This window comes from Sceloporus occidentalis, unplaced genomic scaffold, assembly GCF_023333645.1.
Source record: "Sceloporus occidentalis isolate IW3139 unplaced genomic scaffold, rSceOcc1.0.p SCAF_8, whole genome shotgun sequence".
Taxonomy (NCBI): domain Eukaryota; kingdom Metazoa; phylum Chordata; class Lepidosauria; order Squamata; family Phrynosomatidae; genus Sceloporus; species Sceloporus occidentalis.
Window position 1 is genome coordinate 49,585,267 of NW_028316988.1, and position 59,782 is coordinate 49,645,048.

General features: G+C 43.8%; 3 protein-coding genes across 6 annotated transcripts; 1 reads left to right on the forward strand and 2 right to left on the reverse strand.

The window, feature by feature from the left end:
* Positions 1-6,109: 6,109 nt before the first annotated feature.
* Positions 6,110-21,960, reverse strand: UTP14A (UTP14A small subunit processome component). Its single transcript, XM_089536680.1, has 14 exons — positions 21,819-21,960; positions 20,086-20,159; positions 19,927-19,988; positions 19,101-19,243; positions 18,147-18,302; positions 17,122-17,241; positions 16,932-17,026; positions 15,907-16,030; positions 15,734-15,811; positions 14,177-14,486; positions 10,671-11,041; positions 8,413-8,597; positions 8,226-8,325; positions 6,110-7,360 (listed from the first exon to the last, which is right to left on the reverse strand). Exons 1-14 carry the CDS (start codon positions 21,867-21,869, stop codon positions 7,067-7,069), a joined length of 2,163 nt encoding a protein of 720 aa, XP_089392806.1. The 5' UTR covers positions 21,870-21,960; the 3' UTR covers positions 6,110-7,066.
* Positions 21,961-23,335: 1,375 nt separating this feature from the next.
* On the forward strand, positions 23,336-46,722 carry ZDHHC9 (zDHHC palmitoyltransferase 9). 3 transcript variants are annotated; one of them, XM_089536681.1, is made up of 10 exons: positions 23,336-23,401; positions 26,722-26,987; positions 35,286-35,446; positions 35,616-35,774; positions 36,564-36,701; positions 36,846-36,892; positions 37,042-37,146; positions 38,720-38,823; positions 39,101-39,260; positions 39,510-46,722. In XM_089536681.1, the coding sequence occupies exons 2-10, from the start codon at positions 26,821-26,823 to the stop codon at positions 39,609-39,611; spliced, it is 1,143 nt and encodes a 380-aa protein (XP_089392807.1). In that variant the 5' UTR covers positions 23,336-23,401; positions 26,722-26,820; the 3' UTR covers positions 39,612-46,722. The 3 variants fall into 3 exon arrangements, with proteins under 3 accessions (XP_089392807.1, XP_089392810.1, XP_089392809.1); XM_089536684.1 differs by lacking the exon at positions 23,336-23,401 and adding an exon at positions 23,422-23,739; XM_089536683.1 differs by lacking the exon at positions 23,336-23,401 and adding an exon at positions 23,775-23,935 and having other exon boundaries at positions 24,482-26,987.
* Positions 43,055-57,771, reverse strand: SASH3 (SAM and SH3 domain containing 3). Of its 2 annotated transcripts, none has more exons than XM_089536686.1 (8): positions 57,512-57,771; positions 51,608-51,703; positions 50,275-50,427; positions 48,870-48,978; positions 47,503-47,660; positions 46,436-46,642; positions 44,397-44,547; positions 43,055-43,253 (listed from the first exon to the last, which is right to left on the reverse strand). In XM_089536686.1, exons 1-8 carry the CDS (start codon positions 57,566-57,568, stop codon positions 43,072-43,074), a joined length of 1,113 nt encoding a protein of 370 aa, XP_089392812.1. In that variant the 5' UTR covers positions 57,569-57,771; the 3' UTR covers positions 43,055-43,071. The 2 variants fall into 2 exon arrangements, with proteins under 2 accessions (XP_089392812.1, XP_089392811.1); XM_089536685.1 differs by having other exon boundaries at positions 47,503-47,663.
* Positions 57,772-59,782: the final 2,011 nt, after the last annotated feature.

Here is a 59,782-nt window from a genome sequence, read left to right on the forward strand (position 1 = left end):
TATGTCTAAGGCTGCATCTGCATTGGAGAGATAATCTGGTATGACACCACTTTAACTGCCATGGCTCAAGGCGATGGAAGTCTGGGAACTGTAGTTTGTTGTGGCACCTCAAACTACACTTCCCAGACTTCCATCGCCTTGAGCCATGGCAGTTAAAGTGGTGTCAAACTGGATTATCTCTACAATGTGGATGCAGTCCCAGCATTTTTCCTTATACTAAGCCAGAACTGCATGTGAAGGTCCTTGGAATCAGCAGTTGCCAGAAAGAAGAATTTCATAGGGTTTTCTTAAGTAAAGAATACTCAGAGTAGGGGAGGAAAATAAAGCTTAAAAGAGAACAATCCCCATTTTACCAAGCAAGGTACAGTGACTTTTGAACACGAGACAAGCTTTGAATTCCCTGCTCCAGAGCCTTATAGCAACAAGGATTCCTCGGAGCTAAATCTGGACTACCCTCCAAAAATGTTGTGAACAGCATTTTTTCCTTTGGTCACAATCAGCCGGAACAAAGCAGGACCATTTTAAGGAAAAACAAAAACAGCAGCAATGGATATAAAAATGAATACAGAAAATATACATCTCTCTGAGGCTGCCTTTTAGCAATCTGAGGCGGAGGGTCCCGGCAGCAATCTCCCTTGTCTTACACAGCAATGAAGTCAAATAAAAGGCAGAGGCAGTGTGACACAGTAATTTGAGTGTTGGATGACAACTCTAAAATCCAGAGTTCGAATCCTGACTTGGACATGGAAACCCACTGGGGGACCTTGGGCAAGTCACACACTCTCAGCCTCAGGGGATGGCAATGGGAAACCCCCTCTGAAGAAGTATGTAGAGAGATTTTGTGGCACCTTTGAGACTAACTAAAGAACGATGTTGGCAGCATGAGCTTGTGTAGACTTAAATCTACTTCCGCAGATGGATGCATTTGGTGGAAGCAGACGTAAGTCTACGAAAGCTCATGCTGCCAAGTTCTTTCTCTAGTTAGTCCCAAAGGTGCTACAAGATCTCTCCATATACTAGTCTATGGACTAACATGGCTATATATTTGAATTCTAGCCCTCTGAAGAAACTTGCCAAGAAAACCCATCAGTAGATTCTCCTTAAGATTACCGTAAATCTTGGATGGCGCTTGGGGTCTCTCCCAATTCTGTAATTCTGTGAACTACTGGGCCTGAGAGTGCCACTGCTCAAGCCGAGTTCTGAGTTCTAGTCTATGTTGGCGAGGCAAAATCATCACAGCAACAACAAACCATGCAAGTTTCGCCCATACTTTGAAGTACATGCGTGTCAGGCTACAGAACCTGGGAGTCACTCCTGTGGAACTATCCTTCCATAAAATGTTTGGTATCCCCTCATGCTTTTCGCTATCCCACATGGGCGTGTGCCCTAACCCAGGCATTCATAGACTCTGAATGGCACCAATGGGGGCTCAAGCCTTTGTTAAGCCAAGGCTGGAAGGTTTCGTTGTCGTCGTGGGCCTTCAAGTTGTTTCTGGTTTGTGGTGAACCTCTTCATGGGGTTTTCTTGGCAAGGTTTGTTCAGAGGTGGTTTTCCATTGCCATCCTCAAGACAGAGAATATGTGACTCACTCAGTGGGTTTCATGGCCGAGCCAGGATTTGAACCCTGGTCTTTAGAGTCCCAGTCCAACACTCAAACCACTAGGCCACACTTCAGTCCCCTCAAAACCACGTGGCAAAATTGGGACCACCAAAACACCAACGTAGTGAGTGGTTGTGGTGTAATTTCAAGTTGCTTCCAACTTACGGTGACTCTATGGGCAGGCTATCATTGGGTCTTCTTGGCTAGGTTTCTTCAGAGGAGGGGTTCACCACTGCCTTCCTCTGAGGCTGAGAGAGTGTGACCTGCCCAAGGTCACCCAATGGGTTGGACAAGAGTCTCCTAGCTGGCTGATGGAAGTACCGAGCCTTCATCCCACGCAGGGTGGCCAGGCGGGACAGGCCCTCTGCGCTGGTGCCAGAAGCCTGGAACCATGGCAATTCAAGCAATGGATTATTTCTGCAGTGCGGATGCAAACGACGGCCAGGGTTTTCCATAGGCCTTGTCCTCCTGCCTCCTTTCATATATTTAGAAAGAAAATGAAGGCGGGAAAAGGACATATTGGGCCTTCCAGAAACCTTCACGGTCCTGTTCACATTTTAAAAGGACGACACACAATGCTGCAATCCAGAACTGCAGAGTAAATAAAAGCTTTTTCTTGCTCTGCGGCTTCAAGTTGTGTCCGACTTAAAGCAACCCTAAAGCAAAACTATCATGGGGTTTTCTTGCCACGTTTTTTCAGAGTGGTTTTGCCATTGCCATCCTCTGAGGCTGAGACAGTGTGACTTAATTAAATTTATTTATTTTATTTGTATGACACCTTTCTCCCAGAAGAGACCCAAGGAGCCTCAGACCCCCCCCCCCAATGTTAGAAACAGTACAATAAAATTTAAAACCGTTAAAATAATTTAAAAAACACTATATACCAAAGCTAAAAGACCTAAACACTCAAACCACCCTGGTATGGTTATATGTTGAATACCTGATTAAATAAGAACATCTTTGCTTGCCATCAAAAGGCAACCAAGGCTGCATCCACACTGTGTAAATAATCTGGTTTGACACACCGCTTTTTAACTGCCATGGCTCAATGCTGTGGAATGTAGTTTGTGGGCTTCCATAGCCAAGCCAGAATTTGAACCCTGGTCTGCCAGTGTCCTAGTCCAATGCTAAAACATTAAACCTCATCTCTGTGCAATGGAAGCAAATACTGTACATATGGGAATTACCTCCAACTTTCCAAGCACATGCAAAGTACATATTCCCTTTTCAACTCACTAAGCACCACCTACTTGCCCACAGGCATTTAGGATTAAGAATTAGGATTGACTATATATCCCTGGGTCAAGGCAGCTGGGGTCTACCCTTCTTTTGTAGCCCATATTTTTTGACAATATTACTAAGTGTATGAAGAAGGGTGCCTGTGCTGGCCTAAAGAGGTGCTCTGGAGAATGTGTGCTTCTATGGCATCCCAACTGGTCCTGGCACAGCTATTGCTCAGCTGCGGCTTTTATTTGGACACCAGCGTAGGGGGCAGTGGTTTAGTGACTGAACTACACTTCCCAGAATTCCATAGCCTAGAGCTATGACAGGTCAAGTGGTGCCAAATCGGATTATTTCTGCAGTGCGGATGCAGCCTAGACGTAATCTCCCTCAGTGCCTCCAGGGGTCTCTGGCGGGAAACCCACCGGGCCTTCCTTCCTTCTAATGGGACCATGACTCTGGAGACCAAGGTCCAAATCCTGGCTCAGCCATGTAAACTCACTGGGTGACCTTGGGCAAGTCATACACTCTCAGCCTCAGAGAATGGCAATGGCAACTCCCTTCTGAAGAAACGTGCCAAGAAAACTTGTGATAGGGTTGCCATATACACTCGCAAATGAGAGTTCATTTTACATCAGTTCCAAGACGCGAGACTGGCCATTGGACATGTAGGACAATCCTTTGTTACCATGTGCCTTCAGGTCATTTCTGACTTAAGGCAAACCTATCATGGTGTTTTCTTGGGACAGTTTGTTTGGAGTGGGGTTGCCATTGCCCTCCTGAAGCTAAGAGTGGGACTTGCCCAGGGTGGGTATTAATGGCCGAGTGTGGGTTTGAACCCTGGCCTACCAGAGGCCTCATCCGGCCCTCAAACCACTAATCCACATTCCCTCTCTAGGGCAATCATAGATTCATGTCAGGCCCAGGTAACCCAGGTCCAACACACAGTTCAGAAATAATCCAGACTGCTTTAACTGCCCTGGCTCAGTGCTGGGGAATCCTGGGAATTGTAGTTGATTGTGGCACCAGAGGTCTCCGACAGAGAATGCTAGATGTCTCATAAAACCACAGTTTGCAGAATACCCTAGCATTGACCCAGGGCAGTTAAAGCAGTCTCAAAGTGGATTTTATCTGCAGTGTGTTTTGGACTTCAGTAAAGGACGGCAGTGCCGTAAGCATGCAAGATATTTGCAAGGATGCTGACAACAGGGTGCTTCTGGTTTCACATCCATAAGGTGACCCTAAATTGAAGCTGATGTCAATTAAGAAGAATTAACAACTGGGTTTAAGGCTGCACCATTAGGCATAAGACACATTCATGTTGGAGAAGGAACTGACAATGAGGCTACATTAAAGTGAACCTGCACACTGAGACAGTCTACATTTGGCCCTGCCCTCCACATTTGCAGCTTTGACTTTTACGCATTTGATTATTTGCAGTTTTGATTAGCAAGTTCTGTCTAGGAATCGCTAGATCCTCCAGCACAACTGTGCCAGAAGTTGACCATAGAGTTGTGCTGGAGGACCTGTAAGTTCCTAGAGAAAAATGTCTCTAGGCATTTGTAGATCCTCCAGCATAATTCCATGATCAACTTCTGGCAGATGTTGACCATAGAGTTGCACTGGAGGACCTGGAGATTCCCAGAGAAGTGTTCTCTTAGGTAAAGAGAATAGTTTTTTTTAACATTCACGGGGGTCCTTCACCCCTAATCCCAGTAAATGTGGAGGAATCAGTGTTCCTAAATTTCAGCTGCTAAGAGGTAACAGGGGAGGAAAACTCAGATTCCTCCTTATTTCTCTGTGACAGTCTTTCAGCTCCAATCCTGCAGGACTTTGCTGCCTAAATTTTATAGCCGAGTGATAAGCAAGTTATTCTGATCGACTGCTCATGCAACATTATTTCATTTCATTTACATCCCACCTTTTTGCTGGCACAGTTGGGAGTAGGTAAATGTCTCCTTGAACTCCTCCGCCTTGTATTTTACAAATGAGTGCAGTTAGAATCAAAAACCAGGCTGCACAAGGTGCAAGTCTATCAATCTCTGCTGTAAAGCTTTTACAATATTTTTGCCTGCCATTACACGGCACAGGAGAAAGGCAAAAGGAAAGTCAGTGCCCTTACAAAGAAACAGGACCATGTATTCACCAATGTCTGTCACTCAGGCTAGAAAAAAAGAAGTTACAGTAAGGGAAGCAGAATTGTGTAACTGGTGTAACATGATGCAATTAAGTTTACATGCAGCTGCTCTTTCTGCAAATTTATCCTCTTCCTATTGGCCATTGAGAAGCAGAAAGTAGCACTACAGAAGTTTTACCTGCAGACCATTGCAGACCCTATTTAGTCATACCCGCCTTGCCCCAGTTTCCTGAACTGTCAGCAGTACCTACCTTCAAACCCCACCATTTTTGTCTTGAGGGCTAGGTATTTAAACAAGCCAGATAGTCACAGGACATTGAACTGTACCCCGTACCCAGTTTATACACCGTAAGGCAAATGATCTTTAATTATCACAACAATTCAAGTTTGGGAAATGAACAAATTGCTTCCTGACACCTTGGAGCTATAAGATCACGAGCAGTAGCAAAGCCCATTCTCTGAGTGTATCCACACAGCAGAAATACAGCAGCTTGACACCACTTTAACTGTCATGTGCTTATGCTACAGAATCTTGGGATTTGTAGTTTGGTGAGCTAGCATAGTGTAGTAGTTTCAGTGTTGGACTGTGAATCTGGAGACCAGGGTTTGATTCCCCATTTGGCCATGAAACCCACTGGGTGACCTTGGACAAGCCACATACTCTCAGCCTCAGAGTAAGGCAATGGCAAACTTTGTCTGAACAATTCTTGCCAAGAAAAAATCCTGGGTAGGTTTGCCTTAGGTTCGCCATAAGTTGGAAATGACTCGAAGGCACACAACAACAAATAACAAATGCTCTCTGACAGACCTGGCTGAATACCTCACCAAACTGATTTCTTTTTACAGTGTGGAATAGCTATAAGCCAATAGTTCTGGCTTAGAGGCAGTAGTCTCCCAAATGTTTTGAACTTCCACTCCCAGAATCCCTGACCATTGGCCAGGAAGGCTGGACTTTCTGGGAGTAGACAATCACTGTGCTAAGCTAGCCAGCCCCAGTCCTCCAGATCTGCTGGATATACCTCCCATAATCCCTAAGTAATCATGGAGGGAATAAAACACTCTTTTTCAATTGCTATGCTGGCTATTGGTTGTAATAAATGAATTGTATTTTTAATTGCAAAGGGCAACAAACTGGGACAAAAATAACAAAATACCTTTCAGAAATCTGTATTTTTTAATTACTGATTTTTTTTCCGAATTCGTTACTGATGTCACTTGGTGAGTGTTAACAAAAAGGCCTGGAGGAGAAAGACATCATTCTAACAAAGATTTTTCAGTATTATTAGCAGACTATAAGAATAGCACTGCACAATGGATACTATTGGATTCCCTCCTTGCTTCCAGAGGACTTGCTGCAAAGAGGCCCATGACTCCACAAGAGATGTTCTTTCCTTCTTTCCTTGTTCTTCTTCCACTGAGGACCACTGACTAAAGTGGAACTGAAGTGGAGTTGGCTGGAGGCGTCAATGAAGAGTGATCTGTTGTTCAGTTTGTTTGTTTTTTTTAAAAGCAAAACTCAAACTAAACCACCTTCAATTGGTACAGCAAGTGGAAAGCACACACTTCCTCCTTCCGAGCAGCATTCACCTTAGAGTAGAAGACTCTCAGAAAAGAAAAGAAAGATCAGAGACTCTAGAACAGCTTTTCCTCTCTGCCATTCTTGTGAAGTGCTGGACTACTTCCTCGTATCATACCCAGGGAATTGTAAGACAACACAGCCAGCAGGAAAAGGGGAATCAGGTAGGAGGGCTGATCTGGGCAGTAGCAACAATAGCCTAGTCCAGTTGAAGCAGCTTTTCCCAAGATGGTGCTCCTCTATAAATATTTTGTGCTACAGTTCACAGCATTCCAGGCCATTAGCTAGGCTGATGGAAGTTGAAACCATCAATAACCATGAATATGTGGAAGGCTTCTCCAGCATGGAAGAAACCAGACTAAGGAATCAGGCTTGCAATAGCACAGTGAGTGCAGACAGAGGCCTCCATTCAATTGCTACTCCCAAGTAGAGTAAACCTAATGAAGCAGTGGAATTTACCTAAACATTTGTCATCAACTGATTCAAAGGGTCTACTCTAGTTCAGACCAGCAACTGAGTTTAGGCTCATGGTCTACCGTGTCTTCTTCTTCTTCTTCTTCACAACATGGTGGGGACGGCCCTTGTGAGGAGATACGATCAGCTCTAAATCTGGCTTCTGTCTGATGCCATTTGTCTTAACCATCTGGTTAGGCAGGTTGGCATCCTCTGCACTGATGGGGCGGATGATGTGGCCAGGCTGGGTGATGATGCGGGGTGCTGTCAACCGCTGAAAGGCACGCTGGGTGTTCCAGGTAGGCCCCACTGGTGCTTGAATGCTGCGTTCAAACTGCTGTCTGTTCTCAAAGGGGAATGGCAGCTGGTTCACCTGGAGAGAAGAGAGGTTCACTGTCAACTTGAACACTGAACTGACAGCACGATTCTCCAACACCTTTTGTCCCCACCACTGCTATCAGGCACTGTTTGTAAGGAAATAAATCCCTCTCCTGTGCCCTATACATTTTCAAAAGCTCAGGACAGAATAATCTTTATGAAAATGTACAATATGAGAATGAATAAAAGTGCAACTTAATCAGTGAAGTCAATAGTAGAGGACGAGGGAGCCTTTCATAGAATCACAGAGTTGGAAGAGACCACAAGGGCCATCCAGTTCAAGCTCTTGCCATTCAAGAATACACAAATCAAAGCACCCCCGACAAATGGCCATCCAGCCTGTTTAAAAACATCCAAAGGAGGAGACTCCATCATTCTCCAAGACAGAGTATTCCACTGTCGAACAGTTCTTACTGTCTGGAAAGTTCTTCTTAATGTTTCAATGTAATCTCTTTTCCTGTAGTTGGGAGCCGTTGTTCTGGGTCCTATTCTCTGGAGCAGCAGAAAAGAAGCTTGCTCCATCTTCAATATGACACCCCTTCAAATATTTAAACAAGGCTATCATTCACCTCTTTGACTCAACTGTGACTCTTCCAATGTCTTGCTGGCTGGCTTCTTGACAATGAAGACCAAAACATCTGGAGGAATACTGAGTCTATCTATTTCAATATTATTGGCTTTGTACCTCTTTCATCTCTCTCACTAACGGGTCTTTTTGGCTGAAGCTGCTAACATTGGAACCAGAGAACTGGTGCACACCATGGAGCTATAGCTCCACATCATTAAATAAATCTCCCAGAGATTAACTTTAAAAGCACTTTGTTTCAAGAGAAACCTCTGAGTGAAAAAAATATACTCACCTGATGAGCTGCAGCTGAAATATTGCGCTGTTCACTCAGAATAACATGAGGCAGATGTCTGTCTCTCCTTTGGGTCTGAGATACTGGTTTGATAAGGAACCTAACAAAGAAAAGGGGGAAAAAAAGAAGTCTGGCAGACTGGCAACAGAATAGACAATGATAGACACTAGACTGTCCATAAACATACCGTCTCCTCTTCTTGGCGCTTGGCCGTAGCCCTGTGCCTCCCCACTCGCCCCATCCTGGGAGTACCAGATCGATTGCTTTTGGTTTGTCAGCCTCCTCTGCTCGTCGTTTCTCTTTCATGAAATCAGCCATGACGTTGTCATTGGCAAAGGCTTCCTGAATGACTTGCCGCTGGTCTGTGTCTAACTGTAGAGGAGAACCAGGTTAGCTCACTCACACTCACTCCTGTGAGTGGGTTTCCAGACAAAGAAAAGAATAAATATATGAAAGCTATATTTACAATGACTTTGATGATTTGAAGGTGGATTTTCAAAAAGAAGCTACCAATGCAGCAGCTGTTTTATGGGAAGTTGGGAAGCCACCTCACAGGCTCCGCTGGATGCAAAAGGGAAGGGAGCAAAGAGTAATCTTTTGGCTTCTCTCTTCTTTCATCATCCTTCACAAACATCACATTATGAATAACTAACATGAAACTGTGTTCCATAAAATTCATTTCAGGGTAACTAATTAATTAATTTTCTTTACAACACTTGACTTCTTTTCAGGAACTTGACTAAAATGGATCCCCCTCTTTAGTTTGTGCCACTGTAGTATGTGCCTAAGAACCATGACTGGAGATCTCTAGTACTTTTTGCTTCACTATAATGCAAAGATTCTGTGATTGATCCATGCTGGCATGATTCAGACGTAACACCAAAGAAGGAGTTGCTGCACTGAAAACAAGCCCATGGACACATGTGTGTATTCTCATCCACAACCTGGAAGTTTTTTTTGGATAATGACTCCTAGAATCCTCCAAAGGCTATCAAGTTGGCGGATTCTGGGAGTTTTAGAACAAGATTATGTTTTCAACGTTTGCACCTACCAGTACTCAGACTACTCTTTGCCTACACAAAGGGAGCGCCTAGAAAGTTACTTTTAAATAGTTGCAATTTCTTTTCTTTTTAAAAAAGTAATTGCTTAATTTCTTATTATTCACAAGTCATCAGCAGTTCCTTTCAAGTTGTTCTTTTAATAACATCAGCACTTCAAATTGCTGGCCTGTGGTAAAAAACCTATTCAATTAATGATGTCACAGACCTCTGTAACTGTAATTCTGACATGACTACATGTCAAAATGTGACATTAACCTTTATTACATTACAACTGTGCTGTGACTTAGTAATATCTTAAGTTATTGCAAAAAATCACAAGTAACTTCTAAATATTAATTCATTTCCAAGCTCTGCATTCAGGTATGTACGCATTCTACTTCCCCACAACCCCTCTGTGTGGATATGAAAGGAATTTCTAGGACCCCAGTAAACTGCTCCATCCAGCCACTCAAAATTATCTGATAGGTTTCCATGGTTAGTGATGGGCCTTTTCTAGTGCTAATTAAGGTGCCAAGGATTGCACATGTCCTTTTGTTATAAAAACACACACGATTCAAGTTCTGTACTAAGGACATGTTCCCGTTACATCCAAACACAGGGAACTGTGTATTATTCTAACCATGGCTAGTAAGAATAAACAGTTGCCTGTTTATCGAACCATTTCCTGTATTGCTATGTATTGTATAGGTATTATCCTACTTGAGAGTATGTATTTTCCCTGGATGAAGATTAACCTTCCATTTTGAAGCCAAGCCCTCCCTCCAGTCCATCTGCCTTGGTCCAGGCCTTAGAGGTAGAGAGGAACTGCTGGACCTCTTACCCTTTCCCTCCACCACTCCCTTCTCCTTCTGTGTCATGTCTTTTTAGATTGTAAGCCCGAGGGCAGGGAACCGGCTAACTAAAAAGATTGCATGTACAGCGCTGTGTAAATTTACAGCGCTTCATAAATAAAGGTTAATAATAATAATAATAAATCAAACTATGGTGTGTTTTCACAATTAAAACAACCAACAGTTCCTGGACCTTGAATGTAATGGAGTGTTGAGCATTCCTTATGTTGATAGAGATCCATTTTTGACTGAAGATCAAAGAAAGAGGGACTTTTCTGTGTGGAAACATGTGCTATACCAATGCATGGCTGAACTGGGAGAAAACTCACTACAGCTGAAAAAATTATTCTTTCAGCACCATCTCGAGATACATTTGTGTATCTCTCTCAAACCTCTTGCCCTTGCCCATATCAAGCTGGATTTGAGAACGTTCCATCCTACTGATAACTCTAAGGGGTACAGTCCAAGGAAAATCTTACAACTTCAGACCCTTCACAGCAGTCGCTGCTTCTGTTCATGGACCACTCCTCTTGTTTTTTCCCATTGATGCTCACCTCATCCTGCACAACATTAGGCACAACTGGGCACAGCACAATCTGAGGTTCCTCAGCAAGAACTGCCTTAAGGTCAATCAGGGCCTTGTGTTTGGTTGGTTTCGTGGCTGCCTTGGATTTGGTCTGCAGAAGGTCTGGGGTGTCCTTGGCCTGAAGTGATGACTTGGCGTCAACAGGCTGTAAAAGCTCTGCCTTGGAAGGTGGTGCTTGGTCTTCCTGGGACACTTCCTCTGGTTCCAAGGCTGCAACATCTTCCAAGGTGCAAAGCCGATCTAATGTCTCATTCAAGAGGGGCCCCTCTGGTACAGGACTTGGGGGTGCTGCTGGAAGCACATCAGGCAGCAGTTGTATCGTTTCCTCTCCACTGGGACCTGTAGCAATAGAACCAGTCAAGATTGCAATATAAGAGCCATACTGGAGCATGTCAAAGCCCATGTAGACAGCAGCCAAGCAACGGCATCTGCAAAGGTTACAAGAAGGAAACCAACATTTCTCATTGGGGGTCCCTAAGAGCTGGTAACCTGAGGCATGCATCCTCTTCCTGCTCTTCATATACATAGCAATAGCAATAACATTTCTATACTGCTTATCAGTGCAATTAAGCACTGCCTAAGCAGTTTACAATATGTAAGCTAATTGCCCCCAACAAGTTGGGTACTCATTTTAGCGAGTACCTAAAATGTCACCCAGTGGGTTTCAAGGCTGACTCAGGATTCAAATGCTGGTCTTCAGAGTCACAGTACAATGCTTAAACCACTACACCATGCTGGTGCTCAATAAAAAGGGAATTAGCTGTGTATGTGTGTGTACGTACACAAGCACATATGGCTAATTCCCTTTTGATTGAGAAAGCATTGTACTATGACTCTGGAGACCAGCATTTGAATCCTCAGTCAGCCATGGAAACCCATTGGGTGACCTTGGCCTGTCACACTCTCTCAGCCTCAGAGGAAAGCAAACTCCCTCAGAACAAATCTTGCCAAGAAAATTGTTAGATTTGCCCTAGGTTGGAAACAAGGCCCACAACAACAAAATTCCCTTTTTAAGTCACCAAAGCCTGCAGCCATTACAATGTCACGAAACAGCAAATTCCTTAAAATAATGGCATGCCCCACATGAAGCACTTTCTTTTGTGTGTGTTGAAACAACTGCCCTTCAATTTTATTGAGAAGCCCCAAAGCTTAATATGAAACTGACATGAGATGATTGGAGAGGTAGCCCAACACACTTCAGGAGCCTCAGGTGGAGGAAGAGTGGTATAGATAGGTGTTTGTTTTGACAGAATCTGAATGTATTTTAAAATGAAAGGAATATCAATACTGGTTTTTAAAAATTATTCTTACTTCTTTGCTACTGATTAGTTAGTAGGCTTGTAAGAGAAAGGAAAACTTTAAAAAAAATTATTTAAGAAACAGCTTTCATATTTTAGTGAAATGTTAATTGTAATATTTCTGGCCTGCTAAAATCAGTATAGGTATTACATTATTGAAATTATGAATATGGATATTAAATTGTGAAATAACTGATATTATATTATGAAGTTGTTTTGTCAAAATTGTTAACTTGTTATTCCTCAGCTGCTTTAAGCAGTTTAGAAAAATGGAATATATACAACATGATAATGATGACAAATGTCAACCCTACTAAACCATATTTATCCTAAACTGAGAAAAATCTTATTATGTTGTCCGAAGTACCATTTATGGTATTTCCTTGGTCTCCTGGGGGCCAATTTAATTAAGTGACCCAAGTCCAAGTATAATGAAATAAAGAGAGAAGTCAGAGAAGTGTCTGCCAGTCTTCCCAGCACTATTCCTATTACCTCCGTCCTAGTTGAAGATAACCATTGTAATCCCACAGATTTAGAGGGTAGGACAGAAAAGGCTGATGTACACCAAGCTGAGTTCTGAGGATGAAGTTTAGGATTCGAGTGTAAAGTAATGCTACTTTATCTTTTGGTTTTACTTAGTAACAATTGTTTTTGTTTGCTTGTTTTGTGATAGCAATGCTTCACTGGTACATTTATAATTATTTGTATGTGATGTTTTCACATGTGATGGTTTCTGTAACTGAATGTAAATGCTCACAATTAAACCATTAATATTGAAATCATAAGAATAAAGTTTGGGAAAAAAAATCCTAAGCCCAGTAAACTTGGGCTGCGTATTATGCTATTTTTCATTTCTTTTTGCATACCGGTAGTTCATTCTGAAATTTTCATTCTGAATTTCATTCTAAAATTCTTATTATCACTTTGTACCATTTATCCCAGTCCATACGATGGTGGGAAACATGTAAGAAACCACATACAGCATGGATTTCTATGATGCAGGAAAAGGTTACTTGCTTGGACTGTAACTCCAGAATCCTCTAGCAGATATGTCTTTCTCAAGCTCTAGCATTGTGGAGTAAATTCTACCCTGTCAATACAAATCTTTTTTCAGCCATTCTGAGTTTGCTGCAGACATTGATCAAATGCAGGCGCAAGCCTGTTTCCACAAATGTAAGGGCTAGACAATTGGCTAGATAATATTTTTCAACCTAAAAGTTGGATAGGTTACTACACTTCCTGTGACACAGTGGCATGAACCAGATTAAAAGTACCCAGTAGTTATCCTTTACATGTGTGCACATTTTCTTTTGCTAGTAGCCAGGCAGCTGTTTTTGTGAGTGAAAGCAAACCAGGCAAAGGTGATTCCAGTGTGGTTGTGGGCCATTTTGTGCCCCTCAGACCATGTCATTGTTTAGAAAACCCATCAGATTTCCAGGAAGCAAGAGCAGCCTAACCCCCACCCCCAATCTGTTGTTTCAGAGCACCATACCACTCCACCGCTAAAAATTTCCAGCATGCTATAAAATTTTGGGGTTCTGGTTGCACAAGCTGTCTTGAACCCACATGCAGCCCACAAGGGATATGCTGTCCCACCCACCAGAGAGCTAAATTATATGCCTAAAATGGTATCCTGCACTTTGAGAGAATCTCAGCCCCCTTACACACGGGCACCCTAGGATGGACTCAGTCCGTGCTAGGGTTAGAAAGGGGCGTCTCTTCCAGACGCCCCTAACCCTAGCACGGACTGAGTCTGTAACAAATGGCGGCTGCCGTTCCACACAGCCGCCATTTTGACGTAACAGACGCTCTGTGTCTGCACGTCGCACAGCGGAAGTGACGCCGCAAGTGCGCGACTAGCACCTCGCAGCGTCTCTTCCAGGCCACAAGAAGGAGCGTGATTTTCGCGCTCCTTCTTTGCTACGTCTGGGAACCGCGCCGTTTGGCTGCTGCGGTTCCTGGATGTAGCAACCAGCGGCGGCAGCAGACCACCGCATTTCGGTGGTCTGTAACCCGCCTCAGTATGCAAATAGATACTCAACATGCAAACAGCTATGAACAAATCCTGCTCTACTTGGTTCCCCTCCCCCTTGTCTGACCTAAAATAACTGTCCTTATCATGCAAAACTTCATAATGGGGTTAAGGCTACAGCTTGCCCAAATCTATCCAGCTCACCTTGCAGCTCAGTACTGTTTTGTAGCTCCTGCTGGGATTCGACCAAAGTTTGCAACAGTGCCTCCTGTCCTTCAGTCTTCCCACTGTCTTCGGGTTGAGCTGGTAAGTCCTCCCTGGGCTTTGTGCAAGCCTTTCCCAACATCCATGGGTTGCTTGGATCCATCCCAATATGCGCATCATTGACAACATCTGGGATGCGACTCTCTTCCATCTCAGAGCTGTTGCCCTCTTCCTCACTCTCAGATTCTGGGCATGCTTTTTGTGTCAATTCTTTGTTCCGGGCTAGCTGCTCTTGCATGGCTTGCCTAGCCTGTGGAGAAGGGCAAGAGTTCATGCATGCTTACTTACAGCTATTTTTCTTTTGATCTAAAAGAAAGTCTATTAGCCACCACAGTCACTGGCCATGTTAAGCTGGAGGATTGTTAATTAAAAAAAATTTCCCCCCTAAACTTTGGCAGGATACAGATGGGCAGGGGAAGACGTCTTGGAGGTGTATTCTGCTGAATACGGAGCCTCCAGACCGCCCGCCCCGGGGGCGTGGCTCAGGAGATGGGGCTTCCACATGGGGGGCAGTGAAGATGCCTCACCTGGGTCCGTTTCTGACCCACAGTTTCCAAACCGCCACCTCGGAGGACGCTGCAAAGAGAGAGGCAGCTTCCTCACGGGCGGCCAAAAACGGGGCTTTTTTTTTTCCTTTGCCGGCTGGCGGATGCGCAGATGCAGCGCTAAGCAGCGGCGGCAGAAAGCCTATGGGCACATTTAAAGTGCCCAAGCCCCTTTAAAACTTTTCCCCCCGCTCTGCCCAAGAACAATGGTGGTCTCCTGCCAGCTGGTGGTCAGCTGGTGTTGGCATCCTTGTCCGCTTGCACTTTGCCAGTGTCACCAGCATCATAGATGCCTCCTCTCCTTTGGTCCCCGCGCTCTTGCTGAATCTGCAATGCACAGTTACAGCTGTCTCCGTTGCCACCGCTGTCACCCTGCCATCCCCCATCACCTCCCTTGTACATATGTAAATATTTAAAGTTTTAGCGTTTTTTATTGTTAGGTGAAAATGGCACAGGAATGTGTGTAGGGGTTCACTTTAAAGTCCAAACTTTCCAAGCAGCGCATGCGTACATGTTGCTCTAGGGTTAGGGTTAGGGTTAGGAGTCTTAAAATGCGCTGCAGCTGTGCTGCAGCTTCCACACCTGCATGGCAGCTGACGCTGCAATTAAAGCCTGACTGCAAACTGCGCATGTTCCAGGACCCCGACTCATTATGCGACGCAGCAGACACAGAGCTTTTAAATGGGCAACTTAAATTAGCGGTGTAGCAATTCTGGCGTACTGGTGCAGCAGCTTACAGACGGAGCTGCACAGCTGCGCATCAAACCGAAAAGAAGCGGAGAAAAGCAGCACCTTTTTAATGCCGCTTCTTCCCGCTTGGGGCGTGTGGGGGGCGTGTTCATGGCGGCATTCAGGTAAGGCCCGTCTGAAGGCTCTACCTTCATGACGTCATGAATACACCCCTTTTTGCCCGTCTGTATCCCGCCTTTATCCTCTCCATTAGGTCTCTTACCTCTAGGTTGTACTTTGCCATGATGACAGTTGATTTGGCCCACCTGCCTTTGTTCTGATGTTTCAGGGTCATTCTCTCCTGTTCAGAGAAAAGAAGGAAAACGTCAGGGTGGTGGAATGTACATCCAAATAAGGGCCTTTCCTCCATGACTCAAGAGGAGAGCTGTCTCTCACCTCAATGCGTTCTTTCTCCATCTTCTCCAGCTGCTCCAGAGCTGCCTCAGGGTTGCTTTTTTGTAGCATCTCAAACTCTTGAAGGACCTTGCGACTCTTGCCTTTCCTTAGCGCTTTGTGATACCTTTGGGGAAAGAAGGACAGCAAAGACTGAGGCACACAGAGCTGTGGGAGATGAAAGAGAATGAACCACCAGTCATGGTAGCCACCTACTAATTCAAGTAGGAAAAGAAGACAGGAAAAGAAAATGGCGATCTGAGTGGTGGCCAACACATTCTACAAAAAGGCAAATTTTCTGCCTCGTAAATCATTCCTGATTGCCCAAGAGTTAGCTAAATTGTTTGTGCAAAATGTGTACAAATTATGCAGTTTCAGAGAGGGTGGACTCAGACAAAGGCATCCAATCTCATCACAGTATTGGAAAGCCCTTTTGAAATTAAATGGTACTGCAAAAGCGATGAGCATGGCTTCTATCCCCAAACCAATGGACAAACAGAGTGAGTTAGGGGCTCAACAGACTGCCCCAAAGGGGCAGTGGGATGCCACCCCTTTCCTATCCAGATCAGGGACGTAGCAACCTCATGCTGTGGCACCGATCCAGCCTTTCGAGGGTACAAAAATGGCTCCTTTTTGCACCCTTGAAAGGGCACCGTAACTTTCTGAAAATTAATAAGCAGTGCTCTTCCCAGCATGGAGATTATTGTGTCTACCTGCCTGACATTTAGGCCTAAATCAGGGGGAGCCTCTCAGAAAAAAAAGGGAAAGAGGGGATAAACATAATGCAGCATCGTAAGAATGGCACATTGTAAACTTCAGAGTGTGACTTTTAAGAGGTCAGCACTGAAATACCTTGGACCTAGATGGACAAATCTATCAATTTCAGTTCTTCCCTTATTCAATCCTTTTCCATCCTAAATTCAAAAAAGTATGGTAAATTATTGTCAAAATGAACTTAAAGCAAGCCCTCTTCAACCCACACATGCTAGAGTAACATCATGGGCATATGACCTTCACCAATTACTTACTTTTTGCTTTTGATCTTCCGTTTGCGTCGTGCTTTTGCTTCATAATAGGATTGAAGGGCCCTAGCCCTCTGGAGCTCCATCCGGCGTAACTGAGCCTGAAACACACAGAGGAGACTCACTGTAGACACTAACAGGTCAAAGCAGAACCAGATCTACAAGGCTGGACAAAATGAGAAGAAGTAGGGCTCACCTCTTCCAGGCTCATGGCTTGAAGTGAAGCCTTCTCCTGGGGGGTAAGAAGCGGATCCTTCACTGGCTGCTGTGTTTTGTGGAGTAGACTGAAGATCTCTTGTTCCAGGGGTGTCCGTGCCTTGGAGATGGGAAGAAGGACATAGAAAACTCAGCAGGCAAGAATATGACTGAATGAATTTCAAAGGACAGGTTAGTCTATTGCAACAAAACAAAGAATTGTACAGCACTCACACTAAATTAAATCTTTAAAGGTATTATAAGAATCTTGTCTTTACTGAGTAAGGTAGCTGATCTCATTGGGAGGGAGACATGCAGACAATGGAATATGGCTACAATGATCTAGTTGTAGGCTGACTGAAGACCACTAATAAAAGGTTCTATATATCAGTTAGTTTCCACCTCTCAGTCTCTCAGTTTACTAATCCAATCCCCATCCCCATTTTAGAGGACAGTTTACTACTTTTGGACACTAGTTGTTGTTGTTAAGCGTCTTCAAGCTGTTTCTGACTTATGGCAACTCTGTCACAGTGTTTTTGGCAAGGTTTGTTCAGAGGGAATTTGCTTTTCCCTTCCTTTGAGGCTGACAAATGTGTGACTTGCCCAAGGTCATCCAATCAGTTTCCATGGCCAGTAGAGTTCCAACCATGGCCTGCAGAGTCATAGTCCAATGCTTAAACCACACCATGTTGGCTCTCTGTGACATTAGTTGCATTTAGCTTTTTCTAGAAGCAGCCATTCCACCAAGTAATCTAAATTACTACTATCCCTGCAGCTGTTCTAGGAACCATGCAATGATGGGGAATACTCCCAACTAGGTTCTGTACTATACTAGCATACGAGCTTACCGTTTTATTGCTCTCCTCCTCTTTCATTGGGCACTAGACAGTATGCTTGAGGAAACAGGTTTGTTTTACATCTAAGCATTCTAAAGCTCTATTTTTTGTTAAGAAGAAAGATAATATTTGTTATCAATACATTCTTATTATTACTTATTTGCTGCTCTGAGGCTAAAAAAATACCCACCTGCCAACTGCTCATTACTTCTTCAACTGGAGCAACAGCCACACTTTCCTGCTGCAGTGGGAAGATCAGTTGTTCAGCACGCCGGTTTTGCTGCACCACTGGATCCCATTTTGCCAGGGCTTGGGCTGTCTGTGTGAAGGCAGCTTCCCTCACCACCTACAGAAAAGGCAGCACATCACTGAATAAAGTATCTCTGATGATGTTGTTACTCTATTAAGAAGGCACTGGAAAACTATATTTCGGACTGCAATTTCAAAAACGGCAATGCTGATTGAAAGCTGTGGTCCACTCTTCCAAGCTCTGGGTCAAGCACGAATTGTAAGAACTTACTTCTCAAGGGACTAAGGCATTGTAATGAAGCCACCAGTCAAAGTGTAAACTCTTCTTCAGACACCCATCTAAAATGCACATTTGATGGATCACCTGTTTGACAGTGGAACACTCTCTCTCGAATTGTGGTAGAGTCTCCTTCTTTGGAGGTTTTTAAACAGAGGCTGGATGGCCATCTGTCAGGGGTGTTTTGATTCTGTGTTCCTGCATGGCAGAGGTTGGACTGGATGGCCCTTGAGGTCTCGTCCTACTCTGATTCTATGAGTGTGTTTGCAGCTGTAGATTCGTGGATGACAGGGGTTGAACTAAATAGCTATTGCACTCTCTTTCACCTCCAATTCTAGGAGTCCCATCACCGTAACCTGAGACAATTAATTTCACAGTATAGGGCTATGTAATAGGTACTTTTGTTAGTGTCTCCCACATGTGCCAGTATCTTGACACTAAAAATCTAAGAATCCTTTCTATTACAACCAGGACCTACACCAGCCAGAGGATTCTGGCATTTGCAGTGTAAAACAAGGAACTTTACCAAGCTCTTCCTGACTCTGATAATGCCAGCTTCCTGCCCTCCCCCATAACTATCCAAAGTACACCTGCCCATCAACCATCCTGTAAACTCACCCGTTCATTTTCCTCCTTGCTCAGTGGGAGCTCAACAGCCTTCTTTTGCTGGGCTTTGTTCAGTTGTTTTCGAATGCGGCGTAGAGCTGGTGACGCAGAAGCCGGTTGCAAGAGCTCTGAGAGGAGTACTTTCTCACCAGCACCTGCAGTGAATAGCAATATTGAGTAGTTTTGGAACAGAGTAAGCTATATTATATCAGGGCAAACCTTTTGCTTAGTCTAGGATTGAAGACCTCAACCTGCTTGGGGCCCCTCAAGACCACATTATTAAGTGCTTCCCTGGCTTTTCCATAGGTCATCCTGGATTGTAAAAGGAGAAACTGCTTAAGTTACAGGCTGCAAGAACTTCCAGCTAAAATACGCTAGTATTCTGGCCCCACCCAACAATTAAATTTATCATCCAATGTTTTCTCTAAATCTGAATTTGGCTTGCAGGCTGAAAGAGACTGCTCACCTTTGATCCAGTCCAGTGGTGGAAATCATGAAACTCTCCATTTGCTATTACAACTCCCAGTAACCTTAACCATTTGCTATGCTGGCTAGTGACCTGAAGCAGCTTTATTTTGGCCTGTCTGTTTAGGTCCAATGTTTCTCTGAAGATGCCAGCCACAGATGCTGGCGAAACATCAAACCCTGGTTTTTTAAATTTTATTTTTTCCAGCCCTGGATGTACTGCATGTCAGGTAGAGCAACAGCCTCTCCTTTTAACTAAAGACTGGGACGTGATGTACAGGTCCAAGTCTCCCTCTTTGCTGCTGTGAGCAGCAAAGACCACATCCATGCCAGGGTCTACCATAAGGCAAGAAGTGAAAAGGAAATCGCTTACCTCTGCCAACATCAAACTCTGAGATCTGTCTGCTTGCCTCGGTGCGTTCAGCTGCTCGCAACCTGCAAGAGAACAACCAAGTTAGGAACAGAGAAGAAGAGTTACCTACATACAATACTCATCATTTAAGGCCACAGTGCCATCTCCCTTCCCTCTTACCGCTTCCCTCCAGACAAAGTACTGAGGGCATCCACAAGCTGGTGGTGTCTCTTTGCTGCCTCTTCATCATCTGCCTGGGAAACAAAAAGGTTGCCAGTGAATATGGAGAAGGAGCATCTCTCATCAAAGGCTGAGCCACAGCTCTTGTTGGGAAGACATTTATATCCTAACAATAAGAGGTGTTTGACAGTGGAATAAGCTGCTTCTGAGAGCGGTGGAGTCACCTTTGGAGGTTTTTAAACAGAGGCCCAGAACAGACAGGCACAAAAGAGTGGCCTGAGCCCTCTTCAGCCGGAGGTGGGTCAGAACCCCTCTGTTTTGTCCCAAGAGCGATGCTATGGACTTTGGGTATAGTAAGGCCTCTGGCTCTCAGGAACACAGCCAGAACAAAAGACTTGTCCACAAATTTCTTAAGTTTCCAAAAGCTTTACTGGTTATAACACAAAAAACACAAAACTGATTTCTTCTTTTTCAATAGTCCTTCCTAAATATCTTGCTCTCTCTTCTTGGTGGATTCTTTCTTCTTCTGAGGACTATCTTTCTTTTTTGTGGACTTATCTCTTTTCCTTTGTGGACTTATCTTTTTGTCAAAGGAAAATACTCTCTCCAGGTCTGACTTAGCTGAAATCTTACTACACACTGAAACTAACTAGAGGGAGACAGCATAAGACCCTGGGATTTCCCACAATCCTTGTTTTTCTTAAAGCTGTAGATCTCTATTTTCCCTTCTAAACTAATACATAGAAAAGCTAATATAATCTCAACTAAATATATGTCTCAAGAGCATCAAAGATGCTCTGGAGGCATGACACCCTCTGTCCACATGCCCACTCCCAAGGTGGCCACGGACGCAGGGGCCAACTGCTGATGCCAGGAGTTGGACTATTTTGGCTCCATTTTGCTCCAGTCCTAAGGACCAGAGTACAGCCTTTGGCCACTTTGGAAGCATGCATTATTTAATTGTCATAGAGTCACAGAATTGGAAGAGACTGCAAGGGCCATCCAGTCCAACCCCATTCTGCCATGCAGGAACTCTCAATCAAAGCACCCCCAACGGATGGCCATCAGCCTCTGCTTAAAGGCCTCCAAAGGAGAGTCCATCACTCTCTGAGGGAACGTGTTCCTATGTCGAACAGCCCTGACTGTCAGGAAGTGCCTATCACAGGCTTTTCTTGGCAGCTCTGACTGACGATTACTAATCCACCATGTTCTCATTAATGGTGGATTGACAACCATCAATCAGAGTGGAGACTGCAGTCAAGGAATCAGAAGACTAGGACTGGAAGTCATGCCTCCAAAGCAGCCACTTCCTTTGGCCCATCTGTTTCACCTCCGAGGCTGAATGGTCCCCTGTCCCTCGTATTTGGGCTGTGTATTCCTGCATGGCAGGGGTCTGGACCGAGTGGCCCTCGGGGTCTCCTCCAACTCCATGGTTCAGAATAGACAAAACCTATGCAAGGTGAGGAGGACCTCTAGCACTCCTTGCCTGCAGTCCCTGAGTGCTGACCTGGGGAATTCAGGGGCTGCTGGGGAATCAAACTGTTCCGCTCCTCAGACAACAGATCCAGAGCAGGAAGCAGCTCAGCCAACTGAGGCTGATCATCCAGTGGCCCCCAAACTGTGCTCTTTAGAGGATTTAGAGGGACTTCAGCCGACATGGCTGAGGCTCCTGGGAGCTGAAGCCCCAAACCTCTCCAAGGGCACAGTCTGGGGAGCCTTGAGAGGGGCCTGACCTCTTCCTCACAGTCCTCCATAACCGGCTCCTCCTCTTCCGCAGCCGCCATCAGCGAAGGAAGAGCCTCCGAGAGCAACACAGGAGCCCTGCTGCTTCTCTTGCCCAGAGACTCCACGGCACGTGCTGCTGACAGAAAAGCCGCAAACCGCTTGCCGTAAAGCAGGGCGGCGGCACTTCCGCTTCCGAAGTCAGGCTTTGCTTTTTGCAACACTTCCGCCCTTCTTTCCCTCAGTCACGTGGCCCTCGGCCGGAAGAGGGCGCTGTTGAGGCGACCATTAAAACATACCACAGGTCCCTTATTTGCGTATGCTAATTACGTATTTAAAACACATGCAGGTTGTAATAAATAAATGAATAAATAAATAAACAATATATATAAATAAAACAATATATAAAATAATAAATAAATAAAATAACAAATAAATGAGGTAATAAAATAAAAAATAAATAATAAAAGGGCTACTATTTGTCTCGCCTCGGCCGTCAATTGCTTTAAATAAGAGGGCGGGCCTGGCTGACGGACCACGCCTCCAGGGGCGTGGCATTCCGGAGCCAATGACAGCCCACGTTCTTCGCGAGGTCCCCCCCCTCGCTTTGATGCCTCGACATAAGAAATGCTGACACAGCCCACGCGGAAGCCCCGCCCCCTACGCCTTGCCTCCCGCCCTCTTTCTTGGAGCGACGTGCGACTCGGCCAATCAAAGGCTAGGCTATAGCTTTGGGGAGCGAGCGAGAGAGGCCTCGATAACAAGAAACAGAGGCGACGAGGAGCGGACTTCGCTTCCCACGTTGACCCAGGAAACGCCTATAGCTTCGGGCGCCGCCTTCTGAGAAACAAGGCTGCGTCCGCACTGCAGAAATGACCCACTTTGGCACCATGGCTGTGTGCTATGGAATTCTGGGAAGTGTAGTTTTGTGACACATTCAGTTTCTGTCAGAGAGGGCCGCATCCACACTGGAGAAATAACCCGGTTTGGCCCTCGCCTTGGGTGAAGGCTATGGAATTCTGGGAGTTGGAGCTTGTTGTGCCGCTCTGGGCCCACAACAAACTCCAACTCCCAGAATTCCATAGCCTTCAGCGAAGGCGAGGGCCAACTGTCATGGTTCAGTACTATGGGATTCTGGGAAGTGTAGCTTTTGTGACACAGTTTTGACATTTCTGTCACGGATACGGAACTACAATTCCCAGAAGCCCTTTTGTCGGCGAAAGCGGGCCAGTTCCGCAGTGAGTTCGGCGAGGCAGCCGAGCAGAAAGAGATCCTCTCAGGAGGAGGAGGAGAAGAAAGGCGCGGCGGCGACTGCCACTCAAAGCTGCTTGCCCCTCCCCTTTTGCCTGGCGTGCGTCAAGGAAGGAGCGCAGCCAATGGGGTGGCTCCCTTCCGCCTCGGGGGCGGGATGAAGGCAGAGCGTGGCCAATAAGGGCTCGAGGCCTTTCATTCCCTTCACGGAGTGATGCTGGGCAGAGAGGGAGCCAGGGGGGCTGCTGCTGTTGCTGTTGCTGCTGCTGCTGCTGCTGCTGCTGCTGCTGCTGCTGCTGCTGTTGGCGGGTCCGGCCTCGGCCCCGGCGGCGCGGAGCGGCAGGTGAGCGGAGGAGGAAGGGGCCTGGGCCGCTGAGGGGAGCCGCCCGCCCCTTTCCTTCCCCGCCGCAGGCAGCCGAGTCCTAGGGATGAAGCACTGGCCTCCCGAGCTGGGCGTGTTCCCCGACTCCTCTCCTCACGTGGGAATGCGAAGAGACGCGTGTCGGGGGAAGCTGGCGCAAGGTCACGCCGCGCGGGGAAGGAAACAATGGGCCTCTGCCGCGCCCGCTTCGGGCTTGAGAGGAAGCCAGGGAGGGGTCGAGCTCTCGGAAGCGCTGCTGCTGCTGCTGCTGCTGCTGCTGGGATGCAGGCAGCCCCAGGAGGCCTCGCCTGCCTTGGATTGTTATTATTATTATTATTATTACTCCCTTTGTATCATCGTCATTATTATCATTGTTATTATGACTGCAATTGATCTGACCGAGAGAGAGAGAGAGAGAAAGATTAGGTGCCGAAACCTGGAGCTCAAGCGTCAGCCAACCAAAACAAACAAAGCGGGCGGGTGCTTTGTAATCAGAAGGAATAAAGCGTGGCAGAGGTAGAGGTAGAGGTTGTCAAGGGGGCTTCTCCTCCTTCTTCCTCTCCTCCTTCTTCTCTTTCTTCTCTTCCTCCTCCTCCTTGTTCTTCTTCTCTTTCTTCTTCTCCTCCTTTCTCTCCTTCTTCTTTTCCTCTTCCTCCTCCTCTTCTCTTCCATCTCCTTCTCCTTGTTCTCCTCCTCCTTCCTCTCCTCCTCCTCGTTCTTCTTCTCCTTCTTCCTTTCCTCCTCCTCCTACTTCCTTCTTGTTTCCTTATCTTCCTCCTCCTCATAGGTGCAAAACACGCAGCACAAATGATCCAGTTCGAGACCGCTTTAACTGCCATAGGGGATTCTGGGAACTGTAGTCGTTCTGTGACCCATGGAGCCTTCTCTGTCGGAGAGAGCCAGCTTTGCTGCCACAGTGAACTGCAGCTCCCAGGATTCCCTAGCCCTCATCCAGGGCGATGGGAGCCTGGCCTTGTGCTGGGTTATTTCTGCAATGTGTTTTGGACCGTAGATATTATTATTATTATTATTACATTTATTTGTTTCCCACTCTTTCCCCAGAGGCTTCAGACTGTTAAAAACAGGAGATAGCGATGCTGGTACCTTGTCCTGTCCTCAGCTGCTCCTCCAGAGGAAGGAGACACACCTTTTTAATGCACTTAACATAGTGACATAAGATAGGCGTACATAAAAATACATAAAACACTCATAGGGTCTGGAAACTATGCCCTATGAGGAGAGACTTAGGGAGCTGGGGATGTTTAGCCTGGAGAAGAGACAGTTCAGGGATGATATGATAGCCCTGTTTAAGTATATGAAGGGGTGTTACGTTGAGGAGGGAGCAAGCTTGTTTTCTGCTGCTCCAGAGACCAGGACCCGGAACAATGGATACAAGCTCCAGGAAAAGAGATTCCACCTCAACATTAGTAGGAACTTCCTAAGAGTAAGGGCTGTTCGACAAGGCAACAAACTCCTTCCTTGGAGTGTAGTGGAGTCTCCCTCCTTGGAGGTCTTTAAACAGAGGCTGGATGGCCATCTGTCAATGGAGATGCTTTGATTCTATGTTCCTGCATGGGAGAATGGGGTTGGACTGGATGGCCTCTGGGTCTCTTCCAGCTCTAAGGTTCTGTGAAAGAAAAAGAAAAACTTGACCTTATATAAAAGAAAAAATCTCTCAGCCTTCTTTCCCGTTACCTATATATTCTAAAAAAAGATACTCATCTATCATTCAAATACCTTCAGTTACCTCCTTTCTCTCCAGGTTTGGTATACAGTGGATCCTTGTTATCTGCAGGGGTTTGGTTCAAGGATCCCTCGTGGATAACAATATCTGTGGATGCTCGAGTCCTGTTAAATATAATGGCATAGCAAAGTGGTCTCCCTCACATCAAATGGAAAATCAAGCCTTGCTGTTTGGAATTCATACTTTTAAAAGAGTTATTTTCAAGCCGTGGATGCTTGAATCCGTGGATAAAAAAATCCTTGGATAAGGAGGGACAACTGTACTGTTTTCCTCTTAATTCAACATCTTTGTGTATCTTAATAAAGATCACTTATTTGCTACTCCAACCGTGATTCAGTTTTTTAAATCAATTAATTCCTTCATTTTTGTAATGAACTTTCTAAACTGTCATATGGGTGTTATGTTCTTGTTATTTTATTATGTCTTTTCCCCTACTCTGCTTCCTTAGTTGTGTTGTTTTTATTTGTTGTTGTTGTTGTTAATGGTGATAATACAAAGACAACAACAGTAGCGAATGTCACATTTTGACAGTCTAGTTTTTGCTTTGGTTTAACCCATCTGGGCTAAGATTGAATGCTCCAGTCTCTCAGGAGTGTCCCCTGCCTGCTTTTGAAGGATTGAGGGGAGACCAGCTTTGTTCTCTTTTGAAATTGCTGCCGGAGTGAGCGCAAAGCCTGCTTAGAGAGTTTGTTTTAAGAGGTTTTTTGAGTCCAAGTCTGGAATCTTAAATCACAATTTATATAACAAGATATCACTGCGGTTAATAGCTGGGACTTCACAAAGTGAAGAAGAGAAGGTAGATTTGTTTCTTAAATGACTGTCTTGCTTAAACAGAGCCTGAGAAGCTATATCAACAAAGAAGATAGAGTGATGGGAAAAGTTTGACTCTAATTTTGTTGGACCAGCTTTTTTTGGAAATCAAATGTAATCTAGCACTAGGCGACTGGAGTAAAGCATCAGAAAGGTTTTTCTTTCAAACTCTTATCAAAGCCCTGTTTGTGTCAAGGGCTGTTTAATTTCCATGGCCAGTGTAATTCAGGCTGTTAGCTTAATAACTGGTGTGTATTTTGGCCCAGAAATCCACATATGATTATATCATTGTTAATAGGAATGTAAACAATGTAAAACATTCTTCCCTTGGGTGAGGCTTTACTATGCTCAATCAAAACTGGGGCGACATTCGAAGCAGGGGCAAGCTTTAGATACTATACTTATTAGGCTGATCTGTCATTTATCCTAGTGGAAGAGAAGGATGGTAAGGCATGTTGTGCCCGGCCCATGTGCCTTGGAGCTTTTTTGGCCAATGTCATTTGCTAAGAACAGGCTGGCATTTTCAATGAACAGATTTCCCTCATGCTAGTAGCTACAGCGTAAACCATATTGTTTGCTTCCTGCTGAGCAAGATGGCACTTCTATCACTCACGATGGTGAGTGACTAAACCTGAAAATAGGATGTGGGTGTGCCAAGAAGGATATTCTCCCAGTAAACATAGAAATACAAGTTAGGTATGTTAAGGACAGTGATGCTAACTGGTTTGCTTGTCTCTTATCTCACCAGGGGCTGAGGCTGGATCTCTGAGAATGGTGTATACATCCCAGTGGTTGGAGTGGAGAAGGCCCATTGCCCAGCTGCCCTGCCTTCTGTGAAGGTGCAGCCATGTCTGTGATGATAGCAAGGAAGAAAGTGACACGGAAATGGGAGAAACTACCTGGAAGGAACACATTTTGTTGCGATGGGCGTATTATGATGGCCCGACAGAAAGGCATTTTCTACTTGACCCTCTTCCTCATTGTGGGGACTTGTGCCCTCTTCTTTGCTTTTGAGTAAGTTCACAGAGGATTAAGCTTTTCTTGTGGGAGTTTTTCTTAGGGCTGGGGTTGGTTGGTTGAGCCATAGTTCATCTTCTGATGAGATGGAAAGGCTCTTTCCCTGAGGAGTCCTTACAGCTGTTAAGACAGTTGATGGAGATTAATGGCAGACATAAAGTGTAATCTTATGTCATCTGTAAAATGTGTCTTGTTCCATTGCTGGACTGAGTATTTCAGAAACTCTAAGCCAATGCTTGCTGTTTTGAGAGGACAGGAGAGCAGCGACTGAATTGTTGAAATCAATTTCTGAAAGTATTTATGCTGTTGTACTTCATTCTTAGAATCATATATATATATATATATATATATATATATATATATACATACTTGTATGTGAGCTGTGATTATAAACAATGTAGAGAGCCAATTTTTAAAATAAAGTTGAGGTATAAATATGTAAAATCTTCCTGTGAGCCCTCAAAGTGTCTTCTTGGTGAATTGTTGAGAGCTGATATTAGTATAGACTCTTAGGTGATCAGTCTATATTGATGAAAGTTTAAAAGGATAGTCATTTAAAATCCTTGTAGGCTTATGGTAAAATACAGTCAGACCTCCATATCCATGTGGGATCTGTTTTGGACTGCCCCCGTGCGGATACCAAAACCCATGCAAGATCAAGTCCCATTAAAATCAATGGTAACATGGCATGCTCCTGCCAGCATATCTATGTGCAAGTGCTGCTATTAAGTAAAGCGGGGGGTTGCTGTCCATGGATGGCAAGTTTGCTGATAAAGGAGGGCAGACTGTAATTTAAACAGTGCATAGCTAGTGATATAAAAACTTGATTTCTTATCCTGAACAAAATGTTTATAAAGACTTCTAACACAGTGGTTCCCGAACTTTGGTCCTCCAGGTGTTTTGGACTTCAGCTCCCAGTTGCCCTGGCCAGCATTGCCAGCAGTCATGGATTCTGGGAACAGAAGTCCAAATCACCTGAGAGCCAAAGTTTGTGAACCACTGTACATGTAATGGTAATGTGTATTATGAACATGAGATCTGTCCATTAGATGTTCAGTAAATTATTTTAGTGCAGCATACTGTTTCAGCTGAATCTTGACATTAGCAGAGTCAGAAGGCTATTAGCAATTTTAAATTCTGGCTTGTAATGTAATCTTGGTTTCTATTTTGAATGGGTTTACTAAAGCCACCGTTACAACCTGATTGCCTGTGTGTTTGTTTAGAAATAAGTTCCAGTGTTTTATGACAGCTACCTCAGTATGGAAGAACAAATTAATATGGAACTATACTTCACGTTATGATGACACCTTTGGTCCTGCCAGTTCATCTTGCTAAGCATTCAAGCAGTTGTGGTGAGATGGGAGTGTTGGATTGGACTGTGTTTGTATTTTTGAGTCTCAGACGGACAGCTAACTATGAGTTTTCTGATGTGGTATAAGTAAGAAAGACTCACATACTGCCTGTAAGGAAGTGTGGGAGTGTTTGCAGTGAGGTAAAATACAGTTTATTATAGCAATATAATCCATTTTTCCTACAAGAGAGTCAAGCTGTAAACACAGCTTCCCCCCTCATACTTGCAGCAACATGGCAGAGTTGTGCTAAGAGTTGTGTTACTGACACAAGTTCACCTGTTGAACTTCATGGAATCTGGGTTTCTCAAATCCTAGTCAGACAGTAACCTGGGGTGGAAATTGTGTGGCTGTCCAGAAGTTACATGGCAACTCGCAGCCATTTGCTGGCTAGGGCTAATGGGATTTATAGTTCAACAACATTTGCAGGGCTGTATCATACCCACCCTTACTCTAAGCCTTACACTACACTGATACTCTCTTTTAAAATGTGATGAAGAGCTGTATTCAAGTTTGGGTCAGGAGTGATAGCTATCAGAGCTACCATAATACTTCATAGTGAGCTGTCCCTAGATTAGGAATAATTTGTAGTAAGTCAACAGCCATATAAAGCTCCCCTGGTTATCAGGTGATTTGGCACGTTTTCATTGCAGGGCCATTGGGATCCATTAGTTGATTGGTGTGAATGTTGAGTAAATTCCTGGTTGATGACATGGAACGTTTGTCAGGCCACAAAAGCATCATTAGCATGACTTGACTCTGAGTAAGAAGTTTGGATATAACCTTACAATGCTGCAAATAGTAATTCATTGTCTGTTCCACATGTTTATGCGACTGTTGAGCCTCATCTCTTGTACACTACTGTGTGATACTTCAGACAAGGAGTAGGCCTTGTGTTTCATTCAGAATGTGCATCCTTTACTCAAGTAGTGCTCCCTTCCCATTTTTGTCTTAAAGAGCAAGTAGCTCTGTAAAACAAAGGAAAGACTACAACTTGACATCTTTCAGATATTCATTTATTTAATCTTTTGCTCATCTGCTTAACTAGTAAGAAGAGACTAGCAACAGATAGGTTAATGTTTAGTAAGGTATCTTGAAATGTGGGGAAACGTTTTAAATATCGTAAACATAAAAGAGAATTGGGAAGAGTATAGACTCTTTTCTCTTGGTCTTTGAGAAAAAACACTTATTGCTCTCTTATAGCACACACTTGGTAGTCTTAGAACTGGAAATATTCATTTTTGGTTTACTCTCTGAAAAGCTGCACATATTTTGTTGTTAGTACAATGTTTGTTCTTCCGTTGTACCTACTGTCATCACTGGATTCCTTTTGCACGTCGAAAGCAGGCTGTATTTGTTCTGATTTGCAGTGTTGGGGAGTGTTTCAGAACGGGGAAAGAGGAGTTTGAATCTTGCTGCTGCTTCTCTTTCTGAGACTCTGCTGAATAAAATCCTGGCATGTCACTCAGATACAATATGAGAAGGACATGGTGAAGGGGAAGATCAAAAGTTGGCATACATGCAGAGCTTAACCTTTAGCAATGTAGTGTTATTGTTAACTGTTGCCTACTCTGAGTGAAGGCTTATTATGGTTACGTTGCTGCTTGTGGCTGAGTCAAAACAAAAGGTTTTTTCAAAACCCAAATTCACAAGTTACACTCATGATTTCAGTAGAATTCAGAGGAAAAGGTCTGGAATGTTTAGTGCTTTGATGTTACTTCAAAAAAAAAAAAAAAGGCCAAAGCTGTGGCACCAAATTTGTGGACATGTTTACTGAATTAATTTAGGCTGTTAACCTTGGGTAGAGGAGTGTCTGTTGCATGTTCCAACAAGACCCATCTTAATAATAATAATAATAATAATAATAATAATAATAATACGATTTATATTCCGCCTTTTCCTTATGGAATCAAGGTGGATTACAAAACAAAGGCATCAAAAATACAAAATTACCCCCCCCCATCAATAACATTACAGCAGAGAATAAAAGTGCTTTGGAGGAATTTAGACTAGCAAGCAATTAGGACTTTAACAGCAGTAGCAACGATAGCAGACAGATAATTATATTTCTCTTTGGCATGATTTCTTATATTTGCTATCTGTAACTGTTGTCACTTAACTACTTGACTTTGCCCTGGGTGGAATGCAGTCAGTTGTACATCATTCACTTTAGGACTATCTGTACTACTTTTCTTATTCATTTAACCGGGTCCCTTGTAAAATCTGGTTCTTAAAAAGCTGATATAGGTCCTTGGTGGTGTATATTTGCAAGAACTAATAAGAGATGTGCATGCCATTTAATCTTAGTATTTTCAAGGCAATTTTTGCTAAATTTCTCTAGTGATCTGACCCATGGCTACTTGCACTCTGTCCATCTTGCCTCCTATCTGCCACTGAATAACTGCTGGAGCAGCTCTTTACCCCACCATTGTGGGAACTAGAACAGTGCTATTTTTCTTTTCTAGATTGGGAACTATAGTTAAGAATTTAAGCTGCTTGCTCACTTTTCTTGCTTTAAAGAGCTACTGATCCTTTAAGGCAGAAATGGGTGCCAGGAGCATTGCAGGAATAACTATCATGTCTCCATTCTGCATTTCTGGATGGAAATTAGAAATGCTTTCCCACTCCTGCCAGTGAATTACTAGACAGTTGTGTGTAACAGCTGGGGGAAGCAGCAGAACAGGCAAGTGCATTACCATACCCAACATGATTATTTACAAGATTGTGTTAGTGTGTGACTTGCTATTTCCACCCAGTGAGCAGTACCTCAGAACTGTATTGCACTGTAGTCTGATAGCTTCCCACAGTGTATTTTGCTATGTTGCTAATAAGATATGAACATGTCTGAAAGTAGGTTCTTCCAAGTTGTGTGCTCAGTCTGCAGTTTGTTCACAACTCTTTCAGTCTCTTCCTTTGCCTTTGATGGCTGCACTTGTTTATTGCCAATGCCAGTACTGACTTGTGGAATGGTGCTTGTTGTTTATAGTCAAGGCCTGGGACCTGCTTGAATGATTCATGTTAGCAAGACTTGAATAGTGAGGGCCTGATATGACAGCTTGAGATGGTAGGATAAATATCAAAGAAAGCCAGTGTGCAGCATTGTGATCTGTCTGTCACTGACAGGCCATGAATTTAGTCAGTTGGCTTTTAATATTTTTTTTACTTGGAGGTCAGATCTGTTTCACTAGAAGCAATACAGTGTATTTAGAAGGCACTTACACACTTTTGGAAATATCTGGGTTTTCTAAAAAAAACAAAAAACATATAAAAAGCCTTTTCTAAACTTTGCAGAAAAAATATTCCTATTTCGGGCGGCTAAATAATGAACCTGCAAGTATAGTCAACTGGATTTCAAAATTGGCAATACAGTACAAGCAACCCTCCCTATCCACGGACTCTGCATCCATGGATTCAACCAACCACGGCTTGAAAATGCTTAGAGGAAGAAAATTCATAAAGCAAAACTTGTTGTTCACCATTTTATATAAGGGACACTGTTCTACTACACCATGGATTTTTGTATTTATGGGGGATCTTGGAACCAAACCCCAGCAGATACCAAGGACCAACTAAATACCAAGGACCAACTAAGTACCAACTAAGTACTAAGTCCTTGCTGAGGCATGGCAGCACACGATTCTCTTTAGGGAAAAATTGAAGTAAAACAGATATTGAACAGTTCTGCTTTTCATTGTGATCTTTTAGTATTTTACCATCTTTGTTGAGCAACATTTTCTTGGTCTTTCACTTGCTTTGAAAATATTTGAAAACCCCCATTTTGTCTCTTCTTGCTTCCCTAGTCAGTCTCAGCTGATGTTGAGCTTTAGCTTTCCTTACACTGTTCCTGCAAGGTTGGGCTGTGCAGCTATACTCTTCCTTGGTGATTTGTCCTTACATCTGTTCCTTACACGTGTTATTTTTCCTTTCCACTTTCTTTTTGTTTCTTTTTTCAGCTATATTGTTTTTTCAGATGTTTCCCATTTTCCTTCCTGCGTGGAATTATTTGAGAGTCGCATGGTGCCCTTTTGTCCCTTCAAGTCATTTTTGATTTATGGAGACTCTAAGGCATACCTGTCATGGGATTTTCTTGGCAAGATTTGGTCAGAAGGTGTTTTCCTTTGCCTTCTCTGAGGCTCAGAGAGTGTGATCCAGTGAATTTCCATAGCTGGGTAGAGGTTTGAATCCTGGTCTTCAGAGTTGTAATCCAACACTCAAACCATTACAGGTATATCATTTTCTACTAGGTATTGACATAATGGAGGAATGAGAGTTATGCTGGAGTGTCCAGAGAAAGGTGGCTAAATGGATAAAAGCATGGATAATATAAGCTGATGAGGAGTGGTTTACAGAGCTGGATATGTTCAGTCTGAAGAAAAGAAGGTTAAGAGATGACATGAGAGCCCTGTTTAAATATTTGAAGGGATGTCATGTTGAGGATAGAGCAAGTTTGCTTTCTGCTGCTCAAGAGACTAGGACCTGGAGCAGTAGATTCAAACTACAGAAAAAGAGATTTCACCTCCAACATTAGGAAGAACATCCTGACAGTAAGAACAGTTTAGCAATAGAATAAGCTGCCTTGGAGAGTGGTGGAGTTTCCTCCTTTGGAGGTTTTTAAACAGAGGCTAGATGGCCATCTTGTTGGGAGTGCTTTGATTGTATATTCCTGCATGGTGAGGGGTTGTACTGGATGGCTCTTGTTGTCTCTTCCAACTCTGTTGCAGCCTGGTCTGGTTGGTGCTTGCATGGGTGACAGGCTTTTCATGTGGAACATCCCAGTATCAGTCCATGGTATCTTAAGGTATCACTGGAAAGATTTCTTTTCTGAAACCTTCAAAGTCATTACCAATCACAATTGCTAATCCTGTGGCCCAGCAGATACTGTTGAAATCCATTACTCATAAGCTTCTGCTAGCCTGGCCAATGGTGATAAGAGATGATGGGAATAAGAGTTCATTAAATTCTGGAAGACCAAAGGTTTCTCAGTCTTTGTAAGTAAGATGGAACACAACCATATGACTCTGGATGTTATCACATGAGGTTAGAAAAGCAAAATTTTAACAAGATAAAAGCATTTTTGGCCAGTACAGCCAGACCTCGGTATATACGGACTTGCCACTTGTGGATTTGAGTATTTGCAGATTCAAGCCCCTGTTATCCCTAGTGGCTATATGTGCATGCAGCCACGCCCCGCATTAAGGACAATGGGACTTCAGTCCCATTGTTCCTAATGGTGGTGTGTCCATGTGCACGCGCTGCCCCTGGGGATGACAGGCGATTCCTGAGGGCCGTGCAGCCATTGTCTCTTCCAACTCTGTTATTCTACGAATTCTGCAATAGGTCCTTTTTGTTGCAGTCCTGCTTCTCAGTCAGTCACATGGTATAAGGAGTGTGATTCTGCTCCTCTCTCCCTCCCCCTCACAGTAATCGTGGCAGCCAACGACCTCTTGAAGCCGGCTGATGTGTGAATGTTCACACATCAGCTGACTTCAGGAGGCAGTTGGTAGACACAATAGCTTGTGTGGGGTTGCTGTGTGAATGTGGAGGGAGCAATCCCAGAAGGTGGTGCTTAGCAGTGCGGAAAATAGATCATCCAACCTTAGATTGCCAAAATGCTAATGTGAGGGAAAGTGCAATAAGAAATGATGCCAAACCGGTATGTTTCCATTCTTAAACTAGTGCGATTGTGGTAGGACAGCATGTTGGCATGATGACATTCTCTGTATAAGGCAACATACAGTTCTTTTAGGATACTTGCATATATCATCCAGAGATACAGCATGGAAGAATGGTGGGGTTTAGACAAAATAAATGGCCTAAATACTCTTAAGGCATCAGATACTGTCTGATCTTGGAAGCTAAGCAGGATCAGTTCTAGTTAGTACTTAGATGGAGGACCACCAATGAATTCCAGGTGCTTTAGGGCAAGCTATATTTCAGAGAAAGGAACTGGCAAAATTATCTGTGAGTATTTCTGCTTTAAAGAAAAAACTCCATGAAATTCATGGAGTGGCCATAAGTGGACAGGAGACTTGAAGGTGTGCTTGTGTGCACACACAAAATAAATGTAAATGACATCCCAGGAAATGCTTGAGAATAGCTGATAGAAAAGGATAGCAGTGCATCTGTTCCTGTACTGGTCTCCCCACTGACACTTTTGCATATCAGAGGAGTACCAAGTTGCTCACTAGATTGTTATGTGGAGTGCAAAGAAGGAATGCTGCCAGTACAAATATTTTGTTTTGAAGCCTGCATAAAACAATGATTATATATGAAAAAACTATGTACAAAATAATATTACTATAGGTAAAGGTAAAGACATGAATATCTAGTCATAACCGAAGAGCCAGTGTTGTCCGAGGACTGCTATGGTAGTCATGTGGCCAGCATAACACTGAACGCTGTTACCTCGCCACTGAGAAGTGGTGCCTATCTATCTACTTGCATTTGCATGCTTTAGAACTGCCAACCTTCTGATCTTGTGATCATCAGAATTGGCGTCTTAACGACTAAGCCACTTCATTATACCATTAAAAGGCTCCTGTTAGGTTCTACTACTTTCTGGGTCAAGTTACCATGTTCTAACAGAACTTTTAATCACAATCGAAGGCCATGCAGACTGCTGTATAATTTTTCTCCAGTTATAAGCTTGCAATAGAAGTTCAGTGTTTCCAAGTTGTTACCAACAAATGTTAAGACTGACAATATTTTTTTTAAAAAAATAGTTATCCTCTCTTTAAAAAGCATTTTTTCCCATAATGCACATTTCCATAGCCAATAATTTTGTTCACTCTTGAAGTAGAGCTTTGAAACCCATGGCATTGGGTCTGTGCAGCTGTGATTATTTTTGTGCATTATCTTAAATCTTTAATCTCTCCTGAATCTTAACTTGCCACACATTAGGTTTTGTTTCTGATTGCCCTCCCTGTGGGTTTCTCTCTTGCTATAGGTGTCGCTACCTTGCTGTCCATCTGTCCCCAGCAATCCCCGTGTTTGCAGTCATCCTCTTCCTGTTTGCGATGGCTACACTTTTGCGGACAAGTTTCAGTGATCCAGGGGTGATTCCACGAGCCCTGCCAGATGAGGCAGCTTTTATTGAGATGGAAATTGGTAAGTGGGTGGTGGCTTTCTCAGGCTTTGGAAGAATACTTCTCGTCAACTGAGCCTGTGGATGGAGCATGTGTTCCTGGAGAGGGTGGGTGTATGCTCGTATGAGTGGGGTGGATGGGAACACACAATTTATGTAAGCACTGTAGGAAACCATGGCTTTCATTTTCAGAGGCAACCAATGGAACAGTGCCTCCTGGCCAACGGCCACCTCCACGCATTAAGAACTTCCAGATCAATAACCAGATAGTGAAACTGAAGTACTGCTACACCTGCAAGATCTTCCGTCCACCCCGTGCCTCACACTGCAGTATCTGTGACAACTGTGTGGGTAAGTGATGGAATTGAGCCCAGAGCCCTGTAGGTCTATGTGACTGTAAAGGAAATTTAATATTTTTCCCCCTGCTAGGTAGTGGGAGAAACCATGAGCACTGTAATACAAGCACAACAAGGTCCCAGGCTATGGGTTGCTAAACTCCAGTAATCACAGAAGAGATAAGAAACTGGAGGACACTGATTCTTGAAATTTCAATAGTCATGGTCCCCTCATCTTAGGCCCTCTCTTCACCCATAGGAACTAGGGGTTTGTTTTTTATGAAGTGAAAACTGATTTTCAGTTCCTAACTTCAGTGCTAAAAAAGACAGTCAGATAGTCTACGTGTGCTGTGATGGGTACTCCCCCTGCCCACAGCACAAATGATACAGTTCTTCCTGAGCATGGGACGTTGCTAGTTTTTGTAGTCATTACTGATTAAAATGGCATCATCCTACACTTATCTGCCTCCCATAACAGCATGGTAAGATTACTGTTTATCTTATCCATAAAAACTTTGAAAATGCACACATAAACCCCACCATGTGATAACCTGGTGTGTGACATAGTGACCCTTCCTTAAGGCCAGCTTTTACCATGTAAGCATTGAAGAGAAATGTTGCTGCTGGGCAACTCTTCCACCTCAACAATTGGTGTGTGAATCTGTTTCCTAGCCAGCGTAAAGCAGGCACTTGTGATGCAGGACTGGTGTATTAGTGGAATTTTGATACACATATTGACCTATTGCTGTCAATTGTATAATCAGCACACAGGGAGAAAGCTGACATGCTTTTCTGATTCTTGCAGAGCGGTTTGATCATCATTGCCCCTGGGTGGGGAACTGCGTGGGGAAGAGGAACTACCGTTACTTCTACCTCTTCATCCTTTCCTTGTCTCTTCTCACCATCTACATTTTCTCCTTTAACATTGTCTACGTTGCCCTGAGTGAGTCCATGTTGGGGTGAGAGGGTTTGTGTTGCTGGAGATGGGTTGGGCATTTGGGAAGGGGAGTTTTGGTGAGGAAACAACTCCTTACCTTCCTGGTCTGGTTGATACTGGTCAATTAATTGCTTTTCTATTCTCACACAGAGTCCTTGAAGATTGGCTTTTTGAGTACTCTAAAAGAAACCCCAGGGACATATCCTTTCTGTTTCCATCAGGCGAGGAATGGGAGAAATCCTTTATATCTCTCCTTGGTAGGGGGGCATCAGGGTGGGATGTCTGCATTGTAGAAAAAAACCTAAACAATGTATAGTGCAATTCATGATCCTTAACTCAGCTGCTCACAGCTCTGGAGGTTTTGATCTGCTTTTTCACACTTTGGTCTGTGGTGGGGTTAACTGGCTTCCACACTTTCCTGGTAGCACTGAACCAGACAACTAATGAAGATGTGAGTGTTTATACATGCCTTATGGATTTTAATGTGACATACACATCTAAGTCAGTGTAGGAATGCTATCAACTGAGAACAGTGCTTAGGAAATACCATGGAATTCCTTTTATCTTTCTTAGTGCTTTTATCTTTTTAACTGTATTTTATTCTTTTAACAAGTGATCTGTTTTAATATTGTAATAATTTAATTCTATTTTAACACTCACTTTGGTATGTTTTTTATTGTGTCGTTCTTTTAAATTGTAAGTCTCACTGAGTGCCAATTTTGTGAAAAAAAGTGGGATATAAATGAATAAATACAAAAGTCATATGAGCTTCTCCTGTGCTTCTAGCCAGGAGTGGTTGAATTACACTTGGGTGGATTTAAATCATATTTTTCTGTCTGGACTCATTTTTGATGAAGCACATAGAATTTTTTAAAATCCTTTTTTCTTGTGCTGATGAAATTTGGAACAAGGAGTTCGTATGTCTCAGACCTTTTCTTTTTTATTACTATTTGGAAGACTTTTATTACTATTTGGAAGACTATTCTCCCACTTCCAAGAGGACTTTGTCTTAGCTATGGCAGTGGCAGTTCCAGAACTTCTCAAATGCAAGTTATGAGGCAAAATAAAGCTCAACCTGGATCCGTATCAGAGCAATAACTCTGGGTAACTTATTAGAAATAAGAGTTTTTGACAGATGAACCAGGCTCCATCAAAGCAAAACTGTGTTTTGAGTAAGGAACTTTAGAAGGACCAAAATAATTAGGAAAACAGCAGGTGCCCAATGCGAAAGGGAATGGATCCGAATCATAGAGTTGGAAGAGATCAGAAAGGCCATCCAGTCCAACCCTCTGCCATGCAGGAACACACAAAGCACACCTGACAGATGGCCACCCAGCCTTTGTTGAAAGACCTTTAAGGAAGGTGACTCCACCATCCTCTGAGGGAGTGTGTTCCATTGTCTAATAGCTCTTACTGTCAGGAAGTTCCTCCTAATGATGAGGTGGAATCTCTTTTCCTGTAGCTTGCATCCATTATTCCGGGTCCTATTCTCTGGAGCAGCAAAAAACAAGCTTGCTTCATCTGCAATATGACATCCCTTCAAATATTTAAACAGGGCTATCATATCACCCCTTAACCTTCTCTTCTCCAGGCTAAACATACCCAGCTCCCCAAGTCTCTCCTCATAAGGCATGGTTTCTAGACCCTTCACCATTTTGGTCGCTCCTTTGGACATGTTGCAGTTTCTCAGCATCCTTTTTGAATTGTGGTGCCCAGAACTGGACGCAGTATTCTAGATGAGGCCTGACCAAGGCAGAATAGAGTGGCACTATTACTTCCCTTAGACACTATTTCTATTGATGCAGCCTAGAATCGCATTGGCCTTTTTAGCTACCACATCACACTGCTGACTCATGTTTACCTTGTGACAAAGGGAAACATGACAAGCAAAAGGGACATGATGAAGAGAAAACCTGTATAGGAGGTGTTTTTTGTTGTTGTATGTGTCGTCTTGAAGATCATAGCTGACAACTGGCTCAGGGTTCTTTATGAGCCCCTCTTATGTCTGTTGCTGTTCCTTTCAGATCAAGGGTTCCTGGACTGGAAAAAACCGTGTGCAGAATCCCTATAGCCATGGTAACATTGCGAAGAACTGCTGTGAGGTTCTTTGTGGACCTCTGCCTCCCAGGTAACACTTGGCTGGAGGATCCCATTATGTGCATTTAAGAAATGAAAATTCTGCTGCAGATAAGTTTAGGGTTTTGCTGGGATTGGTTAACTATTCTCTCAGACAAATGTCTCCATTGTATTGTTTCCCCCCCCCCCCCAGTCCATATCTTGCTTCTCTACAGATAGGGTCACAAGGAGAAGGCAGTGCCTTAAGCATTTTTCTTGGCTAGTCCTGGGTAGCACTGCAGTGGGCAGAGGAGAGGTTTCTTCAGTTTCCTTAATTTCCTCCCTTATAGTGTGTTGGACAGACGAGGCATCTTGCCACAGGACAGTGCTATCCAAGACAGCAGTGCTAGGATGGACTCCACAACACAAGGAGATAGGAGTCCTGAAGCTGGTGCCCAGGAAGCCAGTGGTGCCTCAGAGAGTGGGAGTCCCCTCCCAGAGGAGAGTTTGGTAAGTGTGATAGAGGTTAATCTATTCAGAAAGTAGTTGGCATATGTTTTCTGCCCCTCCCAGCCAAGGCTTGGCACTAGCTCCATCTTCTCCTGGTGGTCAAGGGAAGGGGTTCAGGATTTGTCTGGGTAATAATTTCTGTATAGTAACATGTAACACTTTTAAAAAGTTGGAACTGAGAGGTTTTCTTTAAAAGAACATTTCTGATAGGAATCTGCTGTGACTCACCTTTTTTCTTTTACTTGCCAGCTCTCTGTGCCAACATGCAACGTGCCACAGGAATTGGCACAGCCACCTGCTGCAACTGAACCATGTGTTCCATCCTTGGATAATGAGCAGACAACACATTAGCCTCTGAAATGGACACAGTCTCTCCCTTTGTATGGCATTCTTATTGTGAAGTTGCAGAGTGGACAAGATGGGAACAGCTGGCTGGACAATAGCTTTGTGGTTCCCTTTGGCTGTTTGTTTAACAGTGGTTGTGGCCTGTGTCTACAAAGTGAGGGATGCCAGAACTCTCTTTCTTAAGGACGCTGAGCACCTATTGGACTATTGAAGGGACTCTCTTTTTGAGAAGCAATTGCTGCTGGCTGAGTCGGGCCCTTTTCACCTGTCTTTCACCTCTTAATGTTATTAAGTGAGTGCCTCTTCAGTTGTGACTCAGACATCACCGAATCATGGAATCTGCTGGGAAGAAGATGGAGCTGAGGTTCTGTGCTATCTTTCTACCTTTGACTGAAGTATTAAGTTTGGCTGAACTTGGCTGCCAGTGGAGCCAAGTTTTTAAATGGAGCTACAGCCAACCATATATTTGTGAAACAGTGCCATGTATCTTGGAACCCCAAGTGATCCTAAATCATAAAATGAGCAGCCAGGGGAGGTCCAGATCCTATATGACTCCAGGTCTAGGTATTGGAACTGTGTGGTGAGGTATCACTTTTCTCCCACTCCCTGGCCCCAGTTAGTAAGCCTTTCTGAGCATTTCTCAGTTGTTGCTTCCTGCCTCTCTCCATCCTGTTGCAGCCTTAGTTTCTTGAACTGGGTATGGCAAAGGCTGGCCCTCTTTCTTGACTAGCACTTTAGGCAGGAACTCTGAAGTGGATCATAAGAGTGGCAAGGTTACAAGGTAGCAGAATGGCGGGATGCACATGGCTAGGAAGCAGTTCCCTACACATGTATAGGAGGTTGGCCATGATTCTATGACTTCTTTGCAGCCCTTCAGTACTGCTGTGCCATGACCTTAGTTGATCCAGTTGAGAGCTGTATTTTGGTAGTCTGACTAAATGGTATCTGGTTTGTCTGTCCATCTTGTGTTTTCCAATCCCCTCCCACTGTGGAAGCAGAGGGGATGCGTCAAAAATAGGACTGACAGGAAAGATAGCTGGCTTTCTGAGCCATTTCAGGCAAATTCATTCATAGGCCAGTGGCATGCGAGCAGATATCTGTGCAATATTATTTCATTCTAAATGTGCCAGTCCAGTTGAAGGTGGGAAGTATATTTTTCATGCTTCCTTGTAAAAACAATAACACCCCCCTTGCATATGCAAAACAGATGTGTGTGGGAGAATACTAGCTGAAATAATTTCCCCTGAAATGTGGTCTTCAGGCAGGGAACCTGGGGGGGGGGGCAGTTTTAAAAAGTACTGTAAAAAGTAATTCAACAACTGATATCTTCCAAATGCAAAGGGCAGGGGGGAGAGGAGCAGAGAATTGCTGATGTTTCTGTAGTTGTCTCCAAGGTTTAACCTTTTTTATACACTCAGGTATGGAGATAATTAGTGAGAGGTAGTAGGATTTTTACTTCCCACCACATCGATGAGATACACTAAGGTTTTTTTTTTTTTTTTTTGCTTTTTTTGTTTTCCATAGCCGACTCTTTCTGGGTTAGTAGGACTCTAGGACATTCTGGCAAGGCTCTTACTGAGCTTGTGATATCTCTTTCTGTAAGGGGGTAGTATCAGAGGGTTTCCACTTTGTTTGACAGGGGAATGACTCCTTCCTCTTTTAATTTGGTCTGTGTGGCTTCCTTCTTTCCTTTTGCTACACACAGTGAGAGGCAGGAAGTGGCAGGTGCACTTCCAGTACCCCTTGCCGGTAGTGCCCTCCTGCCTGAAGCAAGGTCAGAGACTACTACCACCAACAACCAAATCTCAATAGTATTGCAGCCATCATGTTTGGGATATATTTTGTAATGTACTGTGTCAAATTGTTCTGAGGGGCAGGACGATCCTGAGGTTTCAGTGTGATCCTCTGATCTCAGCAATGAAGGCATTGAAATTTGTTTGGAGAGTATTTGTGTGTTTGTGTGTGTATGTGTGTTGCCTTGGTGCCAGCGTGCCACTGCTGCTTGGTGTTGACTTTGTACCACGGTTTGACTCGGCTCTCCTTCCTCCAGGTATGATTCAGTATTTACTTTAACTGCCTCTCTTGTAATAAAAGGCAGCCTGCTTATGTAAAGTGTAGATTTTCCAGAATACTTCCCTTTTGAGCCAAACAGAAATTACCTGTGGGGCATTGACTGTTCCCATTTGACAAAACAGGAGATTAGGTGCTGTGGACATTTTTGACTTTTATGTAAAGGCACTTGACACAACCATTTGTGTTTGGAGAATTCTTTAGGTGGCTCTGGAAGTAGAAGGGGTGGTGAGCTACTTGAATAAGTGATGAACCACTCCAAATGAGTTAGTTGTAAAGAAGTGTTTGACCTCGCACCGTAAAGTAAGTGTCTGCTGCTTTGTCCATTTTTTCAGGACAGGGACGTGGCTAATCCTGTTGTGAGATGATCACTATAGGCGACAGATCAGGAGAGACTAATTAGGCAGAACTGTTTAGAGGAAACCCCCCCCCCCCAATCCTTGGAGGGAGGAGAAAAAACTTCCTGGACACCTTACCCCCACGGCTGAAGACCACATGTTTTTGATCTGGAAACTTCCTAAATGCCTGGCTCAAAGAGCTTGTGACTTAGAAAATTGCCTTTGGAATGGCAGGAAAGCTTGAGCTGCCCCATGGATGGTGGTAGAAGTTTTTCTCCAAAAAAAAGGCCAGATCTGTGGTGATAAATGTGGTTTATTGAGAGATCGCTATCGGAGAATATGTGCCCAGTTTCTTCATTCATTTTGCCAAACAATACATAACATCCTCAGCCAGCAAAGATCTATGATGTAGACCTCCTGATCCCCTTGGTACTTGCAACTCAGCCAGCTCAGGAATTGCACCTACCTGTTGGTGACAAGGATGTTGTTGTCCTAGCACTTCACATGACTAGCCATTCTTAACAAAGTAACTTAAAATACATCTAAAGAGGAGCATGAGATGCAAAGTCTCCACCATCTTTTCCTCACAAAAGCTGGCCATTTCTGTTTTTGCTAGTGAGGTGGGTACTATTTTTTCCATTATTTTCCCTCACCATAGTGTGATGGAAGGAAAAGGGATATGGTAGCAGTAATGGCATTCTTGGGATAGTTCACCTGTGTCTGCTGCTTTTTTTTTCACAGGACTGAAAGCAGGGTTCCCCCCCCCCATACTTTAACTAGAATTCTTTTGACTCAGGAGGAGTTGGGCCTACTGGGACAAATGCACTTTCAGAAGGCCTGAATAAATGCAACAAAACACAACCTTTCCTGAAGACTAGAAAACTTGTTTCTCCAGCCCTTCCCCCCAGGAATAGTAAGACTGGAGCAGTGCTCTTACTTGGTCCAAAGCGGGGGGTAATATCGTGCAGCCATACCTTCTGGCTCAGAGGCAGGTGTGCCTGTGACAACAGCTTGCATTTACCAACAAGTGGCCAGGATCCAGAGAGAAGAAGCTTATCTCAGCAGGAATCAGCCAGAGAAAGAGTGTGTAGCCTTTCCTCCAATTTAGAGTCTTCCCGCCCACTGTCCAATGTCTCTGTTCCTTCAAAACAGCCAGAATCCCGTGGAATTTCACCTTTTGATTCTTCAGGGGCCTGTTGAGCCTCCATGCATCCTCCATCATCTTCAGCCTCACTGCTTGCTGGAGAGAGAAAAACTAGCAGTTACAGGAAAGTCTTGAGTGCTGCAGGCCGTACACTGGGAGGGCTGGGGCAATGTCATGGAATGGAGCATTGCACACCATGCTACAACATGAAAAATTAGCTGTATCTGCTTTGACCAAGGGGCAGGATGTCTGCTGGCAACCTAGCAGAGGCTGCTCTTTTTCAGGATTTACCACCTTGGAGCATGAAAAATGGGAAGCTAGCAGAGTGGACCTGATTAGTATTTGGGAGAGGGACTGCTAAGGAACACCAGATGCAGTATCGGATGCTTTCACAAGAAGGTAATGGCAATCACCTCTTGAGTATTCCTCACCTAAGGAAACCCTGTGGAAATTAATGAGGTCACCTTGAGGACCAGTTGACAAGTGACTTGATATGGTACACATGTGCGCCCATGCATATCTTTTAGCTTAAATCAGACTGCATGTCTAGCCCAGCATTTGTCAATTGAACTTGCAGGAACCCCAGCAGTTTTTCATTGTCTGTTCCTTTTTTAAGTCTCCTCCACATAAGGCAAATGTGTTGGGAAGTTGCAGTATTTGTTGCTGTAGGTCTTGGTTTTTTTTAAAAAAAATATCAAAACCATTGTTATTTTGGACTATTTTCTGGCAATTCACAGTGCCGGCTACATTTTACTCCCACCTACTCCTTTTTTAAAAAATTCTAATACATATCGGAACAATGTTCAGATTCCAAAACATATTGTTCCTTTTTATTTTTGTTTTTAAATGAGGTTCTAGGGCAACAGCAAGACAATGAAATGGCACTTTTACTGAACGGCACTCTAACTTATTTTTTTAAAATTAAAATTTAATTTTTTTTAAATTGGAGGAGAAAATTTGCCTTTTGATCCATGGGACCACCTTAGCAAACTACACCCTGGTTTTTAAAAAAATCTGTGGAAGAACACAGGAAATCACTGCAAACCGCTCCTAAAAAGAATGGAATGAGTGTGTCAGTGCAGTGGTGGCAACAACCAGCAAAACTCAAGGTGCTATATTGTAAGAAGTCATATTTCTTTAAACCAGTCTAGAGGTGCCTGGTTTACTTTTACATCTAAAGCAGGTATTGTACTACTACGCAAGGGAAGAAAAGCAGCTGGGTTTTTCTGAAGTGCTTACTGTCGTAATCCAGCAGTAGGTCTGCTGCTGTAAGCAGCTTGGCACGGTGCTGTGGGTCAGTGATATTCAGTTCATTCAGGTGCGTCTCCTGCAGCTCCTTGAAGTCCTCCAGAGTCTGATAGCCATTTAGTAGCAATGTGGAGGCATGTTCCTGAGATGGGATGAGGAACAGAAATAAATGTGCTGATCAGAACTTACTAGGCAGACCGATTGACACTGGGGTAGGATGAGTAAGTTCATGTGCTGCTGCTGTATCAGGAGCTAGTGAACATAAAATTATATACTCCCGCCACTATGTTCAGGGGTCAGCTGTGTCTTTGAGAGTGGGGATGCTGAATTGCTCCTGTAATGCTTTACAGCTGGCCTAGTAGTGTGGCTGATGAGAACTGAGTTCAGTGATATCTGGAAGGACCTGTTTACTCATCCCTGCTATAGTGAAATGGGGGTGAGTAGTTGTTGCTAGTGGTAGGACTGGATGTTTTTAATTACAGTAGGTGATATACTCGATTGTCCCATGTTCTGTTAAGAAACCCCAACAAGGATTGCAGCAAATATCAGAGTCCAGTGGCTTCTTAAAGACTAACCAATTTATTATACCTTAAGCCATGCTAATGTCACCACTTATATTATTATATATCATTGTGAGGTATCACAGTGCTAATGTTGCATATGTTTTAAGCTTTAATGCAGTGATGAACACAGCATGGCCTGTAGGCTGCATGTAGCCCTCAGGCTTGCTCTTCTAGACTGCTCCCCCCCTCCAAGCCTCTGCCTTTCTGGTAGAAAAAAATATGCCCCTCAAAAGTAAATTGCTGCTTCTGGAGGCCGAGTTGAGTGGCAGTTTATTTTAAAACACTGTAACAACTTGTCGGATAAGCCAACATTTCCAGTTTTATTTTTTAGCTTAAAATGGAGTGGTGTGACCCACTGTGGAGGTACCTGTCACTGTTGCCTATTTCTGCTTTAACTGACTTGTTTGGGGCCATACTTTCTGCATACTGTATACACGGTGCAGTATATGCACAGCTATCAACTGAGGAAAGTATTTCATGCATATAATGAAATGAAATTTAGCACATGAAAGCTTATGCCATAATGCATTTGTTAGTCTTTTAAGGTGACATGAACTTCTTTGTTCCAGGTAGAGAAAATGTCCAGTTTCGGTTGTGGAAATAATGGGGCATATTTTTGTGTTTAAATACTGTTTATCTGAAGGAGCAGATTCAGGAAGGCTTTAACCCTTAACTAATTGTGGCATGACAACATGGGTATAATAGTGTGCTGCTGCTTTCTGCCTTGTCTCAAAACAACTTGCACACCTTCTCCCTCCTCAAAGTTGGTGGCTCTAATGGGTGGAGAGTTCACATGTCTGTGCCATTGCCTGCATCCCCTTCATCTTTACTGGAGATGTTGGAAGGCCACCCTTGATTTCCCCTGCCTGCACTTAACATGGATCCTCTTTCTGCTGGTCCTGGGGTAGATAGACAATTGCTCTGAGTATTTAGGGCAGCTTTGCAGAGCCAAGAACATTGGTGGATTTAATGGGAAGTACTAGAATACAGAAGCTTGCCTTATCTAGAACCAAACTATGGTTCCATCTTGTATACAGCTGTTGCCCTCTAGATGTGGGTGAACTATGACTCCAATACTCTCATTGGCAGACTGGCTAGAGTAGATGAGAATTTGAGTCCAGCAACATCTAGAGGACTACAAGTCTTTAAACAGAGGCTGGATGGCCATCTGTCAGGTATGCTTTGATTGAGAGTTCCTGCATGGCAGGGGGTTGGACTGGATGGCCCTTGTGGTCTCTTCCAACTCTATGATTCTATGACATCTCCAGCAGTACACTTAACCAACAGTGGCTTTCCAGAGTTTGAAAGTAGAGAGCCTTCCTATCATTTGCAGGAGCAACCATGGGTTAAAATTCAGACTTTCTGTGTCAAAACCATGTGCCCTGTTGCCAACTGTCCCACACTCCCCAGTAGTAGCACTGTTTTGCATGTCTATGTTGGGGGCCTCAGCTGGTAGGAAAAGCTCACCTCAAGATTGATGCGCTCCAGTAGTTCATGTAGAGTCTTGGGTTTGGGTCTCTTGCTCCTGCTGCGTGAACAGCTCTTTGCAGCCGGTGCCTGTTCTTCTGGGATGACATCCACATAGATGAACTTAAAGGAGCCCACTTTGTTGTTCAAAAGACCTGTCCAGGTGCCCACAGGGGGCTTTGCAATGATGTGGATTATGTCCCCTTTCTAGGCCAGATGCAAAAAGATTACTTTTTTATGTGGTTTGTCTTTCAGTTGTTTGCCTCTTAATAAAATACAACTTTGAATACTTGGTCCCACAGTAATTGTAGCACGAGTATTGAACTGAGTGTGGTCTTGTAGAAGATGGGCAAATCAGAGGTTGGAAAGGATATGCAGGGGCCGAGGGGGGGGGACTGCAAGCCCCCAAATTGCTTAGATTTTCAGATGGAAGAAAAAGATGGACAAAGCAATGGAAAAACAAGGTAGAAGCCTCTGTAAAATTCAGGGGACAAAGCAAAACATCACCATGATAAAACATCCTCTGAAGCCACCATCAGTTAAGTGGTGATGAAGGACATTTAATTTCAATCTCCCCCTCCCATTGCATGGATCTAAACTGGGGAGAAGAGTCTGGTTCTTTTGGATTTCAGCTCCCAGAAGCCATAGTGAGCAGGACCAATAGTGAGGGACTCTTGAAGTTCCAGATGTAAACCTCCGGAGAACCATGTGTTCCTCCTCCCTGGGCTATCATATTTCATGTTTGATGACATGGCTTTGTCCTTTGAATGCTACAAGGACTGCTGAATATTTGACTGTGAAAACTCTTTTGCACAGGGGCCAGAGAAACATCTGTTTTGCAAGACCGGCTTTTTATTCTCTGTGCTTTTGGATGAGGCTTTGATTGTGCAATTGTCTGTCTTAAGGATTTTCACAGGGTGTTCAGATGTCATCGTAACTTGTGTTTTTCCACTGTACCTTCCACCTCCAATTAAATAGGGAGAAACAGACTAGCTGCCCATTGAATGGTAATGCTTAGGCCTCTCCATCTGGAGGCAGCCTTGGACCAAAGTGGCATTGCTACTCACCTGGAGTTTCAGTGAGTCTTTGTCATATGGGCTGGGAACAAAGTCTGTATGAACTCTGGCTCTTCCACAGAAGGGACCGCTGTATGGTGGACAGCTGGGCTCATCTCCCTTCTTGTTGTGATTACTCTCCATCAGTCTGGGACTAGATATGTCACTCCCTGCTTATACATAATAAATTACATGATTGAAATCCCACCACAGTATCTTTCATGCATTTTGACCAGGGGTGGGAATTGTTAACCCCCCAGAAGTTGATGGGCTCAGCAATTTCAACCAGTGCTGAGAACAGTAGAAGAGTCAGAGGTACAAACTCCCGATTTGGCTTTGTGATAGCAGAGGACAAATTGCAGATATTTAGGGGTCAGGAAGAACCAGAAAATTTCTCAAGTGCTGTGGATAATGCAGCTTGTTTTGCCTTATGTAGTCTACTGTTGCGTCAAGCGAGTGGCGGAGAACCTATGGCCCTCCAGATATTGTATGGCTCCTGTGCCTTCCCCCCCACCCCCCCCCCCCCATGGCCAAGGGGAAGGGAGCATGTGGAGCTATAGTCTAGCAATATCTGCACAGCCATCAGTTCTCCAAAACCTAACTCAATGCAAATGTTTGTTTTTAACATACAGGTCTCATTTCTGTTGAGATTCTAAGCCTGAGCTGAGGATTCTAATTTGATTCATACATCCTAATACTCCCCCTTCTTTAACTGTCCTTGTCCATAAAAACCTAATGTGCCAAGGAAGAAAGCAAAGCTCAAATCAGAATGAATATGCCAGGGAGAAAAGCAAGGGATATGCTATGTGGGAGAAGCATCCTGTGCTGGGAGTTACTGCTTGAGGTCAAAAGCCCTGGTCCAGAACCTAGTTATGTTAACTTTTGCACTGCAACTCAGAGTTTTCCACTGGTCATGCTACCAAGGGGATTATCTGGGCGTTGCAGTCCAAAAGGTAAATTAGGGGCTAAACAGACCAGCACTAAACGCTGGCATCGAGCTGGAGTGGGGGTGTGGGATCGCACGCCGGCTGCACCAATTCCTGCCTGATGCCAGCGTCACACTATATACTCAACCATATGGTGGGCATTGTCGCGCCATTTGGTGCAGCGTTTAGATGTGCTGAGTTGAAGAATCAGCAAAAAGCCGCTGCTGCAGCGGCAAGGGTGGCTTTTTGCCATTTAAAAAAGGAACTGCATTTTGCTGGCCTTTTTTGGGCCAGCAAATTACTGGATTGGGGCCGCAGCGTGCGGTTGCTGCAGCCTTGATCTAGCACTGAAAGGGGTGGCGAGATGCTGCTCCTTTGGGACTGTATGTACTGCCCCTTAAGACTTTGTCTCTATGCACCTATGTAGCCTTTAGAGGAGAAGGATTGACACACCTGTTGAGGATTGAGGGCTTCCAGGGTCTGATTCTGGAAAAACAAGGGCTTCATCTTCCGTAGGGCTGTTGACAGGTGAGGATGCAACAGCCTCATTTTCAGAGCCTCCCTGCAATAGGAAAACATATTAGCTGTAAGTGTCTCCTTGGTTCTGAGAGCAAAGCAACAGGCTGCTAGGGTTGCTTTAACTAAATTACTCGCCCCTGATTCCCTGAAACATGAGGTTTTGTACCGCTACCCTGCCCTTAGTTCTACAGAAAACCCTTTTCCAAAGAAATTGCAGGGGGCTTTGTTTTGGAAAAAAAAATGCAATATGGGCTATCATTATGCATCCCAGACTTCACTGTCTTTGTGCCCTCTGGATGTTGCTGGACTAATAACTTCAACCGTTCCTAGCCACTCTGCTAGCAGGGAATGATGTGTGTTGCAGTCCCTTACATCCAGAAGGTGCCCAGTCAGCAAAGGCCAATTGCATCTCTGACAAAAAGTACTTTCAAATGGGGTGCCCTTTAATGTGAAATGTTAGCATGGAGGGTGGGACTGAGCCTGAGCTATTGGCCATGCAAAGTGCACAGTGTGTCACTGAGTTGTTGGGGGTCCATTTAGAGAACATGCTAAGCGTGTCATAAACAACCATGCCATGAATAACAGGGATAGGAGATGGTCCTAGCTGCTATTAGACTCAGAAAGAAATTTCCGACTGGTTCTTTCTTACCAGTGTTAATAGGTTGGTTTTGTTGGCACCATGGTGGAGAGAGATAAATTTCCCTTCCCATACAGTACTTTTCTGACAAAAATCAGAATGTCTCCACTCTTGTTTATTAAATACATAAGCTTTGATGCTATATAGGGTCTTAGCAGGAGCCCTGGTGGCACAGTAGTTAAATGCCAGTCCTGGTTGTGAGTTCAATCCTGAGGGTTGATTCAGCCTTCTCTATTTTCATAGGTCAGTAAAATGAGTACACAGTTTGTTGGGGGCAATTGGCTTACACATTGTAAACCGCTTAGAGACTGCTTAGTTCACTATGAAGCGGTGTAGAAATATAAATGCTATTCCCATTATTTACCCTGGCTTGGCTTTATCAGTCTTTTGACAAGTATTTAAAGAATGACTGCTTGTCCAGGTTGTCCCAAAGTTGTAAGCAGGAGATGGACCACAGGTCCTGGGGATAATTCTGGCCATATTTTGGATCAGATGCTGAACCAAGGCCTTCATACAGGGCCTGCATCAGACATCAGCATCATCAAACATTTGTCAAGCTCACATCTCCTGCATGGGCACTGCTGCAGAGCTTCTGCTCTGCAAACACACTGGGAGATGAATTTGGACTGGGCATGGGGACTGAGGGCATGTTTCCCTACCTTGCCACCTGAAATCAGGAGCTGACACAGCCTCATCCCTTACCTGCTCTGCCAGCACTCTGGCCGCTGCCTTGCCCATCTTCCTGTTCATAGTACGAGAGATGGCAGCTCTCCATCTTTTGCCCAGCTTTGAGCTACTGCTTCGACCTGTGTCGTCATTGCTGGGCGTCAGGTTTGCCTGGTTGCTTTCAGGGACCTGCACAAAGAGGCAACGAGTCTGAGCCCTTTCAAACAGACAAGTGGGTGTTCCCTCTCTGAGGCATGGGTTGGGGTAAATCTATCTTGGTGGTAATTCTGTCTTGGTCTGTTAAAATATAATATTGATGGTTATGATCATCATCATGATCTAGCAGCCTCATCTCCACCAGAAATGGGCCTTTTGCAAAAGCAATGGTTGTTAATTGTCTATTCAAGACCAGGAATAATCAAAATACACAGTTTTACACCTGAGATAACTCCAGCGATATGTTGATGTTGGGAATATCATCCTCCCTCCAGCAACTGTGAGGGCTACTTCTATATTCTGGAAAAAGGGAATCCCAAGTGGGGTAGCAAGTGACACCATCATCATTCCTGCTAATAACCAAGTGCAGGGCCTTTGACCCTGCAAGCCATGGTGCCATTACAACATCATTACTGAGCAATCACCGCTGGGACAGCTGGACTGTAGGGTGTTTGGAACAGATGGAGGGACATTGAAATAAGCTGCCATCTCTTGACTCCAGCAACGAGAGATAAAAGACTGAACATGGATGGGAAGAATAAGATGCCAGCAATCTGGCCATGTAGCTGACCCAGGAGAATAGCAGGATGGAGCCCAGGGTCAGTAACAGGTGGATTGGACCAGGGTGGGCTGTACAAGTGACTAAACCTAGGTAGAGCTGGAAGCTCAGAGATGGTGGTGTAGGCTTGAATCTTATTGTTAGTCCCAACTAGAGTAGACCTACTGAATCAATAAGATTCATTACATGTTGACTCACCATTTAGTTGATTCAACAAATCTACTCTTTTTGGGAATAACCAGTATGATTAAGGCCAGTGATACTCAAACCTTTTACCTTTGGGACCCCCCTTGATATCTATATGCAGATGTTGCCCCACGCCAACATATTATGTTTATTTAAGGTGCGTATTTTCATTTGCACTTTCATGTATATTTATATTTTAACAATGAAATAACATTGTTCAAATTAGAACAGTTTTACTTAAGTAAAGTCAATATTCAACTCAACATATGTCTAAATTTTACACATTAAAAAGTTGGGCGCGGGGAGGTCAGAGCCACCAAGTCTCACCCCCCCCCCCCAAGCAAATTTTGCACACACTCCGAGTGTCTCACTCCACCATTTGCGAACTACTGATTCACAAATACTCACCTCCTCTTCCAGACTGAATTGCTTTTCGGTGGTCAGAGGAGAACTGGGTTTGGACTTAGCAAAATCCTTGAAGCTGCTGGAGCGCTGCAGTGACAACTGATAGGAGAAGCAAAAGATCAGTGTGGGTTCCAAGGTGACAGAATTGGAAGGAAGACATTGATCTGTGATCACTCCTGGATGCACCTGTAATCATCCAGTCTGGTTGCTATTTTCTGAACCAGTTGGAGTTACTGGACTTGATACAAAGTCCACTGTATAGTGCATTGCAGAAGTCCAGCCTTGTGGCTACCACTGTGTACACTACCATCTTTAGGTCCTTCAATTCTAGAATGGGGCACAATTGGTACATTGGCTTAAGCTGATAACAGGCACTCCTGACCATCACATCTATCTGAGCTGACATTTGAAGGGAAGGATCCAGGACCGCTCCCAAACAGTGAACACAATCTTTCAGGGGTAGTGTTCCCCATCCAGAACTGGTTGACACACCTCCATCCCTAGATTAGGACTCTTGATAGTAAGTACCTCTGTCTTGTCTGGATTCAGTTTCAATTTGTTTTTCTTCATCCAGCCTATTACCTCTTCCAAGCATTCGTTCAGAGGAGACACACTATCTTAGCTGAAGCTGTTTTTGAAGGCATGGAGAAGTATATTTGGGTGTCATCAGCATACTGATAGCATCCTGCTCCATGCCTCTGGATAATCTCTCCCAGTGGTTTCATGGAGCTTTTGAATAGCACTGGGGATAGAATGGCACCTTGTGGTATGCCACATAATGGTTCCTTTTTTGAGGAACAGCTATCCCCAAGCACCGCCATATGGAATCTGTCTGAGAGGTAGGACTAGAACCCATTGCAACACAGCATTTCAGATTTCCAACCTGCCCAGGCGTTCCAGAAGGTTGCTGTGATCAATGGTGTTCAATGTTGCTGAGAGGTCCAAAAGTACCAACTCACCCTTGTCGGTGTTAAGGCAGAGATCATTCACTAACAGTTTCAACTCTGTATCCTGCTCTGAAGCCGGTTTGGAATGGATTGAGAAAGTGTGTGTCATCCAAGACTGCCTGGAGTTGGGAGGCATGGGATGCAGTTATACAAGGACAGGACTGCTTCCACTATATTTATACCTGTTGCACAGCCATGAGCAGGATGCAACAGTATGCTAAAGCCAAATATGTACAACTCCTGGTATAAAGGAACACTTGTCAGCATAAGTCCACTAATCTATTCATTCCCAAGAGTGAATTTTGTTAGGAGAACTGAGGGCTCTAGTCCTTTGTTTCTCTGGGACATCATGCCACAGAGGAGTCAGTGTTGTATGCTCTCAGAGACTGGTTTGGATGGAAAAGACTGCTGTTCTGCAAAAGGTGTCTGTGTCCATGTTTGTGTTTGTGTGATTATTTATTTATTTCATTTCATTTTTATGCCACCTTTCTCCCAAGAAGGGCCCCAAGGTGGCTTACAGTCCTCTGTTTCATGAGTGGGCAGTAAGTAAATCAAGGTTTGCTGCTTGATCTCTGGATACTGCAGATAAATCCGCCAAGATTTTGGATACCTAGTATAAGAAAACACAAAGCCTCCATTCTTTCCTGAATTTCTTTTTTTTTGAAATTTTAAAAAAAGATTTGAGGAAAACAGGACTAAGGTGTAAGTTTTATAAGAAGTGAAGTGATGTGAGTGTTCCAGTTCTAGCCCAGAAAATACAATATTGCTCAGAGGCCCTTCATTCTGTGGTTGTGTATTTGCTTCCCTGAGCGGATATTTTTCTTGTGACACAGGCTGGTACATTTGGGGGTTCTAGTGAAAAACAGCAATGAAGCAGATCCCTAAACCTCAGTGCGACTCCTATTTTATTTGAAGGGCTGGCTATTCCATGTCCAATTTAAATAAAAAGACTCCAAGAAGAGAGAGAGGAGTGCTCAAGTTTGCTTATCCAGAGTGAGCAGAGACAGAGCAGGGATACAGGTCACAGACCCTGCACTATAGCGAGGTATACTTCACTTTAGTTTTTTAGCAATTTATTTCTAAATGTACACCTATGATCATATGCAAATTTTATGAATTTTCTACTTCTTTTGTGTTCTATTAGTGGCCATCCTAGGTCTAAGATTTGAAGTCAACTGCGCCATCCGCTCACACACCTTGCCATCTTCAGTCACCACGTCTTATCTGCCTTCCTTTCAGCTTCTCCCTCTTTGTAAGGTTGCCCAAAATCTACACTTTAGATCTCTGCAGAAAGCAGAGGAAGTGGGTTAGCTTCCCACGTCACCAGCAAGAGCACCCCTTGAAGCTGAAACACCTGGCTGAGCAGCAAAGGCTGGGGGCAGGGAGAGACTTCCGGGCTTCTCAGTAAAGAGACTGCAGAAACGAGAGAGTGTGCAGTGTGCACTTACTTGAGGTTTGGAAATGCAAATACATGTAAACTCAGACTGCACACATCGGTGCATTCAGCAGAGCAAGCAAGGGCCTGAGGTGGCAGCAGCATTTGCAGGTTATAGTGAAAGGCACAGAGTTCACCATTTTATTCTGCTCGCAGCTCACAACAACAACTGCTCAATGCAAAGGCCAAATGAGAAGCCAGCAGCTGCCTTTCCCCTTCCCCCTTACTTGCGGGGAAACAGGAACCAGAAACTTATCATGCTTACATGTATGCGCATCTCTTTGCGGTAGGCAATGGTTACAATTCTGAGAGCCACTTTCAGCTAAGTCAGGCTGCAACTTCTGCAACTCTGCAAAGGGCTCAATGAAAGTACACAATAGCAGCGACTGCCTGCACAAGGTATGCGTCTCCTCAAAGAATATCCGTCGCACAAACTCACATGGGCTGTAACTTGTTTCTGCACGCATCTGATGAATCAGGCTATTGCCAGCAAATTGTCAGCAGGGCTTTCCCTGAGGGTTTCTTATCTCTACACATTAGGCAACACTATGATTCTGTGATTCTATGACCATCCAGTTTGGTGTCTTTTGGACTTAATCTCCGTTTTAGTAATCTCTGTTTTTACTAATGCAGAAACTGCTATGTTTCTTTTTCCTTTTGTTCTCCTCCTACCATGGAACTGCGTGTTTCATCTAAGGATGAAGACAAATCCACAGCACGCTGAATTTTCCCACCAACATGCCTGTTTATTCCAATGATCCTTGGCGTGCCTGAAACATGTGTGACACCATTTAACCTGGCTTCATTTAAATATGTGCTTCCTCCCCAGTTCTATCCTAAAGCTGACCATGTAGTCTTCATGATCCCAGCATCAGGTTAGTCTTTTTATCCCTCCTTTTTCCCACACCACCCCCCTTGACATTTTACAACATCTTGGCTGATGAAAGAGATCTGGAGGTTTCAAAAGTTTGTCCACCATTTTGTCATTATCTAGTTGGACATAATGAAGATGTTGCCTAAATTTAAGTTTTTTAAAATCCAGCATGAATTACTTGGTTTCACTGGCACAGGCAGTCTAGCGCTTTAGGCTATAATATCCATTGTTGTTGTTGCATGCCTGCAAGGTGTTTCTAACTTATGGTAACACTGAGTCAACCCAGTCATGGGGTTTTCTTGGCAAGATTTGTTCAGAAGGGTTTGCCTTTGCCTTTCTCTGAGGCTGAAGGAGAATGACTTGCCCAAGATTACCCAATATGTTTCAATGGCTGATGAGGATTCAGAGCCTGATTTCCATAGTCACAGTCCAGTGCTGAAAACACTACACCATGTTGGCTCTCATAATAGCCACAATCCTTGACCATTGGCTATACTGGCTGCAGCTGATAGCAGTCTAAAACCCCTGGAAGACACTGGTTTGTCTATCCTAAAAGTTCTTAACAGGGATGCTGCTCTTTTGGACTTGTGCAGACATGGGACAAAAGCAATGAAGTCAAAGGAGTAGATGAATGAGGAGTAGAACAAAGAAATGGCAGAAGGCAACTTCAAACCCCACCTCAAATGAGAAGGGATAAAATAAGAGCTACTCAATTTAACTGATCAATCAATTGGATAAATCAGTTTGAAATATGCCTTCCATGAATGGAGCAGCAAATTTAAAAAGAAACAAATATTTTAAAGCTATAAATGCTTGTAGAGAGATCTTATAGCACCTTTGAGACTAACTAAAGAAAAGTTGGCAGCATGAGCTTTCGTAAACCAGTGTACTTCCTCAGATGCATTCAGAGGAAGGCAAAGTCTACTGAGGAAGTAGACTCTGGTCTACGAAAGCTCATGCTGCCAACTTCTTTCTTTAGTTAGTCTTAAAGGTGCTACAAGATCTCTCTACATACTATTCTACAGACTAACAGGGCTGTATCTTTGAGTTCTATAAATGCTTATTATCAGCTTCAGATGAGAAAAACCTTTTTAGACAAGGCATCCCCCTTATCTCCTGCCAAGGAAGAAAGTCTCTTCTGTTTGCTAGGACACATATATGTATCATCTAAAAACTCCCAAGGAAAATAGGTCTCCTCAGAAAGATGGGCTTTGGTTATACTACAAATTTGTTCACATTGGAGATGCAGGTTTAGATGCAACCCTAGTGCTGAGGACAGTAAACAAATCCAGCACAGGATGCCGTTATCTTCACCTTCTCAGGCTGGACCATGTGGGTCCCACTTTTGCTTCCTGGTGCTCCCATGCTCTGATGTTGGGAAACAGAAAGGGTTGCATTGCATCCCCATCACTAACAGGCTCTATGCAGGGCTGGAGAATGTGTGATACATGGCTGCTTCAAATTCTTATAATCTCCCTTCATTAGCTCCCATGGCTAGGGCTGATGGGAGCAGCAGTGCAACATCTGGTGGGCCATATGCTTCACACCCCTGCCCTATGCTCTTGTCAGCAGTAGCTTTCTTGCTGAATACAACAGCAAGGAAAATTGTTCCTGTTGAATTTCTCTATTAAAGTCACTTAAAGCAGGGGTTAGATAAACTTAAATCTTGTTAGAAAAACTTGTTTGTTTTTAGTAGCAATTCAGCTCCAAAGATGCAAACTACACACCCTTAAAATTAACACTTTTCCACACTAGGAACTTGTCAGAGTACCAGAAGGGAATGGACTCCATTGTCTTGACACTCAAAAATCCACTTCTATGGTCACCCTAAGCTTTTTTTTCATATATAAGTTGTATTGTATAGTAAAACTGAATACTGTTGATCTTTTCGACTCAGAAATCTTTGCTGATCTATTGCAAATTGCCCATAAATCTACTAGGAAAGGTAGATCTAAATTATTTGCACCTAGTTTAAAAGCACGAGCTTACAAACTGAACACACACAGCCACATCACACCGTTGCCCCAGAGAACGGATGAGTTTGCCAGCTTGCCTTGTATGAATGAAGAGCAGCTGCTCAGACCTCTTGACAGCTGGAGGCAACTGTGATGAACCAAGTTCAAACCTTCCAGCATTTTAGAGATGAAAACAGAGACACATGGTCAAGTAACTTTAGCATTCAGACAAATATGGCAAAAATCAGGAAGAACACACTAGTTAGGGTAGGCTGCAGCAGTTTGTTTTTGACAGAGCCTACTGGGAAGAGCAAGATTCTGTTGTCTCTCTTCCTTCACTCCCTACTACTGCAAACTATTGCACTTTGCATTCAGTTTGCAGCAACTGAAGTAAGCTGAGGGCAAAGGAGGAATGTAGGATGAGAGAGAAACTATTCGACATTTTAAAAGCAGCTGAAAAAAGATGGGACCACAGAGGATTAATTGGGACAGTTGGTGGATATGCAAGTTTGCAGTATTAACTTTTGGCATTCTTCTTCAAAAGCTGCAATCTGACCTTGAGCATGCCTCTTAACCTTAATCCTGCTTTACTGGGGTGTCCCTAAAACATCTTATCTCCATGAAACTGACATGGGTTGGGTATGTTTGAGTCCATCTCTCCCAATGTAGTATGACCAAGAAGTGGTGCATACTTACCTTCCTCTTTTGCGGTGGATCTTTCTCGCTAACATTGGATGGCTTCCGCCGCAGCATGGTGCTCCCTCCAGAGACGAGCAATGTATTGCCAGGGTGAAAGCAAGACAGCCCCAGAGATGGCAGGCAAGGACATGAAGCACCACCCGGGGCCAGGAAACACGCAGGAAATCACTGCATCACATGAGGCCCTCTTTCCCAGCAACTGGGCCTCCAGAAAGAGCAGAAGCGGGACCCAGCCCTGCGCTTGCACATTTGACACAGGAAGGAAGTGGCGACTTAACATGCTCATAAGGGCTTCGCCTGAAACCCTTATGAGTGAGGAAGAGATGGCTGCTGTGTGTCTGGGAGGGGGTCAGAGAGGCAGAGAAGACACAAGGTGCCTTTGCAAAGATCAAGGACCAACAAGGTGGATTGGGGCAATGGGAGGAAAAGAGGCAGTATGGTGGAATAGTTAAGCGTTAAGACCCAGATTTGAGAAGTCCAGGTTCTGGACTTCTCCATAATTCTCTAGAAGTCCATAATTCAAATATTATGGATTTGAATGATGACCTTGGGCCACTGAGGCCCTCTCAATTTGACCTATCTCAGAATGTGGTTGTGAGAATAAAATGGAGGGAGGTGTATGTGTGTGAGAGAAAAAGCCACTAACATCTTCATCAATACCAATCCCTCCCTTCCTCCCTCCTTTCCTTGCTTCCCCCTTCCTTCCTTCCTTCCTTGGTGTACTTTCTTCTACAGCACAGATGGGCAATGTGTGGTCTTCCAGATGTTATTAAATTGCATCTGCCATCAGCCCTAGCAACCATATCCAATGATAAACAGCTGCAGGCCTACAACATCTGGTGGCCACATGTTCTCAAATCCTGCTCTAAAGCATTATGGGTAGTATACATGGACTTTCTTTGTGTCTCATCTCTTTTGCCATCAGAATAATGAAATTCTTTATAGAGAGGTAACAATTGCTTCAATCACTTAGTGAAATAAAGTGCTGGGGAAGGATTTGAACACAAGCCCACAAAGTCGTGGTCCCAACCTTCTAATCATTACACCAGGATGGCTTAGTCTTCTTCATCCATACTTTTGGTTGTTTGGTTTGTTCATTGGCCAGCTAAGTTATGAAAATATGGATCTGAATTATTTTCTAGAAGCAATGATGAATGTTTATTTTAAAAACAACAACAACCAGCTGGTATCCTGTTAGTAAGCCACGCAGGAGTAAATTCCATTCTGTCTGCAGACTGTACTTTTACAACATGGTGCAATGGTTGGATTCAGTTCAAGGTTGCAAAAGCAGAGTTATGCCTGTGGTGCCTTTGTGTATGGTCACCCGTTGTGCAAATAAGCACTGTCTGTGATTGCCACCTTCTTAAACACAAGGGCTGCCATTCTTGGTAATGATACAAAGGTTTGAAGAATCTAAATATATTCATATTTTTGGAAAAACCACTTGAGGGAGCAAGGTGAGATAAATAAATAAATAGCTATTATTATAATTAAATAAATTATTATAATTAAATTATTATTATTATTATTATTATTATTATTTAATAACAAGGAAGCTTGCAAACAGGGAACAAACTCTATATTTTAGCTGGAAAAGTTGGGGGTCGTCTTATACACCGGAAAATATGGTACATTTTTTCTAGATATAAGTCCTGTGTCCTAGCAGATGGTGAATATCTAACTACAATTTAGGGTAGACCAACTGTAGCATTGTTTTAGCGTTAGTTTTGGTTTTTAGAGAACAAAAACAAAGCCCGAAAGACTTTGTCATCTGGTGCCCAAAGAAAAACACAATATATTAGTGATACTGCCATTATCACCACCTAATGGCACAAAGTGCATGGTACACAAACTGCCCTAGTTACACACTTACAGTGCTGGTGATTCAAGCAAAAGCTTTTATCAGGGTAAGATATTTACCAATGTTTGCAGACCTAGGGCTAGTCTACCTGATTAAAATATGTACTCCTTGTTCCAGTCAAATAGAATGCAATCATGTCATATGTGATTTGCAGGAGTTTGGGCTTTTTGTGCTCCCTCCCGAATACTCCAACCATCCATGGACTGTATGAAATTACTCTGGATTGCAACTCCTTATCATTCCAGGCTTCCAAGGTGCCAAGCCACATTGTCTTTTTAACTCTTCAGACCCAACTCTTTCATCTCAAAATCCATCTCCTAATGGATTAAACATAAATGTCTTCAAGCATTGACTTATAATATACAAGGCTCACCTGGTTCACATTTCTAAACCAAACATCCCATAGT

Coding starts and splice junctions, on each gene's coding strand:
- UTP14A (XM_089536680.1), bottom strand. CDS start 21,869: ATGGCGGCTGCGGAAGAGGAGGAGCCGGTTATGGAGGACTGTGAGGAA. Junction 14,487..15,733: donor TGGCAAAGTACAACCTAGAG/GTAAGAGACCTA, acceptor CCTTCTCCACAG/GCTAGGCAAGCCATGCAAGA. Junction 7,361..8,225: donor TTTCAGCTGCAGCTCATCAG/GTGAGTATATTT, acceptor TCTTCTCTCCAG/GTGAACCAGCTGCCATTCCC.
- ZDHHC9 (XM_089536681.1), top strand. CDS start 26,821: ATGTCTGTGATGATAGCAAGGAAGAAAGTGACACGGAAATGGGAGAAA. Junction 26,988..35,285: donor GCCCTCTTCTTTGCTTTTGA/GTAAGTTCACAG, acceptor CTCTTGCTATAG/GTGTCGCTACCTTGCTGTCC. Junction 38,824..39,100: donor TGTGGACCTCTGCCTCCCAG/GTAACACTTGGC, acceptor CCTCCCTTATAG/TGTGTTGGACAGACGAGGCA.
- SASH3 (XM_089536685.1), bottom strand. CDS start 57,568: ATGCTGCGGCGGAAGCCATCCAATGTTAGCGAGAAAGATCCACCGCAA. Junction 50,428..51,607: donor AATTCAGTCTGGAAGAGGAG/GTGAGTATTTGT, acceptor CTCTTTGTGCAG/GTCCCTGAAAGCAACCAGGC. Junction 47,664..48,869: donor AAGCCCTCAATCCTCAACAG/GTGTGTCAATCC, acceptor ATTATGTATAAG/CAGGGAGTGACATATCTAGT.